Here is a 72,089-nt window from a genome sequence, read left to right on the forward strand (position 1 = left end):
CTCAAACTTCCCACATGTATTTTGGGTAAATTACATTATTATCCTCAAAATTTTGGGAGAGTAGTTCAAGTTATAATAATACATGGGTATTACATAGGTTAACCAAACAAAACATAGGAAACTAATTCATGGGAAATACGATTTTCTATTATGTCAACCAAACACAATTTTAGTATTTCTTAGGCAATAAAATTTCTCATACATTGTAACTTCCTATAGACATTTAATTCCCTTATGCAAATCAAACGAGGTCTAAGTCAATAGTTTGTTATTATAGTCGGTGCATGTGCATATCACTACTACGTTTATCCTCTGGTTACTATAGTCTGTGTAAAGTTGTTAGTTGTAGATAACCATGCATGCATTTATGTATTTATCTTTTTGCTTTTATTAATTAGCTTGTACTTATCTTCTTATAGTTTGTCACCTTGAATAATACGAGCCATTTACAAAGGTAACAAACTATATAGGAAGATAAGTATGTATAGTTTGTTACCTTTGTAAATGCATTTCTAGGTAACTAAGCTTTTCCATTGAATAATACGTATTAACTAAGCTTTTCCACTGAACTATTCATATTAACTAAGCTTTTCCATTGAATAATACGAGCCATTTAACGTTACATATTAACAAAGCCTTTTTTTTTTTTTTTTTTTTTTTCTTTTTGAATAATATTAACTAAGCTTAGTTATGACATCATTGGCATGGTTAATGCTATACATAGCCCTTAGGGTTACAAATAAGCATTTAATATCTTTCTTTTTTTGTTATAAATTTAGAAATGCATGCCAAAATCACGCGTAAATTAATGTAATTAATAAATATATTTCATTAATACTTTCCTCTTTTAACTTCTTATACATAACCCTTAGGATCGAAAAAAAAATAAAATAAAAATAAAGAAATAAAGAAATAAAAGACATTTTAAGTATACTGTATAATACTCCCTATGATTGCTTTAAATTAGAGGGATTTAATTGGTGTACTACCCATATACCAACAACATTTTTACGATAAAGATAATCTACAATTTAAGCGTGCTTTGGGGCAGAGTGAGAGATTTAGCTATAATGTTCTATTATCTTTCATTTTGAAATTTTAAGAAATGATGCTACGTTGGATTGGCAGTTAATTATTATTATTATTATTACTTTCATTTAAAAGGTTACTACATGTTATGTTTGATACTGTGAAGAGACAATGTCAATCTTTTAAATTGGTAAATTGAGGGGTTACATTGACATCATGGATATGTAGTTATTGCATTAGATGAGATCATGAGATTGTACGTCATTTTTCACATAGACTTTCTTATGAACGTAATTTGTAATTTGTAATTTTCATGTGGTTATTCAATTAAGTGAGTGTAATCACTCTTGTAGAATCATCATGTGGCAAACAATCGAAAATCTAATAGGGGTTTCTCTGATGAGAACGCATGGCTAATGTACTTTTGGTTTGATAATACTATAGTTAAACTTATGTGAAATAAACATATTTTTTTCTAATCTGATCAAAATAAATATATTAGGATTAAGTAGATCAGTTTAAACTTGTGATCATTACTATATGGATTTTTTGACAATTACCACCTACAATTGTTGCTGTTTTAGGAATTACCACCTACACTTTTTTTTGTTATTGAAATTTACCACTACATTTTTCCAAATGCCCTTAAGGACTAACGACATTTAAGGCTAAATATGCCACGTGGCAGCATATGATTGGTTTGTTATTAAATTAGTGAAATAATTATTTTAAAAAAATTAAAAAAAAAAGTAACCACCACTCCTCAGCCTCCCCTTTTCTACTACCACCAGCGGCCTCGCCAGCGACCGACGAGCGCCCTCCTGTTGTTGGCACTAGTCCTTCCCCGTCGCTTCCCCTACGCCGGCGCTAGTCTTCCCCTGCCGCTTCCCCCCAAAATCTCGTACTTTCTCACTCCTTTGGCATGTACGAGCATCGTCGTTTCCCCAACTCCAGAGCCGACCAACCCCTATGGTACTTTTTCACTCCTTTGGCATGCGCACCGCCGATTCTCACTGTTGCCCTATCCCTTTCCCCTTAAACCATCTCAAAACCCTAAAACCAAAATCTAGGGTTTCGATTTTGGGGTTTTAGGGTTTCGGGATGGTGGTTTAAGGGGGGAAGTGGGTGGAGATGGTAGGGGGAGGGGCGACGTAGCTTCACCGGCGCAAAGGATTGGGTTTGGGGGCCGGCTGGGCGCCGACGAAAGGGGAGAGGTTTTTTTCGAGTGGAGGGTGGGGTTTCAGGGTAGGGGGAAGGTGGTTCTTGGAAGGAGACGGGCGGCGACGACATGGGATAAAGGGAGGGAGGGTGGTCGCCGGTGCCGGTGTCCTCGGTGGGGGTGGAGGCAAGGGGCTGGGCCGGCATGAGAGTGGTGGTGCGGTGGGGAGAGTGGTTGCTGGGTTTTGTTTTTTTTTTTTTTTATAATTTTTTTTTTTACTTTTTTTGTTAAATAAAATAATTATAAAAATGAACCAATTAAATATGCCACATGGAATATTTAGTCTTAATGATTAACGGAGTTAACTGTCGTTAGTCATTAAGGGCATTTGGTGACAATTTTGTTAAACTCAAGTGTATGTGGTGAATTTGAAAAATTTTATGGGTATATGGTGAATAAAAAAATAACTCACAGGTATTTGGTGAAAAATCCGAAAAAATTAAAGTGATCGAGTGACGTAAAGTTGAGACTATTTTAAGATTTTGGATAACATTAAAGATATTATTATTTTCTCTACATATTTATTGAGTAATTAGGTTTTGATGATTGTAAACTAATGATGATTATCTATCTAACGTGTTTGTTAAGTTGTGCATAAAAAAAACAAGTTATGCTTGGAACAGGGTACAAGTAACCTGGGCAATGACTAGTATATATATAAGGAACCTGAGCAATATATGATAAGCAATAGAAGGAACAAGAGAAATGATGAGTGATGGTTGATAAGCATGATGATGGTGAAGGAACCATGAAGGTAACTATGTAAATAGGTGTTTACATATGTTAGCTTCATGAGGTAAGTATCCTATGCATACATGGGTCATGTATTCTAGTTTGCTTTTAGGTTAGCTCTACTTTAGTTTGGTCTTGTTTTCATTTTCTTTATTGCTTTCATAAATATAAAAATACAAAAATACGTGGCTTTATGTTTAATTAGTTATCTCATTTGAAGTTTGTTTATGACAAACAAACTTCAATCTAATGTTCTCTTAAGTGTTTGTGTGAAGACAAGAACTGACTTAAGTGAAGTCAATGGGTTAGAACATAGAAGAATTCAAGAGGAACAAGAGAGAATGAATGAACCTAAAGCAGGTTCTCCCACGAGAACCAAACCACGAAGGAACCTGAAGGTATTCTCCAATGAGATGCAGAAGGAACTTTCGGCAGGCTTTCCTATGAGAGCTAGAGCATGTTCCCTAACAGGTACATAATGTGTTCCCTAACAGGTACACACAAGGAGCTTCCTAACAGAAGCAAGTTCCAGTGTAATGCTGGAGAAGAACGACAAGTTGTAATGACTTGGTCTGCGAGTTCTAGTGTAATGCTGGAGAAGAGTGACGGCAAGTTCCAGTTAGGAACTGGAACTTGGCCTGCGGTTCCAGAAGTGGAACGTTGCCCAGAGATCCAAAATACATCAAGACTACAGGATTCCAGAACAAGAGTTTCAAAGAAGCAACATGATGAAGACGGAGAAATAGAAGTATATTGCTCTAGGATTCATGTAAGTATGTTGGACATAAAAGTCGGTTTGGAACAAGTCTATGGAACCAAAGTGGATCACCAGACAGTCAATGAAATTAGAGTTACTAACCTGTTAGGAACTCAGAGACTGTCAAAGTTCCGAACCTAATAGGAGTTTAAGTATGCACGCTTTTAAAAGTTGGTTTTAAAGATATATATATTCACCTAATACGTGCATATCTTTTAGGGATTTGGTTTAATTGAATAAATATATTTACTTTCTCATAAACCCCTTTTGGAAAAAGATAATTTTGTTTAGAAAGTATTTTTTAATAAAAAGATAAGTTTTGAATAAAATCAAATTTTATGTTAATTATATCTTATTATTATTGACAGATTTTATTCTTAACAAAAAGATATATTTTCGAAAAACTTATTTTTAGAAAATATCTTTTAAACTTATGTTTTGATAAAACCTATCTTTTTCAAGATGAAATGAATAATTCGAGTGTAATATAAATATGCTCATATGTATTCATTCAAAGTTGAGGCTGACGAAGTGTAGTGGTCGTGCTTAATGGTTTTACCCTTCAAATATCTCGGGTGTCCAACATATTAGTTTTATCTCTTTATTCATAGATATGTATTTAGAGTTATTTAATGAGATCTTGTAATGGGAAAAAGGGTTTGAGTGTTTTGGGTATAGAGGTGTGAGTTTGAATACTCTAAAATTCGATTATAGCTATGAGTTTGAATTCTCTAAAATTCGTGTGGTAGCTATGGGTGCACAGTGAGTGAGCTTCTATTGTGAAGCCGAGTGTAGGTACTTTGGGAGTGCTGAGTAAACCTAAGTGTAGGACTTAGGTTGGGTAGGATAGGGTCCTATCAGGTAGCAAGTGTCCACTGATGAACTTATGAGAAAGGTCTATGTGTAATAGGTTGTAACTAGGTGTTGCCCTATTATAGTGAAGATTTGGTGTGCAAATCCCGAGAAGGGTCGAGGTTTTACTTCCAGTTGGGCCCTGGAAAGTTTCCTTGTAAAATCTGCTTTGCATTGTTTAAAGTTCCTAACTGTAACTGTTTTATATTACGCGAAAATTAGGCACTAGGAACTTACTACAATTTATCCCCCTTCTTGTAGTATACCATCCAAAATAACAATATTTAATGTCAAAATCACTATTATTACTAATTTCGTCCGAATTTATGATGTTATATATACACATAAGTATGACAAACAAACTCATATACATATGAGAAGTGTCAAAAGTCAAAATATAATACAGGTAATAACATAAATAAATAAATAAATAAAAAGATTACGTATATAATTGTTTCAAAATAGCGAAAGGTGGAACAAGAATAAATTATGAGATAATAATAATTGTTCGTTCATTGCAATGTAGTAATGACAACAACCTAACTTGTACAAAAAAGGGAAAAAATAAAAATAAAAAATAGGAGTAGTAGCAATAATAATTTGATTATGCCATCATTGTTTAATACGGAGTACTACGTAAAACCTTTAGATGTCCTTGTATGAAAAACTAGATGTCAATTTCTCTAAAACCATTTAAAAAAATTTATTAAATCAATGTGATTTTTGTTAATTAGAATATAATATAGTATAGAAAAGAAAAAGTATGTGTACTTTTCTTTTTCAGTATATTGTTAAATGTCCTTAGTCTAATTACTTACCATTTCAAAGACATTATTTTAGGGTATCATACCTAGTAATAAACATAACTAATTTTCACAGTTTTGTCGCAATTAGCTGAAAATTTCAATCTTGTAATTAAATCTTATTTCATCTTAACACTCGTAATAACTCTATAAATACCCTCCAAACTCTCATTCTTAAACCACAACAAACTTACCATCTATCCTCTGTCCTCCCCTCATTTTCAAACCCACAAAAAAAATGAAGTTTATTTTTGCCATTCTAGCCTTGCTTTTGGCCATTACAATGGCACAAACACAAGTTCATAGTTATGAACTCGACAACGATGACGATGATGAGAATGATATTTATATTGATAATGCTGCTTATACTGATGATTTCAATCCAAATATTGCATCCCACTCCGGCCATGGCCATAATAAGTGTCTTAAGGCATTCCACAACCCGAAATTCAAAGCGTGCTCAAGAGATCTTCGAAAGTTCTACAAAACACATCAGATTTCCATCAGTCCTGATTGTTGTTCAGCCCTAAAAACGACCGGAAAGGCTTGCCCTATCTTCAAGTTTCGCCACCCCTTTCTTTTTAAACTTGTTAAAAACCATTGTTCTAGCCCACCTGCCCCTTCTCCTAAGTGAGACATTAGTTTTTTTTTTTTTTTTTTTTTTTTTAGGCAATATTAGTTCTAAATTTATGATACGTTTTTGAAGAGCGAACCTGCGCAATGGTATGCATAGCATGTCTCATGCTATCAAAATAAATTATGTAATAGCGTTTTTTTTAGTTCGTAGTGTTTGATCTTATTTATATATGATCTTTTAGTTGTTTTATGTGCTTTTTTGTTTTTTGTTTTTTTTTTTTCCTATATTGATTTTTTTGAGGAAATCCTATATTGATTTTTTGCTTAAGCCATAAATAATAATGGATGCTTTTGTTTGTCTGATTTCATACTATAGCCACACATAAAAGCATTTTTAATATACCAAAATCTTAAAATGAAAAATTCTAGATTGATAATCAACCTAGCCTAAGGTTGTGTATATGAAATTTTCTATAATCCGTACTGATCGATAGATCAACACATGAATCTAAAAAAAAAAATTTGAAACAACAATGTCAACAAAAATCCCCCTAAAAAAAAAACAAATTGAACCCTGTGCAATCGATAATCTTTTTAAAGGCTTTTTAAAACTGAAATTGTCATTGTCAAACCAAAATTGAGTTATTCTTTTAGCTTTTTTTTTCTTTTTTTTTTTTAATTAAACCCTATGGTTTACATTTATATAATTTTTATTTTACATATTTGTCTTAAATAGTTAAATAGTCATTGGTTTAAATCTCTTTATCCTTGTGTTTTTATATAGAACGTATTTTAGTATATAGATTATTCGGCTTTTTCACCATATACTCCCGAGTTTTAACTTAATTCGCCATTTATCATCAAAAGTTTTCCCAAATGACTAACGGACGTTATTAAGGTTAATTATGCCACGTGGCAGCATAGGTTTGGTTCTTTTTATAATTAATTTAATTCTAAAATAATTAAATATTTAATTAATTATTAAAAAATAAAAAAATAAACCCACCCACTACACTACCCAGCCAACTTCCCTGCCCCCACCAGCGCCACCATGTCTCCTTTCCAACACGCAATTTCCATTGAACCCCTGCGCCGGCCGCTACCATAACTCCCGACCTACCTGAACTTGCCCATCTCTGTCCCCTAAACCACCATCCTCCCACCCTAAAACTCGAAAAATCCACTCGCCGACTCCCAAACCCACCTCCCACGTGCCGGCAAACCTAAGTCACCCATCCCTCTTCCAACTCCATCCCTTTCCCCCCTCTGAACCACTACCCCAAAACCCTAAAATCAAAATCTAGGGCTTCAATTTTGGGTTAGTTATTTGCAACTAAAATCTGGGCCACCAACGTTGCGTTTCGGCATGGTGGTTTTCGGCTTAGGTTGAAGGGCTATTGGAGGAAGCATTTTAGGCGGGGAAGGAGGGAGAATTTGGGTTGGGTATGGTGGTTCAAGGGAGGGATGTGGGCACCGGCGCAAGGCTAGGTGAGGAGCGGCGCCGGCGCGGTGGTGGTTCAAGGCTGGGAGCGGGCGGCGGGCGGCGGGGTTAATTGGGTGGTAGCTGTGAGGGCGGGGAGATGGCTGGCAGTTGGTGGTGGTTTTTTTTTTCAATTATTTTATAAAAGTTTTTTTAATTAATTAATTAACTAGTATAGTATCCGTGCAATTGCACAGTATTGAAAGTTCAAATATTAAATCTCACAAATCGTAAACCAAAGTTAGCTTAATGCATAGCAGTGATATTTTTTAGAAATTGTTATATACTCTTGGGTGTAAGGTGCACCCAAGTGTATTATGCTCATTTGATTTTTTATTTTTTTTTTTATTTTTATTTTGCTCATTTTAAAATCGAAAATGAGCAAAATTATATCAAATGAGCCAAAAAACACTTTTGGGTGCACCTACCTCTATGTACACTCTGGTGTATATAATTCATTCACAATAATGTGTTCATGGTACTGTGCATCATAATTTTAATTTAATGTTGAATTGAATAAAAAAAATTAAATTTATTAGAGATATAAAAATGTTTATGGCCTTTACACATATTAACTTTTAGATCAGAATGACTCATGTCCACTCATATAGATCTCATATATTACCCATATGTGTACTTTTAGTTTAATCAACATAATAAACTACTCCCTCTGTCTCTTAATAATGTGGTCACAAAATTTTGAATCACAACTTAATTTACCCACAAGATAAACTAATGTTACCTTGTTATATACAAAAGTAATCTATTTAATGGAGACCGTATAATTTATATTATAAAATTATACATTAAGAATGCTATATTTTTTAGGTCCTTAAATTATTTTGTAGCACCATGTTTTTGCCTTACAAAAAATTAAGTATTGTAGCAGTTAATAATAAATTGCTATCAAAATTGGTTCCTTTATAAAAAGACATGAATCAATAGAAAATTATATAAATTTTAAGAACATAACTTACAAGAATTAATTTACGATCTTAATCATAGTAAATTGTATTATAATAATAAGAAAATTTTAATTTTTGGTACCTCAAAAGTAGTGACTTTTAGTGCCCATCTAAAATGTTATTTTATTTTGGTTTCTATCAAATTCTAAAAGTAGCTTTTGGTACTTAACTTCTGTTATGGTTATCGTTAGTGGGGCCCAGCCATCATCCCGCCACCTACACTGCCAGCCCCCCTCCCCCCTCCCCGTCACAGCAGCCTGCCGCTCACTGCTGGCCTGTCATTGCAGCAACCAGACGCGCAGCCAGTCACCACAGCAGCCTGCCGCCGCGACCAGGCCGAAGCCCAGCCACTGCAGCCTGCCGCCACGACCAGGCTCACTACAGTCCAGCCGCTGCGGCCAGGCTCGCAGCCCAGTCACCACAACAAGTGCCGACGCAGCAAACCCTTCCCCAAAACCCCTGTTTTCCCCTTTCCCCAAAATCCTAGCGCAACCACCACAGAATCCACCACAATTGCTATCGCTGATGGTGCGTGTTGGTGGCTTGGCTGATGTAGTGTGTAATCGGGGTGAGAATTGGTGGCCGATTGGTGAATATTAGTATATCATGTATATGCATGTTATAGTGAATATGCATGTTTTATATAGTTCCACTATATGATGATATGCGTGATGCATATCATGTATATCATGAGTAACTGTCAAATATAGTGTATATGCAAAAGCATATCATTAGTTACCTAATTTTATTCTATCATCACGCCTAATTTAATTTGAGGCTTGTATATCTAGTATATATGCTGACTTTGGTAAAGTGAATACTCAAGCAAATATTTCCAAATTTATTCATTTTTTGGACGAAAATTGTATCACATAATATCAATAAATCTATATTTATTGGCAAAAATATTATATACAATCAATAATTTTTATTCTAGTATACTAACTGTGATATTTTTATAAAGATTATAATATATGAATTTTATGTCTATGATTTATAGGAAATAAAAGGTCTTACAAAAATTTAGTGAATAAAATTTAGGATAGCGTAAAAGGGAGGGAATTTTTTTTTTTTTTTTTTGACAAGGTGACACGTGGAGCTATTGTTTCGAGTGCCCTCTATTTTAGTATAGTTATAGATAGACTAGGTTAATCCCGTGCGATGCATGTTTTAATAATTAAATACTTAGTTGTACGTGTGTAATATAAATGGTTTAAGCAAAACATAATAAATCGTGATTGATCCCTTTAGTTAGATTAATTAAGCTAAAAAATATTCTAATTATTTTCATAGTTATAATAAAATTTTAAAATGTTAGCATCGTTTTTTATTTATTATAGAAAATTTGAAGAATTAATAAAGATGGAAAAATAATCCAAACTCTACTATCACTAATTGTGTGATAAGTCATTTAGTTATAAAAGCTTTTAGAAAAATGTATAATTAATCAATAATTTTCAAATATTAGCTTTATCTCGAAAAAAAAAAAAAAAAGAAAAGAGAGAGAGAATGATGTCACAAATAGTTTATGAGGGAATTTTTTTTATAAAAAGGCAACACATGTACAGTGGTGATGTCAGCGTATACCAACCTTGGAATTCCATCTTCAGCAACAATCGATTTGTTGCATTTTTTGCAGAAGAATGTAGTGGCTGACTTTTCACCATCATTGTCAAATATTTTTCACTGTTTTCTGTTACTCTCTTGTTGCATTTTTTGCATGCTAAATAATACCATCCATGTTCCAATTGGAGACTTACAGTTGTGGCCAATGCAATACAGTACAATGGTTTGTCAATTTCAGGTATCTCATCTAATGTTTTTCTGTCATGCAATTGAAGAAATTCATCACTCATAGAGATTGAGCTTTGAGTTGGTTGTGTGAGCCTGCAAACAAAAGCATTCTCTGCATTTTGGCCAAGTCTGAAAGAATACAAATTACATTAACAAAAACCAGTATATGTCTTTAATTAAAAATAGTAAAGGAAAAGCATCATATGATAAGTTTATGCATGAATAAACCTTTGCTTGAATAAACCAACATCATCAAATATCCGCGTAGCAAATAATGTGTTTGATGACGTCATTTCACCTATAAATTACCACACGACATAAGTTTATTTAGATAATCATATATGTAATCATTTTGTGAAATACAATTGAATGTTTTTTCGATACCTCTCCATTCCTTAATTTTTCCAAATTGAAGGATAAGAATAGCAAGCATTGGATCATTATTTTCAAAAAAAGTTGAAGACATCTTCTGCATATTGATCCCATAAGTGCATTTCAATTTTGTAGCCCTGTTGTATTTATGAAATTATACATGTTATGTAAATCGGCAAAAAATATAGTTTGATAAAATATATCAAATGCCAAAGGTAAGAAAATATACCTAATATCATTGAATTCTATAGTAAGCCTCTTAGTTTCCTTTCCATTTTGTTCAGTAGTTTCAATGGAACCAACTATCACAACTTGAGCAATAATTTCTAGAAAAAAAAATCCAATGATTATTAAATTGATCTTATAACATATTCATATTATATAGAATATCTTTAAAGATTAGTAAAAAGATTGAGCTATATAGCTTACCTATCAGGAACTTATCATCCAATTTTTTTGATAAAATATCATCAAATGATACTAAGTTAAACCCATGTAGAGGGATGAGTAAGTTTTCTTCACAAACATTAACAGTGGTTGAGTAAAAAAAAAATTAATCTTGTAGTGTGTTGGCCTAAAATCTCCGGTGTTATCCCCCAACACTGATAGGTAACTGGCCTTCCGCAAGCATGTCCGAAAATTTTCTAATCAAAGACTTCTTAACTGTAGCTTGAATACTACCACCCTATATATGCAAACGAAAAATTGAGTAACATGATTAGTGTATATCATTTACATGATATATGAGTTAATTTAGTATTAGATATTTGCTTACCTTTTCATCTAAAAACACCATTTCAATACTGCCACAACCGTACAATTCTTATCTTGATAGTCATGATCCCCCTCATTGGATACTTCTGCCATTTTAATACTTGATTAACAACCTTTCAAAATCAAATGTAAACAATAAAACAATGTAAGTGATGGTAGGTAACAGGTTTTATAAAATCAAGTATATGATAAAAGGAATTTATTTTCAGTTAAGAACATAAAGAATAGAAGTGATGCATACTTATGTTACTACGTATTTTTATAAAAAGGATAAGTTATGATTTCCTAAGATGCCCATCTATTTATAGTAAACATTAATTGATTAAAATTTTAAATTATGATGTTGATATTTTTAATATTTTATCAATTCATAAAATTGCTAAAATTCAGAGGATCGTGTACACATATACATTCTATTGGAAAAGTACATTTAATGAAACTCTTTCCCGTAAATGAGGAGTTTACACCCAAAAAATTGCAAATTCTCTAACTTTATTGGGATAAGTACCAAAAAAAAAAAAAGATAAGTAGATTAACAACTCCCTTAGTAATTAGTATGCCTACTTTTTAGGAAAATAGTACTTTTACTTTGAATTGATTGAGGTAAAATGTATGGTTTGGGATAAGAACAAAAAAAACTATACCCATTTATATCACTCAATCTTAGAAAAAAGTAGTTTATTATTATACATTTAATTTAATTTAATTTTTTTTTACGTATATAATGTGTATAAAGTATTATCAAGTGATCATTTTTTGTATAACATGCAATACAGTTTTGGGTGGGAAAAAATTTTATGATAAGTTGACATGTGTTCAGGTTTGGGAGAAAGATGACGTCAGCAGTTTCTATTTTAGTTATAGTTATAGATAGATTTGTAGATTAGTTTAAATAAGAGCCAATTAAAGGCTGCCATGTGGAACATTTTACTCTTATAACTAACGGAGTTAAGAAAAAGGACATTTGGTGATATTTTTGTTAAACTCACTAGTATATGGTGAATTTAAAAGCTTTCAATCATATATAGTGAATTAAATTAAAACTCAGAGTTTATGTTGAAAAGGCCGATAGATTACTATAGGTTCTCATTTTCACATACCAAACGGTCAAACACCCCGTTTTGGATGAGAAACCAGAGCAAGAAAGCCGCGTAGTAAATAAAAAAAACGACGGGAGAGTACCGACAAATCAAGTGCCCATTCCTGTGTGCCGCGCTTTCTCCTTTTCTTCTTCTTCTTCTTCATCTTCTTCCTCCTTCGATCTCTGCTACTTCACTCACTCTCTCTCTCTCTCTTCTTTCTCTCTCCTCTTACCTCAATTTCTCTCTCCTAAATCATGCGATGAAATTTGGAAGACATACCCAGAAACATTCATCATCATTGTCTATTAAAATAGTGATTTTGGTATCATTTATTGCTTTGATTGGAGCTGGCGTTGTTGTAGATCTCTTATGGGCGTCGTCTTCTTCTTCTTCTTCTTCGTTTTCCGCTTTTCGATATGTTTCTGATAATTGGCCTTCTCAACAATCTCTTAATCTTAACCTAACTTCTCTTCCTAAGGTTTGATTCGATTTCCTTATTCTCCAATTTTTGCCCTATTTTTTGTTTTTTGTTGAGTCTAAGCTGTTTATGCTCCCAATTTGATTAGTTGTTAATTTATGCTCTTATTTATCATAATAATGATGTATTATTTCAATTTAATTGCCCTAGTTATTTGATTAGTTTAATATGATTTTGAATCCTATAATTTATTATTAGTTTTATGTAAATAATTTTTGGGAGCAATGATTTTGAATTTGTTGATTATAGCTCTTAAATTTTGAATGATTGTTATGGCGGGGCGTTTGATAATCATGGGTTAATGCTGCTAAGATATTAGTATTAATGCAAAATTAGGGATGGATTCGATTGATTAGCTATAAGTTGGTAATGTTGCTATTAAAATTAAGTTACATTATGGAAACATTGTCAATTAGCTTAATTATCTTGTTCAAGCTTAATTGATCTAGCTGTGCATTGCCGATTATCTTACTATAGGCAAAGGGTAAAGATAAAGGAAAGGATGGAGCTCCAGAAAGGATTTTATCGGCTACTTTTGCGGACTTGCCGGGTCCTGAACTACATTGGGAGAAGATGCCAACAGCTCCGGTGCCACGTCTAGACGGGGCTGCCATACAGATTAAGAATCTCTTGTACGTTTTTGCTGGATATGGAACCATTAATCTTGTGAGTATTTTAGCTATTTTGTAATTAATTAGGTGTACTATTTGATCTATAATCTTTGCTGCAATGCATGATCACCTAATTTCGAACTTGTCAGCTAAATTTGGATGAGACTTTTTGGTATGGTGGCAATGGTGCTGTACCTTTCTCTTGACATGGATATGTTGTACTATTAAGTTTTTTACTCTTCAAAATCTTTTGGGTGATTCATTTTGGCTAGGAAACATAAGCTGAAAAACTTTTGCATTACAAGTGTTGTTAATTAAATAAATAGTATTGACTTTGATTCTCAAGTTCCTTTTTAGTAATTTCTCAAGATTGTTGTTCATGACCATACTCATCCTCTCTTGTTTGTTTGCTTATGGTTTGCAGGTGCATTCCCATGTTGATGTCTACAATTTTACAGATAATACGTGGGGAGAAAGTTTTCCTATGCCTAAGGAGATGGCTCATTCTCACTTAGGAATGGTAACCGATGGGAGATATATATATGTTGTCACCGGACAGTATGGTCCACAATGCAGAGGGCCAACAGCCCGTAATTTTGTGCTGGATACTGAAACGAGACAATGGAAAGATCTTCTTTCTTTGCCAGTCCCTAGGTAATTTTGTGATGTCTTTGTTCTCTGTATCTGGTGCGGACTAGTTTTTATCCTGCAAGTTTAAGAAATTATAACTATTCTATTCAGGTATGCACCAGCTACTCAACTTTGGAGAGGAAGACTGCATGTCATGGGAGGCAGTGGGTCTAATCGGTACACACCTGAATTAGACCACTGGAGTCTGGCAGTGAAGGATGGGAAAGCATTGGAGAAGGAGTGGCGATCAGAAGTACCTATTCCTCGTGGTGGACCTCACAGGTTATTTGATCACGTCTCTGTCAAGATCTCTCCTTTAACATAAGCAAGAAAACCATTGTATTTTCCCTGAAATCTAGTAGCACTAACATCAGCTTGTCAGTCAACTATTGAAAACTGAATTGATAATGTAGGCTTTATAGATTTTATTTCATATTTGTATTATATTGTCAATAGATGTCTTCCTTTAATCCATTGCTGTTTCATTCCCTAAATATCTGTAATTTTCTTGCCTTTTTTCCAGAGCTTGTGTTGTGGTTGATGACAAACTAATGGTTATTGGTGGTCAAGAGGGTGATTTCATGGCCAAACCTGGTTCACCAATTTTCAAGTGCTCCCGCAGGCATGAGGTATTATGATTTACTTTTTCCAGAGCGTAATGGGTTTCTTGGTTGTTCCGTGGTGTGATATTTGGGGCACTGGGTGATCAAGATCTTGAAAATAGCTTGCTGCACAAGATTAAGATAATTTTACATGTGTGCACATGGCACTATGATTTCAATAACTATAATCTGTTGTTTTGAGCTCTTGCATTTGGGATCATTGTGGAATTTTTTTAATATTTGAGGTCTTAACTTCCTCAATTTAACAACTGCAAGTTTAAATTGGTTTCTAAGTTTCTGTGTTTAGTACTGCAACATCCAATAATCCAAGTTACCACTGTTGGTTAATTATTTCTACAACTGGATGGATAGTCCTAGGATTGGTGATATTTTTACCCGGGACTTCTAGCACAGAAGATCTTGATGCTGGTGTTCAATCTTGGCCACGTGACTGAGGTTTGTTGAGAACAACCCAGGCATGTCCCCAAAGAACTTGTCCAAATAAATGCATTTACATGTTTAAATTATTACCATTGTAGGTTTAGGACTTATTGACTTACCCATGAGTGTGTGTCCTGTAGCAGGTTCAAGGCCTTGCCGAGTCTTATTACCCTGGGACAAGCTGCTTAGTGCTAAATGATTTTTTTTTTTTTTTTGGCATTCTATCCTAACTACTTAGGAGTTTCTGTTTAATGTTATTTGAATAAGTGATGCTTGGTATTTAAAATTGACAGACAGACTTCTTACTGTGATTGATTTATGATGTCCTGATTGTACAATGCATTTTGTTAAACCATGTACTGTTGCTCTGGTACAGTAGTTCTAGACTTGTTTATAGATTGAAAAGATCCTAGTCAACTCTTTTTTTTTTTTTTTAATCAATGTGTAGGTGGTATATGCTGATGTTTATATGCTAGACGATGAGATGAAATGGAAGACGTTGCCTCCCATGCCAAAGCCAGATTCCCATATAGAGTTTGCATGGACTATAGTTAATCATTCAATTATAATTGCGGGAGGCACAACTGACAAGCATCCTAACACGAAAAAGATGATCTTGAATGGAGAGATCTTTCGGTTTGATCTAGACACACTGGTAAATGCTCGTTACTACTTGTTCTTAGGCTGAGTAGGAATTTGTTGCTACACATTATCCTGAAGTTTCTATTCTTACACTTTTAATTTTGCCTCAGGGCACTTAGCTACTTGCATTTGCTTATTTTCTAATTAGTTTCATATTTTGGCATATTACAGAAATGGTCAGTGCTTGGGAAGCTTCCCTACCGTGTCAAAACAACTCTAGTTGGATTTTGGAATGGTTGGTTCTATTTTACTTCTGGTCAGCGAGACAAAGGGCCTGATGATCCAGGTCCCAGAAAGGTCATCGGGGAAGTTTGGAGAACTAAATTAAGCTTCTAGTCTTGTCAATTATTTCTGGATGTTAAGTTTTAGGTAGGTCGCATTCATCATGATTTAACCACTGTTAGATGTCCTAGTGTGAAGCTGTGGAGCAAATATATGTTCATTTTCTGCTGCTGTCAAAATGGAAAGGCAGGGGGATGAGAAAATTCAATTTGTTCATATTGATTCGTGTATATCTTGTAAACATATAAGAATCAATCAGAGATGGCTAGCCCTTTAAGTTCAAGGGCATTTTGTATTCATCTTTAAATTACAAGTCTACAACCATTTCTCAATTTGTCAGAAACTGTCTATTTTTCTTGCAGGTGACAATCTTACTTGTTGGAACATAAAGTTTGTAAACCTGTAGAATATTTTTCGTTGTGCATATCGGTGCTTGATCTAGTAATATGTACCACAAGTTTTTATTACAAGGCTATAAACCATTCAAAATGATAGATCACTTACAAATTTATTCACAATCTATTTATTAGAAGAGCTACATAAACAATATACTGTACAAGATTGTGCCTAGTAAACATGACATGAATTGCCTAAAGCCATAGTTCATGCAATACCAGCATCAAATTCCTGAACGTAAACCATAACCCGTCTTCAACTGCGTCATAACCATAACCATACTAATTTACAAATGTTATCTAACCATTTTACACGCAAAACTGAAACCATCCCAAGTATGTACAACTTAAAAAGAGTTTCCTGTACCAAAGTCTACCTGCAACATCTTATTGGAATTGCTTTGTAGATCTACACGTCTCTCTCGTACAACATACCACATAGAGAGAGATTGATTCTAGTTGTTAAGAGTTAGCTAAGGGTCAACCAGTCAAGCAAAGTTCCACAGCAAAGACATCACCATCAAATCTAAGACCAGATGGTTCTGCTGGTTGAAGTAATCCATCGACCATTCCACCAAACACATACAACAGACGGCCTGTATGGTCAGAGCATGCTGCGTGAAAGGAGCGAGCCTTGGGTTTATATCCACGGGATTTTAGTCTTCTCCACATTCTAGATGAGAAAGGGTTCTTTTTTATGGCGTTCACATCTAACAACCAAAAGTCATTTTTTCTGTGCCTTTGGGAGTTTTCACCTCCGTAAATAAGAAGTTTACCTCCTAGGACAAGGGTAGCCGAATGACCAACTCTTGGAAGGTTAATTCCCCAGGGAGTGTTTGATAAGTCAAATCTAACCAGTACCCACTTTGGATGACCCTCTGAGGCATCGAAAATCCAGGCATCATTAAGGACATCATAACCTAATCCCCTTCCCCCAAAAAGGAGTGTTTGTGTATCATCAATACAAGTCAAAGTATGTCCCGAACGCGGTGGTGGTTTTGGGTGGGTAACAATTTCATGCCAAGTTCCATGACCGAAGTTATCTGACATTTCCAAGATCCACAAGTCTCCTAATCTAACACCATCTGGACCAATCCCTCCATGAATAAGCATTCTCTTGTTCTCCATGCAGCACCCAGCGTGGGCTCCACGTGGTGGTGGTAATGGTACTGCTGAGCCCACATCAAGCAGCCTCCAACACAAGTTAATACCATATGTCTCATTATGAACAATATTTCCAACCCAGGTGTCGTTTTGACGGACACCATGATCATTGATGCCTCCGAATAGTATGAGAAAATCACCACTTACGACACAAGTATGCCCAAAACGTCCACTAGGAATTCCTGAGGTCACTTTCTGCCATTTTGATATGGTTTTTAAATCGTAACCAAGATACGCAACCCAAGTATCATCAAGATGACGACCTGAATGGAAAAGAAGCAGACCAATGAGTAGTTCTTTAACAGACCTATTTCATCACTATGAACAGAGCTTTAATGATGTTACGTTGTAAATTATCATTAGATGATTTCTGTTTCTGAAAAAAAAAATGGTATGGCAATGTTATTCCTGCATGTTTACTGATGAGAGAAAGAAGTAGATCAGTAAGGGATGTTTTAGTTAAGCCTAGAAGTAACAGGCCATTTTCACAAAATTTCTATAACAATTTCCACACCCTTGAACATATTACGATAAGACTAATCAGCAGGATATAAATCAGTGATGAAATTCAAAACAGCCTTTAGCAATTAGCACCGATAATTTGAGATACTAATTTGTAGCCACAGGAGACTCACAATAAAGATTCACAGAAGACATTATATAAGAAGAGTCAGTATGTTTACTCTTCAACTCCAAATAAAATGAAAACAGGCTCAATGACTACATTGGTACTTCATCACTATTTTGATGTTAAAATGCAGAACGAAAAAAAAAAAAACACATCAAGGTAAAGTAATAAAGCAAATTTATACTGAATAACATTGGTGAGAGAGTAAATGCACGAGTGCTTCTGTGTTTGTCCCAGTGTTAATGTTCATACTTGACCATATTTCCAAATTCTGCAGGCTTCCACCCTCGTTATAAGAGTTCAAGTTTCAAACCTAGCTTTTGTTTATCGAAGGGAGGTGCTAAAAACTTCGACCTCAACCCATGAAACTAAAACAATAAGCAGAACTAACTTTTAGATTTGACTATGGTTGCCTGAAGAGATTTGCAGCCAGAAAACTAGAGATAAAAAAAGAAGGAAATTTGGTGGAAAATGTAATTTCTATTATTGCTCATCAAGCTTCAAAAGAAGCAAAAAATACAGTATATATAATATTACAAGGAGAAGAAACACAAAACTAACTAATGAAGATAAATAATAAGAATAGGACAGGATCGCTGAGCTGGACAAACAATAGGATCGATGAGCTGGACATATTCTCAACATTGCCATATTTACAGAATATGGAATACACATTAAGATGTCAAATACATCCAAGGCACAAAATTTCGAACACAGCAATAGTATCTCTCAAATTACACATTGGAGTAACATGACATTCATTAAATCATCATATCTGTGATCTTAGAAGACTCATTTGCATCTGCTTTTTACAGTACATATACATGAACTGATGATGTACACACAATTTAGGTTGACTTATTTGTTTGGGATACAATCAAAGTACCCATTTTGAAGTGTCAAGTGTCCAACGGGTACATACGAATAGATGGTCGAACTAACATAGCCTATAGCATAGTTCTATCAATGTTTCAATTTCCAAAGCATGCCAATAAGTTCAACTTCAACACCCATTTAAGTTCACTGAACAAAACTCTCAACTAAAATGCAGAAATACAGATCCTAGACATATTACTCAAACATTATCTAATGCCATTATCCACCCAAAATCCTAACTAAAAAATGTCAACTATTATTGAAAAAAAAAAAATCCCACACATAACATTAAAATCTATCACATGGAAAAATGGGAATCCATCAGAAAAAACATGATCACAAACAATAATGAAATACAATCCCAATCCAATTTAATACAAAAAATGATAGAAAACAACAAAATTGAAGAAAATTATGAAATGGGTATCGGAAAAAAACTGACCTCCTTCACGCCCACCACCAAATAAAACCAAGCAATTTGAGACAAAATTGAGAGAATGAGAAGCTCTAGGGCAAGGACCCAAATTATGAGCAACTGGGTCACTCAATTTTAAGCAAGAAACAGACCCCAATTGAGCTACCTGCTTGTACAGCTTCATCCATGGCATAAAATTAATTTCACCATTATTATTATTATTATTATTAGCAAAATATGAAGAAGATTTAAGGGCATCAACACAGGTGGGACCCCACTCTCTTCTACAAATAGACTCCCACAAATTATCAGATGAAGCTAAAGATTTGAACTTTTTGCAAGTTTGAGCAAAAGAAAGGATTGAATTAATGGGTAAAAGGAGAAGAATTGAGAAAAGATGATCTTGAACTAAGTTACAAATTGGGGTTTTTTCATTACTGCTAGATTCATCCATGAATGAAAAAGGGGAAAAAGGCAAAATAATGATTTTGTTGTTGTTGTTGTTGTGAATAATTGAGTTGGGGTATTTTCTCTCTCCTAAAAAATGAGGAAATTTTGTTGGTTTCAGAGTAGGAGATGGAGCCATCAGTGCTCATTTTCTGGGTTGATTTGCTCATCAGTTCTTTGGCGTCTTCCACGCCTTTGCCACGGACCGCATTTTTGTACTATTCTATACTCTTTTTTTTGTAGTTGTATATATAGATTATTGTAATATTGTGTTAAATTAATCAATCATGCATAAATTCTCCCATAAACCATCATGTCATATTCTTAACTTTTGGAATTTGTAATATGAAGAATGAGAATCTACCAATCTCCAATTGTTTTAATTACATCGGAATAGAGTAAGGCCCTGTTCTTTTGAGTTTATGGGCAGAATAGAGCAGAGTAGATTTCAACCGAGCGAAGCAGGTGTCAGCAGAGTAGATTGAGTCAGCAGAGCAGGGTTCATCAGAGCAGATTTCAGCAGAGCAGCTCTAAATAACAGGGCCCAATTATGGATCAGTTTGATTCAAATTTCAAGTAAAACAATGTATTTGCTCTTCTTAGTTAGAGTTTTGGAGGGGCCAAATAAATTTCGTGTACAAAATTTTGCATTCGGATTACTCTTTTCACAATATAATGAGTCACAAACGACAATTACGTGGACAAAATTTGATTTAACTAATTAGGCTCGTAACACATAATTTACGTACATTGTTATTTTATACTCTGCATAAAGGGTGAATGAACTAGCTAGCATGTTTTAGTAGCGAAAGCGTGTATTAATAAATAATAAAATCAACTAGCTTTAATTATCTCAAATATAATAATCTTGGTGACATTTTTTTGTTAGTTGAGTTAAATTGAAAGGGGGCATCTTCCCTTTAAAATGGCCTTAAATTGAATTAACCACAAAATGTATAAATGAGTGAGTTGAGCAGTTGAAAAACAATTTCAATTTCCCTAAACATTGTTTTTAATTAATATTATGGGATACCTAATATATTAAATTACCTAAATCAAATTTACCCTCACAAAATTCCCACTAATCAATCTAAATCAAATTTACTAGCCGTTATAACATGTGTAATATACATCTATTGTTTGTAGGAGTATATATCTTCTTCAAAGTATTCTATATACTTTAATACTTATATATCAACGTCAAAAAATTTCCTAATTACCTCAAGTAAATTTCAAAATTTACTAGCCGTTATATACATTTCCAATATTAGAGCAACTTAGCTAGCTAATTAGCTCCACAAAAATCAGTGACTAATATAGGACTAATATTCTCTCATATATATATAATATATTACGATCGATATAATATCTTACAAGATTAACTACATCTTATTACAGATTTTAATAAGAGAGAAAAGAGGGAACTGAAAATAAAATAAAAATCAAAGATCTAGTAAAAAAAGAATGTCAAATTCAAGAAGATGTGCAGCTTGCAAATATTTAAGAAGAAGATGTCCTAAAGATTGCATTTTGAGACCCTACTTTCCTTCAACTAATCTCGAGAGATTTGCTTATGTCCATAAAATCTTTGGAGCTAGCAATGTTGCCAAGATGTTAAAGGTACCTTTTATTATTTATTACGGAGTAATATATATTAATATAAGTAATAAATACTTAGGAGTATGGATCTTACTATTTTCATATTTTCGATGGAGTAACGTAGTACGTATAAAGTATTCATTAAAATTCTCGTGTAGTTTGATTATGACTTCTTAATTATTCTTGTCGTACTTGATTAGGTGGATTAAAAGTCTTATTTTCATTGTTATTTAGAATTCAATGTTAGAAAAAAAGCAAAATTATTGCTTTCAAAAATGACATTTTGTGTCATGTGTAAAGTTACTATCACTATAAAAACAAAATGTGGAATGACGAAATAAAGCCACAAGTTTACTTAAGAATTGACTTTAGTAATAAGTAAATTGTATTGAAATAGTACACTCGAATGTATGCTTAACTTAAAGTAGGAACAATTGGATGTATAATAGATATTTGTATGACGATTATGGTGGCTATGATTAATTTCTAGATGATTTATCGTAAATTTTTAATAGAATTCCATAATTCTACTTTCTGATATAAATATATGACCTAAAATTAGTAATTAGAGCATGTTTTACGAATTAATTAGATCAAAAAAATTTGTAGTTTTGATGTCAAATTGTCAATGAATAAAATGCAGCAACTTCCAGAGGAAAGGAGGAGTGAGGCAGCAGAGAGCCTGGTCCTGGAGGCGAGGTCGCGGGTTCGAGACCCGGTGTATGGAAGTGTGGGTACAATAACTCAATTGAGGCAACAAATAATGGAAGCTGAATATGAGTTGGCCAAGACACAAGGTCTCATAGCCTTGAGCTATGCACAACATTTGCATGAACAACAACAAATATTTGAAGCAGAAAACAAACCCTTAATTCATCAAAATCAAGATACTTGGCATTTTGATCATTCTCTATTATTAAATGATTTAAATCAACAACAACAAAGTGAGGATTACATTACTTGGGGATAAGAGTGACATGATGAACCCTCTATTAATAATTCAATACTACTAATATTTAGCCCGCTTTATTCATTATATACTTTGATATAAGTAGAAAAATATGTACTCTTCTCATAAAATTCCATGCAACATATTTTTATTAATATCATTTTCGTCAAAGTTACAGCAAATCACAAAAAAATAAACTTCATACTCTATAGAATGGTGACACACAATCATAAAATTTTGGAATAGTTGATCTCGTGATACATACATACATGACTTGTATATATTTTTAAACAATAAATAAAATACTCAGCACCTTTCATCCCCTTAAAGATTGTCATATTCTCAAATTTTGCTTTGTCAATAGTTGTATAAATAGAGAAGAGTTATGGAGATCATGCTAACTAAAATGAAAATAGGACAATCTTTTAAAGGCGGCCCAATAAAAAAAAAAAAGATAAATTGAACATTTGAACAATATAATATTTAAGATACGAATGGAGTACCAAAGTAACAAAGAAGACGAGTAGTAATATTTACTCATTCTAGTAAATGAAATTTAGTAAATTACGTAGTATGAAAAATTACAGAGCAAAATAAAAGGGGACCATATATATGTATGTCAGTATGTGTGTGTAACAGTAGATTCTAGAGCAAACATATGCTAAACATATCCTTGTCTAAACATCTCTTTCAGCAATTTGATTTCATGAGTGTTAATTGGTTCACGAATACAATCACTCACAACAAAGGCATATAATTAATATGAATAAAGACAAGAAAACATCAATACCATTGACAGTTACCTTTATAACTGACCAAACTTGTAGGAAAATGGTGCAATTGTACTACCTAATATTAATACAGATTGACAGAATTAGCAATTATAGGTTTGTAGAGATGGATTAATTTGTTCTTAGGTTGGTCCATACTCCACAGATATTTACATTGTCATTAGTACCGGAGTTGGGCACGAGACTTTGCAAACCCACACACCCAAGGCAGTGTGCCTCGTGCTCGACCACGCCTTATTTGAAACTATTCTGAAAAAAGTCTTGATATGTTGAGCACATGTTGATTTCTCATAAAAGAAGTTCATATATAAACAGTGAAATCCTTTAATAATATTTGTATTTTTTTGTATATTGATTAAAAATAATAAAGCCAACATATTGTGCTCATGCCAAATTTTGAAAATGATGTTGATGCATAGCTTATCAGCGTGTCTCTCATGCTATGTTGGGCTTGTGCCTAGGCTAGTGGCCAATATTGGCTTGACTGGATTTCATGCCAACCCAGCCCATGTCCAACTCTATTTGTCGAAGCATTAAAAGTTAAAGCTAATTTTTTTTTTTTTTTAGGAAAACCAAACGGTGTAATCATTTAATGGACAAAGCGTCCGAGAGTACATAGGGAGAAATTTCCGGGGGACAATGATTCACCCATACTTATTCTACACCGAAGGGTCTTAACTTAGCTAAATGATGAGCAACATTGTTGCCATCTCTCTTAACATGAGCCCAAGTAAAAGAAGAAAAATCATTACATAAAAATAAAATGTCTTCTAGGATACCGTCAAGATCAGAGAAGTACACCGCTCCTTTGGATAGTCGATTCACAACAACTTGGCAATCAGTTTCAAGGACTACATCCTCGTAACCGTACTTCCTGGTAATACGAACAGCGAAGCACAAAGCCTTTGCCTCAGCTACTTCAGGTGGCCACCAAGCTCTCACTCTACGGGTCGCAGCAAACAGCTCCTTCCTTTCATCATCACGAGCAACAACTCCCAACCCAGCCCATCCATCATCAGCTAAAGAGGCGTCCGCATTCAACTTGACAATGCCCCTAGGTGGAGCAATCCAGTGCTTGCTGCTACGGTTACGCTTCACAGGAGCTGGCATATATATTTTCTTATTGTCCTGCCCAAATTCATCCACATACCTGTGCACACGAGCCAAGAGAATAGCATTTGGGGTGGTTTTATCCTTAAACACTTTCAGATTTCTCTCCCCCCATATACACCACGCAAGGAAAGCCGCACGCTGCTTGAGCTTTACATTCACTTCCTCCCAACTCACAACCATTTCGCACAAACCAGCAGCCCTATTATGAACCAAATCAGCACAACCATTGTCATCCCAGAGCTCAAGAACACGCTGAAACTCAAACAAAGCATGGGAGCTAGTTTCCACCGCATACCCACACCACGGGCATACGGTTTCCTCAATCATGTGGCGTTCAGCAAGAAGGGCCCGAGTAGGAAGAGTTCCAATGCATAAACACCATAAGAAATGTCTGACTTTAGGAGTTACTTCCAATCCCCAAATAATCCTCCACACGATGAAAATCATCCAAGTTACAACCTTTGCCAAGCATGTATGCGGTTTTGGTATAGTACAAACCATCATTTGAAAAAGCCCAAGTTAACAAGTCCTTAGGTTCCCTTAAACTTAGCGGAATAGGGAGAATACATTTTTTTATCCCTCTCGTTAAAATGAGAAGAAATTAAATCCACATTCCACTCAAATCTACTAAAATCAATTAGATCGCTAACCTGGTTCAAACCTTTACATGGCTCGGTTGTGACATATCTCCTAGACTTGTCCGCAACCCAAGGATCCTCCCAAATGTTCACTGTCGATCCATTCCCTATACGCAATATAACACCTTCCTTAACAAGCGATTTCGAGCTCCATATACTCCTCCATGAGTAGCTACCCACATAACCGAGAGATGCATCAAGAAAACTGCAATTTGGGTAGTACTTGGCCTTCATTACCTTGCTAAGGAGAGAATCATCCTTAATAACAAGGCGCCACGCTTGTCTACCAAGGAAGGCGTCATTAAATACATTTAAATCACGGAAACCCATCCCTCCTTGACATTTAGGAGTGCACATTGCCGCCCAACTCCGCCAATGAACCTTTCTTCTCGTACCCTTTTGACCCCAAAAGAACCTAGCCATCGCGCTTCCAATCTTCTCTATGACCGAGCATGGAAATTTATAAACTCCCATTAAATATGTTGGAATAGCTTGAATGTCTGCTTTCAAAAGTACTTCTTTCCCGGCACGAGATAAAAGTTTATCTTTCCATCCCTGAAGCTTTTTCCATATTCTATCTAAAAGAGCCGCAAAAATTGCTTTTTTCGAATGACCAACCACGCCACCGTAGGAATTCCAAGGTACTTCTCATGTCTATCCACCTGTCGCATATTCAAAACACTCATCAATTCATCTCTTTGATCTTGTCTAACACCTTTGCTAAAAGAAACTTCCAACTTTTCATAATTAATTTTCTGATCGGATGCTACTTCGTACTTGTTGAGAACATCAACTATGGCTTCGCATTCCCGTTGATTAGCTCTAGCAAAAAGAAGACTATCGTCTGCAAAGAGAAGATGAGAGACAATCGGCCCATTACGACTTGCTTTTGCTCCATGTAGTACCCCAGACTGACTCTATTCTGCAACATAAGGGACAAAGCGTCTGCCACAAGAATACAGAGGTAAGGGGATAGGGGATCCCCTTACCTTAAGCCCCGGGTGGGAGCCACATCACCACACACTTTCCCATTGATAATGAAAGAGTACTTCACAGTCGACACACACATCATGCCTAGGTTCACCCATCTGCCATCAAAACCCATCATGAGCAACAACTTGCGCAAAAAGCCCCATTCTACTCTATTATAAGCCTTACTCATGTCCAATTTCAAAACAACTGTACCCTTCCTACCATTACTCCTTTTCTTCATGGTATGAAATAACTCTAAGGCAATAAGAGCATTATCAGTAATTAATCTTCCCAGCACAAAATCACTCTGGTTCTCCGAAACAATCCCGGGCAAGATTAATTTTAATCTCATCACAATTACCTTCGAAACAAGCTTATAGAGGACATTACAAGGGCTAATGGGTCTAAATTCTGCAGTAGTTTTTGGTTCATTCACTTTCGGGATCAAGGCAATATTAGTTCTATTCACAAGGTCAAGAGATGAATAGCCATGCAAAATATCGCTAACAAATCTAGTCACATCATTCCCAACAATATGCCAGAATTTCTAATAAAACATAGCATGCATACTATCGGGTCCGGGGGCTTTGCAAGGGTGCATCTGGTTTAGAGCCGCAAATATTTCATCCTTCATATAAGGCTTAAGCAAACTGAGATTTTGCTCTGGAGAAATAGAACTTCGAAAACATGCTGCATTACCTCATCAAGAGCCAAATCCAAAGGCACACCCGAATAAAAAAATACCTCTAAAATATTCGGTTATCACCTTTTCAATCTTCTTCTCATCTCTCTGCCACTCTCTATCTTCATCAAGAATCCCCATAATTTTTTTCTTTGCAAGGCTTTATGATGAAAGTAACTCTTATTTTTATCTCCATCCCGAATTTCAGCCACTCTAGATCGAATAAAGCAATGCGCCTCTTGCTTCTCATGGAGGGCATTAAGCTCTTTATCAAGACGAACACACTCATCGCAGCTAGCTGGGGATATCGTAGCCTGTTGTGCAGCTCGAAGAGCTGATTCAGTGTCTTCAATTTTGCGCCCAAGATCGTCAAATTTTTCATTGCTCCAAGCCAACAACTTGCTACCAACTGTCAGCAGCTTCGTTACTACATTATCACCAGCTCCCTCACTCCACACCTTGCGCACCGTCTCCTCACATTCTTTGTCTAGAAGCCAAGTTGTCTCAAACATAAATAATCTTCTCTTATTTTTCTTCTTTCGGGCACTGTTAGTGTCAAAACGAGTTAAAATGGGCGTGTGATCCGAACAATATCTCAAGAGATGCTCCCACATAAACCCCGGGGTGAAGTCTAAGCCATGAAGGGGAAGCAATAAATCGGTCTAGCCTTTCCCGGACTTTGGTAGAAGCCGCCTCACCCCGCTCCCAAGTCCACCATTGACCCCAAAAACCAAGGTCTCTAAGCTCAAAAGAATCCATGACTTCACGAAAATTTTCCATCTCGCTTCTATCTCGATCCGAACCCCCTTCCTTCTCATCATACGCTAGAATTTCATTGAAATCTCCCTCAAAAATAATTGACAAAGATATGTCTTTTCACACAAGTGTTGAATGAGCTTTCAAGTACGATGTTTATTTGAAGAATCTGGCCACCCGTATAATCCAACAAATCTCCATTTCACCCCACTCTTTGTAACGTCACCACAGATATGGTTATGAGAAAAGGATACAAGCGAAAATTCCACCTTTTCAGCATTCCAATACAAACAAATACCTCCCGATTTACCCCTACTCGAAATTTCAATCGCATTCGAATAGCCAATCCTATCTTTCACACCTTCCGCATCCAACTTGCTGATCATAGTCTCCGAAATGAACACCATGTCAGGGGCATAGAGATTTCTCCACTTACGGAGCATGCGAACTGACCAAAGGTTGCCCATCCCCCGGCAGTTCTAGCATAAAAGACTCATTGGTCTTAACGGGGTTGGTCCGCGCCAACCTCCACCATAATATCAACTTGGTATTCGGACCCCACCTTCATTCGTTTCCCATCATTAGTTACTCCATCCTCCAGAACTTCTTGTAACAAACTAGCTCCCATTTTATGTCCCAGTCCTACTTCTCCACTCCCACCTAACGTCCCTACTCCAACTCTGGCTATCCTTTTAAACGCTCTCCCCCCACTAGGCTTCACAATAGGCTCCTTAATTGTTGTAAGCATAGCATTTTGATTTAAATCCTGCTCATTGTTTCCACCTCCCTCTTAATTCTTACAACATCCACTCTCTCCCCCTCCACTTCCTCAGCTACTGTAAACACTCCCTCCTTATGGACACACAGTCAGTTGTTCCCTTGGCTTCTCAATACAATCTATGCGCAGGTCAGCTTCTTTTGTCACAAACAATTGACGCCTCCCCTTGGTAATATGCTCCAATTCCTCAACCTCTTTTGCCCTTCCCTTTCTAGGAGAAGCTCGAAGAAATAGCCCCAACCTAGACGTTTCTCCTTCTCTTCATCCGACACAGCTAGGCAATCTTTCTCAGAGTGCCCAATTACACCACAGGCAAAGCAAAAATACGGCAGACGCTCGTATTTAAAATCAACTTTTATCTCTTTTCCTCCTCTGTCTCGAACTCTCTGATATCTGCGTAGGGGTTTGTTCACATCAATATAATTCGAACTCTCCTGTATCTATTCAATCCAAGGGCATCATCCTCGTTCTCCACAAAATCCCCCAATCCAGCAACCAGGGCCTTAACGTATTCATCTGAACGACAGTTAAAGGGTAAATTACTCATCCTTACCCAAAAAGGGGTGAATTAACCTAATTTGGCACCGATTAACCGGTGCCTTTAACTATTTTGGGCACCGGTTAACCGGTGCCTAAACTAGTCTCCGGCCATTTTTTTTTGGTGGTACCTAGTTTTGGCACCGGTTAACCGGTGCCTTTTTACTCAAAAAAAATTTTCCCATTTTTCGTGCAATAATATTTAAAAAAAAAAAAAAAAAACCTGTTTCCAGCAATAATAATAACCTATAATTCCAGCAATTATATTAAATAAAATAATTTATAATATTATTATTATTATAATTACTAATAATAATAATATTATTAAATATTATAATAAGATACAAAAATAATATTAAAAACAAGAATGAATATATATATATATATATATATATATATATATATATATATATATAGATAGATAGATATAGATATAAATATTCCCAAACGCAATACAATTAAAAAAAAGTGTTATATATATATATATACAAATGATAGTAAGTAAATATATAATGAATAATAATATATATAGTTCAAAAGTTAACATAAATAATTTACAATTAAAATGCCATTTACATGTTGAAGGTGATAAAAGACGCCAACATGTCACGAACTTCAATAAGCTCCTTGATTGTCAACGGACCATCCGTTTGGACCTTGCAAAACTTGAAATACAAAAACATTATGTAAGAATTAATTAATTAGGCAAAACAATATGTATTTTATCAAATATTACCTATATGACTTCTATGTAGCCCATTTCCTACATTATTATCAAATGAATTATTTATTTCTCATAACATGTCAATGACACCTAGTTTTATGTGTCTAAGCCCTATAATTGAATCAAAAGAGCATTTTATTAAGGTTCAAGACGCTTTTTACTCAAAATGGCCCGAATATGGCCTATATGACTTTACTTTGCCCATTTCCTACATTTATTATTAAATGAACTTTATTTATCTCACAACATGTCAATATTATCTAGTTATAGGTGTATAAGGAAAGAAATCACATCAAAAGAGCATATTAACACAAAATGGCCCAAATATGGCCCATATGACTTCTATTCAGCCCATTTTCTACCTTTCTTGTCAAATCACCTTTTTAATTCTCTTAAAATGTAAATGTTGGGTAATATTAGGTGTCTAAGGCTAAAAATCACATCAATATATCATTTCAATAAGTTTAACAACGCATTTTACTCAAAATGGCCCAAATATGGCCTATATGACTTTTATGTAGCCCATTTCCTAAATTACTTATCAAATGAACCATTTCTTTTTCATAACATGTCAATGAAACCTAGTTTTATGTGTCTAAGTCCTAAAATTGAATCAAAAGAGCATTTTATTAAGGTTTAAGACGCTTTTTACTCAAAATGACCCGAATATGGCCTATATGACTTTACTTTGCCCATTTCCTACATTTCTTATTAAATGAACTTTATTTATCTCATAACATGTAAATATTATCTAGTTATAGGTGTGTAAGGAAAGAAATCACATCAAAAGAGCATATTAACACAAAATGGCCTAAATGTGGCCCATATGACTTCTATTTAGTCCATTTTCTAGCTTTCTTGTCAAATCACCTTTTTAATTCTCATAACATGTCAATGTTGGGTAATATTAGGTGTCTAAGGCTAGAAATCACATCAATATAGCATTTCATTAAGTTTTAGGACTTACCTCATCAATCTGTTGAGTGTCCGTACAATGAGTCACAATGTCAAGCATGAATCTCATCACATACAAAGCACACGGTCGCCCTTTAAAAATTTTATCTTTGTCACGCCAATGGAAGAATTGGAAAGCGTACAAGTTAGGGCTTAAAGTTCGAATGATTAATCCCTCTGTCAAAGCCCAGACTTTCAACATTGTTCGTTTAAAGGCTTTGACGTTGTAGGGACGGGCAGTGCATAGCCTCCCTACCAGCAACAATTTTAGGTTTTCCTCTGTTTTTGGACCTACAATATCTCCCATATCAATCACACTACCATCATCCTCGTCCAATCGAAGGGACGAGCACTTCTCAATCAAATCATCCGCCATAATTCCGGAGTTCAATCGTTCGAGACGAAGAACGGCCTTTTTCGCAAGGGAGAAAACCCTATCTTTTGAGGGAGTTCATTAAGTTAAAGCTCACTTTTGCAAACCCTTGGTGTTACTCCCACTAATTTAAAATTTTAAATTAATTATCCAGCTTTTCGTATTCTTGGATAGGTTGTCCTCCTTAAACGATAAAGTGAATTTTAATCATGTTACTAATTTAGAATTCTAGTAGAATAGGTTTGTTTTCCTCACGGCTATATGATGGATGTCAATCATGTCATTTTCCATACGGAGTACCAAATTAGATTATTTTGTGTACATACCAAGGTGGACTAGGTGAAACTAATCCTCTAAAAATTCTTTCAAGAAAGTTGTGTAAAGTAAAAAGTCCATAGAGAATATTTGTGTAAGGCCTTGTACTCTTACTTTACACATAATAATCAATTGAATTATAAAAATATTAATAATATTGGTATAAGAAGTACTCGTAAGATTTAAAAAGTATTGAGTAAAATATACAACTACTTTTAAGAACAAATGTAACTATTAATCCGTAAAACATAAGCTTTAAATCAATTATAATTAGCTAGTAGAATAAATTTTCAATAAGTGAATTCTATAGTAAAAATAATAATTTTGAAACGATGTTTTTTTTTCCCTACATTACACTTTGTTTGATTATGAGTTCCATTATATATAATGATATAATTATCCATAAACAAAGTTTTTCTCACGTTTTTAAGTGAGAAAAGATGTGCTACCTCCAGAAGTTTATTGCTTGACTTTCGAACATAAGATAATCATAAATGTCATTATCCAAAGTAATTATATTTTTTTTTTATCATAGGCAATCTATATTGACTAAATGACATAAAGCCAGTGACATTATACTTATCTGAATTTCTCAAGCTTATCAATTAAGATTCTAATCGCATCCAAAACTATTGCCAGCTCACTGCTTGGCCTTTTTTTACCGGAGTAAGATCTATCAAGTTTTCCATACAATGCAAGGATCATTCGTCTTGTCAGGTAGAAAAAAGGAAAAAAAAAAAAATAGACGGAAAGAAAAACTTTCAAGAAAGTAAATTTTAGTATAGTGATTTACATAATAAATGGACCTTTTTTAGTAGGAAAGATGAAAATTAAAAACCCTACTAGATTGAAACCCCTCACTAATCAACACAGTTCGAATTAGCAAACTACTCACTTTGGAGTGGAGAAAAGGATGATGGGCTCCTTACCTCCTCTCCTTTAGAGTGCACACAGTGAGAATTGAACTCCCAACATTGAGGTTAGAAGGTCCTCCGGGCCAAACTTAGTCGAGAGATTCGAGAATTGTTTCATTTTCCTTGGTGAGGGGTTGTAATTCACTGTTGGAACTAGAAATAAAGAGCTAGAAAGAATCAAATTCCATATACGAGTAATACGTAATGCAACACATTAATAAATAGAGAAGATTCTAGTCCGAAGATTCGCCATTTATCATCAATAACTAGTTTGAGTGATGTTACGCTGAAAGGTATTGATTCAATACTTTTCACTAGCATAACATCACTAAAACAACGGCTGCTGAGCACCTATACTGGCTAATAATTATGAACACACACGCATCCTCAACTTTGACAGCCTGATAAGGGCTGAAATGTACCTAAACAATATGCCAATCAACAAGCTAAAAGTAACCGTTGATCCGAGAATATTATCAAAGATGGTACCTACTACCGACATGTAAGGGAGATCAATACTACAGCAAACAAGTGAGCATCATAACTTACAAAGAACAAAATTTTTATTCTCGAGTTTGATACACGCGTCACAAACGCCTAGAACTTAGACTAGTTATGGGAACAGGATGAAAGATGTTGATTCTTCTAAAATCTATACTTATTCTATAAAAACAACTATTTTATATGAATAGGAGAAAAAGAGACACGTGCGTTGCGAAGATCCCTAGCTCGTTAGCTGCTGTAAAGTTCATACTGCCACATCTTTAGCTAGACACGACAATGCAAACTCTCCCATAATACATTATTAAGGGGCTTTGGTTACTAATGAAATTTCTCACTCAGGCAATAGCGTTCATTTCTGAATATTGTACAGCTGCCCATTGTTAATTAATTGCTGAAGAGCAGATTTGGCTTCCTCAAGAGTCTCAACAACCTTTCCGTCTTCAAAAGATATCCTCTGTATGTTGAACTGTAAGAAAAAAGAAGCCTTTAACACTCTGTAAAGTGGCATTTCGAAGCCAGGAGATTTGATGATATTGCTTATCACAAAGATGGGAATTATCATGACTAGTACCGGAACAAGGGGCAATTCAAACATACAAAATGAAACAAAAACCAAAGAAGAAAGTAGAGGGGGAAAAAAAATATTGACATACAGGTTAAGTGAAGTTGAAAAGAATGACATACCTGTGCCCCTTGACGAACCCGAACATCGGTTCCTCTGCTGTCTATCGAAATGAGAGCTGCGTCATCTACCTCAACTTCGGTGGATAAAAGCTTTTTCAAAGGCTTTGAGAAGATGGCATTGAGTTCCTGAAAATCATGACAATAATTTCCATGTTACATATGCTTCTTTGATAAAGTCTAAAAGTGAGCACTTTTTGCATTAATTACTAGAGAAACAAGAAAACTAGCACAAATTACCTTTAAATACTGTTCACCTCCTTCCAGAGCAATCTTATCTGGTTTTAGGTCTTCGTATTCCTTAACATCAACCCAAGCGACTGTACCGAAGCCACCAATGAAATAGATATCACTGCTTTCATTGTTCAGGGGAAAACAAATCAGCTACACGATATAAGATATGCTATTCATGAAATAAGTAGACTCATTAGTTAAGTAGACTAGCCACGATATATAAATAAGATACAAGGTAAGGAACCCTTAAGTATCAACTATAAAGGGGGGATCCTTTGCTATGCAGAAAGTGAAGTCTACTTCATACGCATTTGAGAAAAAAAGCTGCAAAACAATTTCCCTTTTTTTTTGTCTGTGAGTGTGTGCTGGGGGGGGGGAGACTGAAAAGCTTATGAAAGGCAGCCATTTAATCTCAAAACAATGACATAAATTGTCGGGTAAGCTAGCTTAAGTCCATTTTTAGGGGGAGAAAGAAGCCTCTCATACCATAAAGAAGCAGGTCAAACATTCAACACCAGTAAGCCAATCATCTGACAGAAATACAATGAACACATAGAACTAGATACAGAGCATACTGTTATGTTGGCGAATGATGATGATTGATTAAGGTCAAACAATAATATCTCAACAATAAACTTGTAGGTCCATTCAAATAAAAGATTCTCACAATCAGGAAATAAAATTAGAATTTCTTATGAGAAATTGTGCATTCATCTGCGAAGTAAATGAGTGATAAAAGAAACAAAGTATTGCCTTATATTTTGCATCCTGAAGTAATAGAAGTTTCCCCACTGTTGAGAAGGCCCTTGTTGATGCTTTCTTATATACTGTTTATGAGCCCATTCCTGAAAGACAGACAGTAAGAAGCTAAGAACAGTTATTGGTGAACAGCACAAAGAGGATGACCAACTGCGTAAATTTGAGTATTTTGCTACCAGAAACGTTTTTGAAAACCTGCTACTATAATAACTCTTAGGCTAACGGTGCATCAGACTCCCCAAGCATAAATATACAAAGAAAATAGGTTTAAGCAAGCTAAAGGTATAAAATTAACCATCAATCACCTGTTGATCTTCAGGAAGTGGGTAGACATCGCCAAAAATTGTCACTCTTGCATTAGATAAGCCACTCCATCCAGGTATCTATGAATCCTAATGGTCAATAAAATGTATAAACGGAAAAGCAGAAAAGTTACACTAGTAGACAACACAATGTATACGGACAAACCTGTACAACAAGTGTACATCGTGGATCAGCCAACAAATTTCTTGTGTGGATAGCCAATGGTGAAAAAGAGAAAATTGGATCTGCAACAATAGACGATAAAAATTATGCTTCTTGGGTATAACACATGCAGAAATCCTTAACAATTAATCTTTCCTTCTTATTTCTGTACGTATATTTTTCACTTTATTGTTTTCAGCCCTTTTTCTTTGAGGGGGATGGAAGGAGGCATGGTGACTAAGAAATTGATGGATATTTAGGTCGATCATATCAAGTATCATCAAATTAGAATAGAACATAACCAACAATAATATCCAATTCAAAATATTTTAATGCTGGAACATATCATCCTGTTGGAAATTCACACGGCTCTTGTCAGACGATAAGAAACTAACTTCTACTGAGCTCCATAGGTTCATTTTATTTTACAATGGAGAGATGACTAGTAAACTACACAATAAATGATATGCAGAACAATGTCACTTACGTCCCATGGCATCAGGAGCAAAATCCACCAGAGAGCCAAATGGATAACCTTGCCGTCGATGGTGCATACGAGACATAACAGTGCACAAATGAGCAAACCGAGCCTAAAACAAGAAATACAGAATATTAGTCCACATGTTTCTATCTTCAATTGTAAATAAGAGTGGAGGGGATCACAGGAATTTACCTGTTCCATTAGATTACGAACTGCCAATGCCGGACTTGGTAACCCATGTGCAGATGTCGCACTTTGAACTCCACCAGAAATTGGCGTTCTGAAAAGTCCTGCCCTGGTGCCTCCAGACCCACTTCCTGATCCTGCTGGTGTTGACACCATCTTTGAGGCATCATTGAAGCTTCTCTTGAGACTTTGGGTTGGATGACTATTAATAGCCTTCAGAATGCGAAAGAAGACATCACAACAAGCCGAAGCAGCCATTTCATACACTCGTTCACAGACTATAATTAAGAAAAGAAAACATTCTACTTCTAATCACAAACCAGACAAACCATACTCCAGCGCTCAGTCATATCAAGCCAAGGTATAGAATACAAAGACGGCAGTCTGACCTCCAGAGAAAATGAAGTCCTTGTGAACGATTCGTTCATATTTAACATCCTCCCACTCCCCTCTCCCCAAAGAAATGCCACAAAATAGATATATAATTTAGGGTTCTCTTTAAGCAACTCGTTCACTCGTTAAACATCAATCCTACTTTTAACAGATAAAACTAGTGTGTGACCCGGGCTTGGCCCCGTGTGATACTTTGAATAATTTTATTTTTATATTAGACGCTTTAAAAGACTTATTAATTTTTTTTTAACGTGGGTAAATTAGAATACGATGACAACAATAATTTATTCTACATTCTAATACATGTATGTATTTATATATAAATTTGGATTAATAGAGCATGAATTAATTCTAGTCAAGATGGTAATACATATGGTTTCCATTCAATGAGGTTTGGGGTTCAAATCTCTTCGCATGCATTTTTAATTAAGATCATTGGATGATGATGTGGCATGAACCTAAAGGTTGTTGAATAATGATGTGGCGCTATACCAGTGTATGAAAGGATACACGTGGCACATACACAATTTTATGAACGCCTTTTAATATATAGTATAGATAGATTTGGAATGAAGAGAGCATATAATCAGACCATGATCCATGGATAAACTTAAACCTCCATTTTTATGACTAGAAATACTAGACCACATGCAATGTGATAGTGTAGACTGCCAATACAAAGTTCATTGCAATTTCCTCCACTTCAAGCTCATACAGAATACAATATATTGCACCCTCTTGCTGTATCACCATTAACACAATAACCAAAGACTTAAAGCATTACAAAAACACAACATCTAGGCAATTATTAGTCCAAACTACATTCCAATAATTTCTCTCCACCAAGGGAAACAATATAGCTATCAATTTTGCAACCGAAAGACAACACTATATAGCTCACTCAGCTTCAAATTACAGAAGTATGTTAAAGGTAAGTCACAGTCTAACAAAAACCTTAATATATCCACCTTCCATCATAATGAAAATGTCAACTACTGAAAAAAAAAAAAAATAAATAAATAAATTCAAATTGAACCAATCCTTTGAGAAACATACATCAAAAAATCACATTACTCCCAAAGAGGAAAGGAAAAGAAAAAAATTTTAAACCCAAGAAGCACACACAAAACCCTCAATCATAAATCATCACCAACTAGAAAACTCTAAAAAATTCTCTCAAATTCCACATAACAATCATCCTTATGAACCAAACACATTTGAATGAAATCATTCAAGCCACATTCTAAAAATTGAGAAATTTCAGGGTTTTTGTTCTGTTTTTTTTTTTTTTTTTTTAAATGCAATTCAAAAAATTAAGAGGAGAGAGAATAGATTACCTCGGGAAAAGTGAGAACATCATCAGAAGCAGTAGCATGGGCATCATCAGAACTAGGTTTATTCTCACTTTCACCACCTGAAACTTTTTTCGAAGCAGCCAAAACCCTTGATGACCCAGAAATCCCAACTTTCTCAGAAGTTAACCCCCACGAACCAAGATTCAAACTTTCGTTAATTCTCAAACACCCACTTCGATTATTCCAACGTTTGATCGAAAATTGGGGTAATTGACAACCTGGGTTGTTTTTTTCTGAGATTTTTGTCAGAAAAACAGAGCTTGAAAGGGTTTCCATGGCGGAAACTGATTAATTTATCTACCAAATAACTCGAAACTAAGAACTGAAAAAAGATATGCTATGATTTGGAATTGAAACTCATCTTTTTTAATATGCTTTGGAACTCAAAAAATAGTGAAGAGCAAAAAGAGTTCAGTTTTCCTGGAAAGAGAGATCTGTTGGCGGAAAAGCCCATATTTAAACGGGTAGGGCTATTGAAAAGGTTCACCCATATTTGATTGGACTGTTCGAATCCAAATTGGATTGTGTTAGTTCAATTGATTTTTTTGGGCACAACACTGAGCAAAGTTTGATTAAAAGGAAGGACCCAGAATTTCTTAAACTAGGTAATTTCCGAGTCATGCTCGATTTTTGAAATTAATACATAGTGTGCAGCCTGGGCATTGTATCGGATTGCTATACACTAATGACATGGATTAAATGTTACAATGTCAAGGATGACATGGCGCAATGCTGATTAATGATGGATGTGGCACAAAGCTAGTGCAGATCTATGTGACAAATAATTTTAAGCACGCTTTTCGTTTCTTTTTAAATGCATCACTTTCCCAATAAAGAAGTTTCAATTTTGATTTTAGATGCATCCTTTTCTTTTTGACTAATTAATTCTAATTTCTTATCACACTAGCCCCATTTATATTTTTTCTCTACATCAAAAATTACTTAGAAGTCCGTAAAACTCAACATGATACATTAAAAAGAAAAAAAAAACGAAGGATTTAATTGAAAGATAGAAGTAATGTAAGTAAATAGTCAATCATAATAACTAAATAAATCATGAAGTTGTAGGCAAATTAATTATTATGCATTAAAAAAAGTTTAGGAGGGAAATTTCTATTAAAAAAAAAAAAAGCTTCACTTTTATTGAAATAAATGAAATAACTTATGTTTTATATTATATTTATGACAAACAAATTCCTTTTTATTTGGTGTACACAACTCTTCCTTACACATCAACCCAAAATATTATTCCAACTTCATTTTAATTAATTTTTTTTTTCGAAGAACTTTTTAGTTATCTTTTGAAGAAAGTAATACTAGATTTTTCCAAAAAAAAAAAATATATATAATTGATTGATATTAAAGAAATTACTTTACAAAATCACTTTATTTTTTTTTCAAATACCTCTAATATTATATTTTAATTTAAATATAAACTATACATTTAAATTAATGAAAATTTACTACTACGTAATTATGAATGTTTGACAACTATAACATATGCCTAAATCTAGGATATTGTAATATCAATCATTATTGTATATTAAGTAATTAAATACTAGTGAAAAAATTGGCATTTGCTACGGGTTTTTTAGGGGTATTGCTACAATTCTGAACCGTAGAACTAGTAGGCGTAGCAAATTAATATTTTAGTAAATACAAAAATAATTATTATCATCTGCTGAGACACCGTACTTGATTAAGATTATAAATTTATTATTATATTCGACATTCATGAATGCTACACATACCTAAAATACACGCCGGACGTAGTGACAAATGACATCTCCTTGATATCCTTTTTTTAAAAAAAATAAAATATCTATTGATGGATAGCTTCAAATTAAACAAAACAATAAATTTGGATAGCTTCAAAGACATTTTTGTATAATAAGAAAGAACGACGATATCATATAGAGCATCAATCCGTAAATTGAAAATGTAATAATATAAGTTAGTGTTGCCCGATCATGAATTGTTCTTGTTTTTAATGATTAGTGTAATATTTAATTCCACTGAAATGATTTGGTTAGATATAGAGGTGATATACGTCTATGTTGGGCTAGTAGTTTTACTAGAGATTTTAGTCTGTTGTTTAAGTAATATTATGATGTAAATATTTATTAAAAGGGCAATTATAAATAAGTGTTTACTCATATGGTCACTAGGCCTAATCAAACAAAACCTGGCTGAAAAAAAACTCGGGTTTGGGCAAAAAAACCATTTTTGTTAATTTTTTTTGCCTAAAAAGTCTGTTTGGCCCGAATTAAAGTGGGTTTGGGTACAACTTTTTCGGCCATGTGGGGCCTAGGCCGAAGGCTTAACTTGAAATGGGTCTTATTTGGGCAAAGCCCGACTCATCATGATTACCTTTAATAGTCACAAAAGATTATTAGACCTTTTAATTAAGGGAAAATAAAATATAATTTAGATTATTCGAAAAGATGGTGGAGAGTAAAAAATCGCAAAGCCAAATTTACAATATTAACATTAGAATTATCATAATTATTGTACAATATTGAGGTTCATTAGGGGAAAAAAATAATTCTATATACAGTATTGATTTGAAATCTTATGAAGCAATAATAATTGAGTTTATTTTCTATTAACTATTTCTATAATTTACAATTAGTGAAATATGAGATAAAAAAAATGAAAAAGTATATGATTAAAAAGATTAAGAATTTTTAGATTTTTCTCATCAATGTGCATGCTCTTATGAAGTCCAAATTGCCAAACGTTTTTATTTTAATTTTATCTGAAACATGAGATTAAATATTAAACTTTTTCTTTACCTTAAAATATAAGTTATGGCGATATAATTTCTATATATGTAATAGACATATTTCACAAATTTTATTTGTCAGATATAGTTTTTTTTTTTACAAAAATTATACTTCCCAAGTTACCATGCATGGCACAAATTAGACATATCGTACATGGCACAGGGGCTAGACTAGTCTTTCATATATTTATGTCAAATGTCTTATTCGGTGATTATATTAGTATAAAGTATAGTCGTATAGATGTCTCCACCACTAACTCTAATAAAATCAAATTTTTAATCAATTTTGTCGAAGAATATAATGTTACAATTTAAATTAAAAATAATACAATCATTTATATTTGGCCTAGATTTCAGCCCATTACACTTTTTAAAACCAATTCAGTTTTGTGCTGCAAAACAAATTGAAATCCAAAATCACCTCTGACAAACTCCCTATAGAAGTAATATATCTGTTACGGGGATGACTAAAGATAAGCCTAAGGGTATGATAAAAAAAAAAATTATAAATACGCTAGGGTTGGTATACTATTTGTGGTTACTGTAGCAAAGATTTAGTCTTTAGATACAACTTCTGGTGAGATTTCTGGCGGGTTGTGTTCTTTGTCTAGGCTAATAAATTTCCAACTACTTTCAATTTTCTTATAATTTTCCGATGTTAATTATCACCATCGGAAATTTCCTACGGCTTTGACCATCGGAATTTTTTTAATACCGTCGGAAAATTCCAACCATTTTAAAACCATCAGAAAATATGAGATGACATTCTTTTTTTTTTTATCTATTTTTGGAATTTAATTTGATCAATATGTATAACCGATAAATGAAAATTTATCAATTTCTAGTGGAGGATTATTTTATAAATCCTCAATATTTATTTTATTGTTGTCATACATTACTTAATTAAAAAATTAAATTAGGGATTGGTGAGTGAGCAATAGAAACAAAATTAAAATGTAGGGATTTAAAAGTATTAACAAAAAGAAAAAGTAAAGACAAGACAAATAGTAAAGGTCAGGGAACCCATAATATTGGATGTGAGAAAAATCGAGGCAAAATAACCCACAATGACGAGCATCGAAATAATGGATTATATGAAAATAGGAGAGTACAAGGTATCATAATTATATTAGGGACTAAATTCACAATAAGTAGTATAAAAGAGAGAGGTGGATTCGTAGTGAGAAAGTGGATTATATACAAAGGGGGTAGAAAGGTATGAAGGCTTGTGTATAGGTTTGGATTCTTGTGTGTATATATTGATTGAATGTCAATAACCAATATTTATAGCTGAGGATGGAGGTTGAAAGAAATGGCTAGAATATTCTAGAACTCTTTAGTCCCTTCAACATTCTTCTAGTATTTATAAGAACTATATCTTTTTTTTACTTTCAAGTTCAAGAATTTTTTGAAAAGTTTCAACAAACCTTGCTCGATTTTTCTGAAAGCTTCTAAAATATGCATAAATACCCCCACCAAAATAATGAGCCTAGGAAATTTGGGCTACACCCAACAATCTTACCCTAGACCAAATTTTATATGTGCTTGTCGTATGAACCCAATGGGATATTAAGTGGACATGTATGAACCTAAAGAGGCATTAACTATTAAGTGGACATGTCACCCGAAAACCTTGGCCATAACTTGAGATTAGAATATTGTGACATGTAGATACTCATATAATAAGGACTTGGATATGATGTGAATGAATAAGCCATGATAAAAGAACTATGTAATACATAGAAACATTTATGTCTAACGATCTTCATAATGTCATGAGCACCTTTTTAAACTTTGAGTACTCGACCTTGAGCCGATATCTTACACCATTAGAATTATTAAGAGTGCCTAGAGAGATGATAATATGCTTTAAATCAGGAATATATTGATAAAGTCATGATCTTACCATCTTGTATCTTGATCTGAACGAAGTCAGTGCCATGAGTTTTGCAATGTTGCCCATTGAAATATATCTATTCTTTACCAAGCGATAATCAATAAAGCGATCCTTTTGTGAACAACAAACATGGTAGGCACAATCGGAATAAAAATCAGAAGTTTTACTACTTTTTGGAGAAGTAGCCAAAAGAACATCATCGATTATATCTCACCAAAAACGACTTCTGCAATTACCTTAGTATTTTTCTTGTTTTCTTCTCTTTCGAGTTTTTTCTTTAATTTTAAGCAATCGGAAACATCGTGCCTATTCGACTTATTACAATGTTTGCAAAAAAACATCCTTAGATTCATGCCCATTAATTATTGGTACTTTTTTTTTTTTTTTTTTCTTGTTGATCGCCTTCTTACATGTAATATAAACATTCAGCATTTCATCAGTACTTCGAGGTCAAAATTTTCTTTTGAAAGTAAATATGATTTAACATCCTCAAAAGAGAAGAAATCATTGCTACCGATATATGCTTAGATAAGTAAAATAGTAGAAAAAAAGTTATGGTAAAAATAATTATTAATTTTTTTTTTTTTTTTTTTTTTCCGGATGCTAATTTTGAGAAGTACATACAGAATGTATAGATTTTAAGAATTTAAGGTTTAAAAGATTGTGATTGAAAGTTAGGGGAAAAAAAACTCTTAAACTATAATATAGATTTTGGGCTTTTTGGGTCTGGGATTATTTAAGCTACGCATTGAGCAACTAGAAGCCTAGAGCTGGATTTTGATGGTATTGCAGTGGGCTAAGTAATGAGCGACGATATGTCTACTATGTGTGTGTATGTAATTCAGGAGATTTGCCAAACCGGCGATCAATAACTCGATGATCCATTTGATAAGTGGTGATAAACGATACTCCGTACTATGTATCCATTTGATAAGTTCATCCCAAATTATCTCCCTTTCTTCGCCAATTTAAATTCTGTCCGTTACTATACAGGGTTGTATTGCGTGGTAAATTGATAATGGTCATTACAAATAAAAAGAAATAATCCAAGTTACTAACAACATAAGTTTACTAAGGGACATTATTGATATTTTGCTAGTTTAGTTGGGGGTAAAAGCGTGACCTCTGATAACGTTACGTTAATAAGATCAACCCCTTTAATTTATTGTTTTTAAAAGAAATTCCTCCAACTTCAATTTATGGCGTGATAAAAGAAAAAACAGCATTTCAAATACAGTATACTAGGTACATCTTTAAATGAAATTTTTTCAAAAAATAAAATCCTCCTGATAATGTTGGCCTTTTGCAAGGATATAATGAAGATAATTTAAGCCCCTTCCATTGCCAACATGCATGCATGTAAGCCCATAATCCACTTCAATTATTGCCAACATTATCTTACATAATCTCATCCCTACTTCTTTATCTGTCTTCACTATTTGTGATGACTTCACTGCTAGTTTCTTCTACATCTTCTTTTGTACTATAATGATGTACATCAGATAGATTATCTGTTTGGAATACATAGATACATCACTATCCAATCAGTTTTAATTAGCTTTCTACAACGTACACTAATATATATATATATATATATATATATATATATATATATATATATACATATATATATATATATATATACATATATATATATATATATATATATATATATATATGTATATATATATATATATATATATATATATATGACACCAAATTAGGCAAGTAATTTAGAATACTAATTCGTTCGTTGTTTACTTTCAAGTTATTTAAAATGGAGATCTCGGTTTTTGGCAAGTCAAGAGTCTCGTAACAAGAATTGGCGGGTGTTGGTTCAGCACGGTCTTATGTCTATGGACATATAGACATAAGCTATCATAATCTAATGATCAACATTAAAAATAATAATAATATAAATGTGTGTTGTACATGGTGTATTATACGTGTTTGTTTTGAATTAATATTCTCATAGTTGTGTAACAACAAAGATATTAGTTATACCATATATATAATTATTGTACAAATTAAAATATATAATGCTAGGTGTAAGATTAAAGCTAGAACAGTACACTATTTCCTTTGGCTTTATTTCTGATTGAAGATTGTGATTAAGATGTGTATTAGTGATGAAGAAAAGCTATGATTAAGATTTGACGCTTAATTAGACCCTAAAAAGCTATAAAGCTACATTAACCACACAACTCCACAAGTAGGCAGCTAATCAGATTAACCAGCTTTGAGATTTGATGGTTTTAATTAGGTGTACTTAATGCATGTCTTATCCATGATAATCATTGATTTTTCAACATTCACCCTACCAATTTTCCCTTGAATTACTTTAATTCTCTCATTCATATTTATTCCCATTTTATACTACTAGAATTCTTTTTTCTTTTGGTAACTACTTTTGTTGTCATTGAACAAAAGTAAACAATAGAATAATTTATATTATCATGAATAAGAATGTGCCCTAAAACCAATTGTAACTCATCTTAAAAGTAAGAATAATTACCTAACAAGTATAATGTTTTTCTTATTAGCTTTATTTAATAAAGCAAATAATGCTAATATGTTAAGCTCCCATATATGATGAATTGTCCCACATTTGATAAGAGTAGACAATTACATTACAAAGTCGAATCTATTTTACCTATTCTCAATAATATAAAAGCCCCGCCGTCTACATTTAATTGGGAACAGAGCAATTTTCTTACCTCATCTTACTCATTTTAAGGATTTTTTATTTTTTTATGTTTCGTTATTCCAAAATTATCCAAACTTGTTGATCGTCAATTTCTCATATTAATATATAAGGTAATCATTCCCTTACTCCTTACATTCAAAATTGCATACTTTAATTTTGTTGAAGATGGATATTATGAAACTAATAATAGGTGGATTGATTTGTAAAAATTTTCTCCTAAATTAATTATTATCATCTTCTCTTAAGCAATAAAGTTAGGTATTATTAAATTGTATAACATATGGGTATGATTAGCGTAACGTATGATATGATCAATGATGTCAAGAGATTAGGATACTAATCCTCTAAAATATTTGCCGAATTTGTGGATCATTACATGACACGCCAAATTTTTGATTAATTAATTAAACGTATGTCGCCTAAGTTCAAACATGCATGGCATGAGCCACAAGCGGCCGATTAAAAGTCTCCCTCTTAACATTGTTTTATGAGCCTTTTATAATCAAAGTGTTTATTTAACTAACAAGTGGAACTAAGCTAGCTTTAATTTGGTGTTGAATAGTTTTAATTATGCTTTGTTTGGACAATTTTGGTTTTTGGATTTATTTGGAAGTCCTTTCATTGTTTACTCGAATAAACGAGGTGATTAGACCAATAGACCTTTATCACAAATGGGATTATATAGTCAAACACGTATGCTCACTTTGTAACTGTATGATACGAGATTGATGCTTCCTCGTTGGTGCATGCTCCACACCCATCCAATTTTTTGATATAGAGTGTTACAAGGGCAAATGGTGTTAGACGAGATATAATCCCATGTATTGATTATTACATGATAGAGTATAAAACATATTCCTGAGGCTCAACCATTAGGTTAAGCTTTTGGTTGAGTTGGTTCTTTAACATGGTATCAGAGCCAACGTGACATAGAGGTCACGAGTTCGAATCTCATCCACCCCTCCTTTCAAAGTGGAATATTGCACGATAGTAATAAAATTAAGCTAAGTAGAATAATTTTTTTAAAAAAAAAACCTTAAAACTGACATCATATATTGTATTGGCGAGAAATTTTTTAATGATAGCTTGACATATATCTAAAATTATCGATGTAAGCATGACCTGTTTTAGTAATAGTTAATAGTTTTTTAAAGGAAAAAATAAAGTTATAAGTTGGTACAATTATTATAGAAATATTTAACAGAAAAACTAACTTATTTTTTAATATTTCATAAGATTTCAAATCAACACTATGAATAGAAATGTTTTTTTTTTTCTCCATTGAACCCCATTATTGTACAACTATATAATAGTAATTTACATGGTAATATTGTATTTTATTTTGGCCCTGTCCGTACTTCAACCTTCTAAATTATAGCTTATTCTTCCTTAATTAAAAGATCTCAAAAATCTTGTGTAACTATTTTAAGTAAACAGAACACGAAATAATAAGAAATACAATATTATAAAGATAATATATAAGATTAGGAATAATATATTATTATAATAGTTGTATTATACAAATATTCCAAAATAAAAGTTTTTTGCTAAAAAAGGAGAGGGAGTTTTGGAGGCAGGAAGTGACATGTGTCATTCCTGATGTCTGTTTTAGTATTATGTTACGTTATTGACTAGAGGAGAAAATAAAACAATTAGAGAAAATCCAAATTCTAAAAACTACCTAACTAGAAGTTGATTTAGATAATAATTCAACTTATGAAGTCGCTATTAGCCACAATTTCAAAAGATTAAAGTAAAATGCAATTCTTGTTAATGGAAGAGTCAAAATTATGAGCAAGAAATATCAAACCGGTAGTTGAGAAAATATCAAGATTAAAATAATGAACTCCTAATTTTGTGGTGTTAATCTCATACAACAAATATTACTTTTTTTGAGAAAACAACAAATATTACTTAATTAATCTCAAAAGATCTCTTAATTTTAAATTCACCTTATATTTGGCAAAATATTAAAATGTATAGATTCTTATATTCCTTCAAATATCTCATCAAACGTGTGGATTGGAGCAATTTACTCCAGCTTGCACACATATTTGATCATTAGTGGGGTTTGAAAAGTTTAGCAATGTTAAGTAGGGTACGAACCATTCTTAACCATTCATTAATTATTAAATAATTGTAATTAAACTTGATTATATATATGATTAGGCCCATCAAATCTTCATAATCAAAATTGTTAATTAAATCATATAAAGTCATTGGACATATAAATTGTTGTAGGAGTAGTTAGTACTAATCTATTATCAAGCCCTTCTTTCTTTCCAGCCTAAGCATGCTTTGATTGAATATTATGTCCCCTATATATTATAATTATAGGAAAAAAAATGTTGTACTATAGTTTTTTAATTCAAATTTTTTTAAATCTTGGAGTACAACATTGTTTAGAAAATCATGATGATTTCATGTGGTTGATAATTGTTCTCATTAGTCTTAGGAATCTAATGCTTTACATCACCTTTAGAAGTTGTTGCAGTATAATACTTGTACTATACCACTAAAATATTATTCGGGAAAATATCTAGTTGTATGTTGTATCATATAACGTCTCATTATTCGACAAATGGCACATCTTGTACTTGACAATTGTCGTTCATCTATTGTAGTCGCGAGTCTATAGGTCTCTCTAAAATACACATGTATAAATGTATAATGAGTAAAGATTAAAGAACATGCGTTGTTATTTTCATAAGTAGGTGCGTGTACATTAACGGGGAACTTTGATTTTTTTTTTTTTTTTTGACAACGGCATTGGGGAACTTTGATGATGCACCCGAAAAGGGTGGAATGAGCCTCAAATTTAAACAAAAAAGCTAATCTAAAACTTAAATAGACAAAATTGAATTAAAGTAAGCCAGGTATTCCTTAATTTTTGCACTTGTAGAACATTAGTAGTTAATTTTATTTTAATCAAAGATGTAAATTTTGAAAGTAACTTGTAGAGTTGCATATATATGTAAATTTTTTCATGTGTTAGCTCTATAATAATCTACGAGTATCTTTTTTGCAAAAACTGATCAGGTATTCCTTTGGTACATCTCTTATAAATGTATATGTGCTTATATCATATTAATATGATCAGTATAGTTGTATATTTATGATGATTAATCACATAACCAAGCTACTTAATAAATGCAATTTTGTCTCTTAATATAACTCTGAAACATGCACAATTACATGTTATTTTAGTCCAGTAAAAATGACCCTAAAAATTAGGTGAATGTTTTCTTTTTTTTTTGGGTAAAGATTAGCTAGGTGAATGGTTTGTAAAATTAACGAACTTTGAACTTGCATTGATAAAAGGGGTGATGTAATTTGACAATTATACTCTTTTTAGTTGTTTTCATCGGAAACTATAATATTATAACATCTTAATTAATATCTTATCATAGTTATGAATTGACATTGTGAAGTCTACTTTGAATATAATTGATTCAAAGCTATTATTGCAATTTATTTGAACTTAATTCTCCATAATCTTTACTAATGAGAGAAAGACAAAGTCTAGGCCCTCTTGACGGATGAATATTTTGGGGTTAAGCAATGAATATTCCCTATCTCAATGCAATGACGGATAGTGTTCATATAATCTACGAGTGGTTCAAAATTGTTTCTTGTATTCCATTTTGCACCATATGAGTTATTGTAATCTTTTTATTTCATATGTGAAACCGAGCCAATAAAAATGGAAAAAATATTATAAGACGGAGAGAGTGCATATAAATTTATAAGTTGAAATTAGTCTTCACAACTTCACTGGGAAAAAAGAGCATAAATTATGACTATTATGAGCCAATATACCAATGGTAATACATCATATTTAGCGCACACAATAGTACTCTAGACTTATTTAACAACATCAATTAGGTGAAGATGTTGCACATGCTTCTTAAAAGAAAAGGATGTAACATACAATCATTTTGAAGGCTGCAAAAGTCTATCATATATATACGGTCCTCTTAAAACCAGAAAAGCCATCAATTAGTCCCTTATCATGCACTCCAAATTCCTTCAGCCAAGACCAATATTCAAGTTAATGTTCTATTGTTCTTTAAGCTTCTTTTGTATTTCAATGAGTATTCCTCCTCTTTCTCTTTCCAGTAAATGTCGAGTCTTTCAACCTCATATTCTCAATAAGTTAATGAATATTCAACGTTATTGGCATTATTGCCCATTTAAGAGACGAATTTACTCAAAAGTAAATATAGGGTACCTTCATGTATAATTGATACGGACTAGATCAATGTCATGCTCTGTACGATGCAGTAACTTCACTACGAGTATAGTATATGGCGGCATGCTAACTAGGTAGATGGACTCCTCGAGTCATCTCAAAAAAAAATTGAACAAAATAATTAGAAAAGTTTGGTTGATGTCGATTTCTACTACTGTATCAAAAGTGTGTGGTTCATTGAAAAAACATGTACATTAGACGAGATTAAAATTTGTCTACTGCACGGCATTTCTAAAGAAGATGTCTAATGTCTAATACACAATTTAAAGCCATGCCTTTTGCATTCCTTCCTAGACAATGGCGCGCTATCTCGATCAATCACACTAACAAGACAAATCCTTCTACGCTCCATTTCATTTCATCTCATGCATCTTTTATTTCGAGGTTTATTCAAGGAGTAGTTTTTTTTTATTATTATTATTATTATTATTATAACAAAAACCTACAAAGTCAATTATTAATATTATTATTATTATATATTCTATTCATTAAATATTCATTATTATTATTATTATTATTAGATTATTATAAAAAAGTACTATGATACGTCAACTACATCAAGTACCCCACTGCCCATTTTTGTTACCTTCCGCAGATTTTGCCTTAAAAAATTAACAATTTCTCATTATACTGTAAACAATTTCGAAAAGAAATTTTTAAAAAATTGTATTACGGAGTAACATAATTCAAAGAAATCAGCACAAAATGTTGGTTCAAATACATTAACCATAATGGATTACTTTAAGATAATACAGAGTAATATTTTCAATTAATCGTTGATCTCGTCTTTGATGTATGACTGTATGAGACTCGTTAATATTGATCCATCTACAAAGGTAGATAAGGATTTAGCCATATAAGGAAGATCTATCTATGAAAAATGTATAAGATGGTTGCTATTGATTATTATTCCAAATATAATTCAACACTTCTAACTATATTAGCCACAAATCTAATGAAATAGATTAAGTAATCCTATATTAGTATGTTAACATTCTTGAACAACATCATGCAATGTTAACCATCACATTTCCATATTTATATATGCTCAAGTTTCCTTCTTAGTGTTGCATCCGCAACGCATGGGACAACTAAACCTCAACGGCTGCCTGAGTGAGGCAGGTAAAATTTAACGTAACAAAAGATAACAAAGACGTATGAGTAGTTTGTTAGTTGAACAAAATAATGATAATCACATAACTACCATGATCTCATTTTAAGTTTTAGATTTAGATACATACATTCTCAAATACGGAGTAACAAATAAAAAAACCCACAACTCCATTTTTTAAACCTACCAACCAATCTAATAATCTACCATTCCACATTGTCTTATACAAATAAATCCCAAATCCTACTCATCTTCATCTTAATCTTAATTTTGTTCTCATAATAATATTCAAGTGGAACAACTAATTTCTTTTTTTTTTTTTTTTTTTTTTTTGGTAATTATTTTTAGAAAATTAAAATTACAATTAGCATTCAGCCCAACCTTCCTCGTGATCCTTACGTGATCGCCTGCGTTTAATAACACGCGCGATTTTCGCTTCGGTAGCCAAGATCAGCTTAGCTGGCACTCCCGAGATCTGCTCCAACCTTCTCAGATCTTGACACGTGGACGCCGCCGATGACGAACTCCGGGACCCACAAACCCTAATTGCCACCCAAAACGACGCCGCTAAGGAAACCCGAAAGGGCCAAACCGTAATTCCATCCAAACAGCCACTAAGCAATTCAACCGCCATGTTCACCACTTTACCGTAATCTCTCTCTTCAACAACACCCATCCTTTTGCACCAATTTACCAAAATACCCTCCACCTTCAAATCCACCACCACCGTACTGTTCCTCTCTCTCCTCCGTACATCCACCTTCGCTCTCTTCCTCACCGATGAAGTCGATGATGACGTCATCTCGGCGGCGTCTTCCGCCGCGTCTCCGGTGCTCGAAATGCAGGAAGACGACGATGAGAGAGAATCGTCGTCGTTGTCGTCATCCGCCACGTCAGCAACCTCGCCGGAGTTTGTCTTCGGAGGAGAGCAATCGCGGCAGAATAAGGTAGAAGGAGGAGGAACTCCGGCACCAGAAAACCTTTTACCGTCGGTTTTCCGACAATTAGGGCAAATCAACGAACGCACATGACGAGCAACAAGGAAATTCGCACAGTGAACCTTAGAATCACAAGTGTAGCATAAAAAAGCGTTGTCGGAAGGACAATACAGCGACGCTTCACCACTGCAGAGCTCGCAATTACGATTCACCATTTCCACCATTTTTGTAAAACTTCGCCAACAATCAATACTATGAAAAACCTTGAAACAACGAAGGACTTGTAGAGGAGAGAGAAAGAGGAGGAGGAGGAAGAAGAGGGAGAATATATGGTAAGAGCGATAGGAGAGAAGGTTTTGATATGGAGAGAGAGAGGAGAGAGAATCTTGAAATAAGGGGACACGGGGCGAGGAGAGAGAAAATGAGATGAGTGGTGGAATGAGGAGAAAGAATCAATGAGTATTTTTTGAAATTATGTGGATTAGGAAGGTTTTATATGTATATATATAAATCAATAAATGCAAATAAATAAATAAAAAAAAAAAAATTGAAGGGAAAATAAGGGTATGTGGAAGAAAAAAGAAGGGGCTTCTAATGACCACAAATACCTCGTTTCTCTCGAAACACTCAAATTTGAAAGGAGAGAAGAGATGTTTGTTTTGGACTTTGTATTATTTTATTTTTTTGATTTTTGGAATGTGGTTGTGTTATTTGCCACATTAGTTTTTTAACTGGTTTTTGAGGGCCCTACTCCATGAAAAAGAATGGTGGTTATTAGAGTTTGTGTTTTTTCGTTTGAATTTTTCAAAACTCTTTCCTTCCATTAAAAAATATCTATGTGTCTTAAGCTATTCTATTAGCTTTAGTTTTGTCATTTATTGTTTTTGTTAATGTAAAATTGAGTCAAGGCGATGTGGCAACGATCGTGTGATGCGTTTAGAAGTATCGTTTATAGATAGAAGTTACGAACGTTCAAACTAATACTCGTGTTTGTAAATGTAATCATCGATTAGATTAGAAATTACGGTCCTACTAAAGTGTATTTGCATTGAAATTATTAATCATTACTCATATACTCTATATTATTTTATAGTTATACAGTATTTTTATAATTATAAGTATTCAGTTAAAGATGATATAAAAATGATGTGTCAAACGTTTGAATTTGATAGCGCGCGCTTAAAATATACATCTGACAAATAATCGCGGTGTTACCAATTACACATCATATTGTTTAATGGTCAACGAAATTCGTTACCACAATCATAATCTAAGGGTAAGTGGTTCTATAAATCTCCCCTATTCAATAACATGGAGAAGTTACCATGAATTTAGGATATATGTTGCACTTGGTTGTCACAAGATATGCAAAGTAATTTAGCGGTAACACATTGTAGATTTACCACATGAATCTAGACAATATTAAGCAAATCAGAAACAAACTATACAGTGTCCGTTATCTCCGCCATTTAATCTAGAGATATTAAGCGCAATACATTGACAACTTCTCCATCCTAGTAGCTTAGTTATGGTTAACTTGGCTATTTATCCTTAAATTAAGGTAAACTTGTATATTAAATAAAACACGTGTAAACATGTTTTTTCTTATTGAATGACACGTTGATCACCTAAAAACTTAGCGAGTAATTTGTAATATACTAATCTGTATCATTATTGTTTAACCAAGTAGAAACGTAAATAGCTGTAAAAATCTCCTTGAATGCGAAAAATTTACCTATAATTTAGGAGGTATATTGTAGTACTAGATTTTGAAAGGAGATAATTAAGCTTTGATTAACACATTGCATGTTTCACTTAAAAGAATTCACTTCATGAACTTATAAAGTATTTGTATGCATATTCACCAATAATTAACCTTAGTATTGTGAGCTAAATATGCAAATCAATGATTGTTCATTAAATTGGGAAAAAAAAAAACAAAAAAAAACAGCAATCCTATAAGTTGGTTATCTTACTTTAAATGAAGGCAACATTTAATTAGTAACTCTTCTTCATTTACGTATATATATTTTAACCATAGTACGAAAAATACACGTAAATACATATAATAAAAAAATTTAATAGATTGACGCGTTGATCCAAAAATCTATTATTGTTTAACATTGAACAAAGGTTAAAAAGGATGGAGATGGAAACATCAATCAAAGAGTTATCCCATGAAAACAAATAATAAATGGATCCAAGTGTGTGATTATAGGTCATACAATTTCATAACAAAAATTCAACCGTCCATAGTTCCCAAAGAAATTCAACCACCCAAGAAAGTTAGTTAGGTGCAAATTTGTGATACATATTTATAAATTTTTTTAAAATGATTTGAACAAATATAATCAGTCAAAATAGCCACCAAAAATATCTGAAAATTAAAAATATAAATTTGAGGTTATTATGAATTGATGGTAAATTCTTGGTTTATTTTTCAAGTGAAAGTGGGACCCAATGGATGAACACAACGTGGCAATTCCTTAATCCATGTCATAGTCGATGATGATCAAATGGAAGACGCGTCAACTAATTTGGACACAAGCACTGGAAGCTTCAGTATTACTAGTTGTTGTATATACTCCCACCACTTACTAACATTCATTTCATTCTTTGGAAACTTATTTTTATGCCTTCTTCTCTAAATTTGCCCACACTTTTTTTTGTTTTTTTTTTTTTGGAGTGGTGTGGGACAACCGTTCTCCAACTTTAGTGATCATTGTTTCATATAATTGCTTGTAGAGTTTGTAATCTTATGACATAATGTTTTTAATAAGTTATGGGGTTATGTTGTGGTTGATATTTACTCTAAAAATGTGTAGAAAATGATGTTTGTTTTAAGGAGTGAAAATTCGAAATGGTGCGTGTGGTTGAGAAATGTTTAAGATATTACACTTTTTAAAATCCTCTTAGTTAAGTGAAACTTTCTAAGTAGCTTCCTAATTCTAAGATCAACGTTGGGTATGTTTTCACATTTAGACAAGAATGAGGGGTGGTCAAGGAGTATTTATGGACTTGTATACTAGCAATAGGTAGATAAAAAGGAAAAAAATGAAGAAAAAAGATCAAGTAGCTTGACTCTTGACGATTTATCCTAGAAGGTGTTTTTATTTATTAATAGAAAAAATACTTGTGCTTTTATTAAGGATTTTACGGTAACGTGTCGATTTGCAACTTTTTATTCTTGATATTTTAACTTTTCGCGATGCATTTAGAGTATGATGATAGACAATATAATTATAACAATGGCGTATCGCATATGACGTGCTTTGTATTACGTATGCATAATAAGTTTCATATCTAAAAACTTCACTAACCGAGTTAGTTCACGTATTTTAAAAACACCGAAGGATCCTGAAACGTAAACAAATTAGAAAAATGTTATAATAAGCATGCAATTATTGTTTGCTTATAAAATGATCATAATTAGTTGGTATACTCAGCCAACCCTGAAAGAACACAAATCACATTATTCCTGAAAAGGATCATTTTATCTCAACCCATGATCAACTCTAAGCATCTAATTTTGATGAAAATTAAAGTTAGCCAACAAAGTGAATTGAAGTACCTCCCCATTTGGTATTACTCAACCACTAGAAGTATAGCATAAATATAGAAAGAATGAATGTAACATGAAGAATAAAAAATAGATAAAGGTAAAAAATTTAAAAATAAATAGAAATAAGAATTACAAAGTGTCCTTTGCATCCGTTTCCAAGGCTTTAGCACATTGCTTTGAAATTAGTCCCATTAAAATTCTTTATATTGAACAAGAAAGTGACTGACCCACAAGGCCACACAACATGCCAAAGGATATTTTTACCTTTTATTATTTAATTAATTTATACAACAAAATATAAAATATTTAAAATAAAAAACAGAACATGATATGACGTGGCAAGAAGGCAACGGACCGTTAAGGTTGATCCAGTCACAAATCACATGAGAAAGCAACTGAAGGAATAACCACACATTAGATAAAGATTTCCAAATTTGTGAATTGTAAACAAGGAAGAAGTTTTAAGAAAATATCATTTTTATTCAACCACCACTTTATTGACACGTGCTTTTACATGTGGCAAGACTGTTGTTTTGTTGCTGAGCTGACCACGAAATCTAACGGTGTTGGTTGCTCACAACATGAAAGAGAATTACACATTTTTTTGTTTCATATTTTTCTTAACTTGGCTAAAACTGATATGGGTTGACTTATAATATTTATTATTATTCTCAATAAATTTTAAATAAACAATTAATTACTTCGTATCAAATTACTAATCACAAATCACAATGAGTAAAAGTAATTATATTAATTTTATAAAATTTATATCATTACGTATTTAGTATTTATATATACGAATATAAAGTTATCCAAACAACGTTATAAGTCATCTTGAACTAAGTAAATACTCTATCAAGTAATATCATCGCTATTGTAAGCGGGTTTGTGCTCATAATTTCCGATCCGAAGCTTGGCCCCACTCGGCCCGTAAAACGGTTTGTTTTTTCCTCAGCCCAGCCCAAACTACTACGATTACGAACGATAACCACATTGAGTACATCCTTTATAAACCATGGCAAAATTACACTCATTCAACTTTATTTCTAATTATACTTGATGCTTTTTTTTTTTTTTAATAGATGCACTTTTAATAGTTACATATTTACTCCGTATAAATTGATAGAAAAGGTAACACAATATGTGTATTAAGAAATTCTTGTAGTTTATAACAAGTGATAAAAAAAATGAATATTCCAAAGCACCACTCACAAGGGAAAATAAATTCTTGTAACATTCTACAACAATTGTATTGTTCTTGCTAGCTTTCCATGGTAAAGAAGAGAAGGTTGTAAATAACTTAAATTTTATCTTGAAATAATACATTTTTTTGACACTCCCTATTAGGTATTTTATTTTTAAACGAGGATAAATAATTGGTAAAATAAGTGCTCACAACTTGTGATATGTGTTGGTTGGTTTCCTAATATTTACACATTGTTCAAGTTCTTATCGGTCTTGAAAAAAAAGTTGGAATCAATAAACTTGCTAGTTTAGGTGTGGTATGAAAATGTCTAAATAAGAGAGTTTAATTAAAAATGCAAGCTAATGTGTCTCAAATAATACTTTAATTGATTTAAAGAGTGTATAATATGTTGGTTGGGTTGCACAAATGAATGGAGTGACCTTTATAGGCATTCAATTTTTTAAGACCGAAACCAATTTAGTTTTGTAGTATTTAAATTGAATTTTCTTGAGGAGTGTTATACACACCAACTATCTTATACGCTTCAAGAACTTACATACATGTTAGAGGTTCTACACATTTACTATCCTAACACTAATAAGCTTGTTTAGACTCTATTATAGCTCTAGAACCTTTTGAAGAGCGCTAAACCTATGTTTTGCACCAAGTAAACTTTTGTGACTTTGCATAAGGATTTATCACGACCATTTCTTCATCAACCCAAAAAACATTAGACCCTCAAGTTTGAGCCCATCCGAGGCTTGTTTGGCACACCACATTACCCATTAAACCAAAACCTTTTCAAGTTCCAACTAATTAAACCATTTCTAAAATGAAAATTGTCCACAATCTCCACGATATCATTATAAATAAAATAAATATCTCATATGTCAACACAAGTAAACCACACGAACCGTTATGAACCAGACAACTCTCGCGGGAGAGCTAACATGTTTCGTACGGTAGATCACATAATAAGAATGCAAATATCGGGGGATTCATTTGTGGTTGGTACATTAACGTGGCCAAGAAATAGTGAGGAATGATTTTTTAATGGGGTTAATGGGGCCACAAAGTTGCTTTTTTCTGTTTCTTTTCTTTATTGCAAATTTTGATTTGGTCCACTTATATAGACTAACCAAATGGGAGCCACAAAATCATTTCCATGTATGTCTATGGTGTTAATAATATCCATAAGATTTTCATTTTTCATTTCAATTTTCTTTTTGGTTCGTTTCTGGTTTTTTGCCCACAGATTATTCTATTCTATATTATTTTATTTTTATTCTATGGTTTAAAACTTACACCTATAAACTTTATTTGTATCATTATTATTAATATTTTATACAACCAACACAGTACATTACACCTCATTACTCAAGCACAATATGTGTTGAGGAAATGTGTTAGGTGGATGGTGATGCATGTTTTTTTTTTTTTTTTTTTTTTTTTTTTTTTTTTTTTTTTTGGTGAAAATGAATTGGAGTAAGAAAAGACTTGTATGATCATTATTTGTTTCGTTTTGTTGAAGTTTCTTATTAGTGTTTCTATGGTTAGGGGTGAACCAATCTTATAAGATATCTTAAACTATGATGCAAATATTTGCATCCATATGTTATTATTGGTGTGTGATGCAACATTTAGATTAAATCTTAGCCATGTATTATGAGTGTATCATAAGTACCGATTTCTTACTAAAGTTTGCTCTCCTCTTCTTTCTTCTCTATTATAGGTATGGTTTTTAAATTAATGTTTTACCAAAAACATGTAGTTTATAAAGTTTTTATTTCAGGTTTTAAATAGCAACATATCGACTTTAATTTTTACCTATACATGAGAATTATTATATGTGAGATTGTAATAAATTCAAATTAGCTCATTGTATAATTTCGACATACATACTTTTTATAATACTACCTCCGTTTATTTTTATGTGCAACTTTTGCCATTTTAGTCCGTTCACTATTATGTGCAACTTTCCTTTTTCATTCTGTTTTTGGTAAATAAAAACCCTTGAATTTACTATATTACCCCCACTTAAAAAATTTAATCATCTTACTTTTACCCCTCATTATCCAAAACCCTAACTTAATTTAACACACCTAAATTAACCTAACCTAATTACTCCCTCCAATTTACCCCCCAACCGACACAACTCTACATCTTCCCAACCACCTTTTCTAAACTGATCTAGAGAATTCTATAGAACCCTAGATCAGTTTCTTTGTTTTCCTGTTCTTCGTGTTCTAGGGTTCCTGTTCTTCGTCTTCTTCGTTTCGTTCGCCCTTTTCCTGAAGAATTCAGAGTCCCACAATTATGTCTTCCCCCTTTCCCTCCCCTTTCGAGAGGCATCCAGACTTCACAATTCCGTTACATGACCTAGATCCACTTGTTGACGCCTATATTGGCACAGATTCACAGAGTGAGGCTCGGTTCATCAAGTCCCTCATTAACGACATCAACAGGGGCAATGATTTTCCTCGCCGCCTTTACAACTCTGAGGAAGGCCCTAGTTGCTGTTCTTCGACGACTTTCAAAGCTTTGGGGGAAGTCCTGAAAAATATCGACGAGGGGGAGAAGACGAACAAAGAGGAGGGTGAAGGCGAGTCCCATGCCAAAAAAAAAATTGATTTTCAGGTTAAAGATGTAGATCTGGAGTCCGATTTTGAGGTCAGTGTTGCGCCCTCCCCCACCCCCAAGCGCGGATCTAAGGTTTCCAGGCCTCCTCCGAAGCTTTGGCGAAAGAGGAAGGCTGCGGTGGTGGCGATGAGGCGTTTGCGCGGGTTGCCTGATTTGCCGGAGTCCGACCTCGTGGTGCTGTCCTCTGATGAGGAGGCTGAGCACTGACCTTTGCGTAACGATTCCTATTCCTAATTTTTTTAAATTTTTTAAAATTTAAAAGAGTCCTAATTTTTGTGCCGGTGGATCTATGGCTGAAACTAGGGTTTCACTGTTTATTGCGGGATTGTTTGACTGGTTGTGGTTTCATGATGGGGTGTTGGTTGTGTTGATCTACTCTGGCTGCTAAGGGTTTGCTGTTATGGGTAACTTTGACTCGTTGTTGTTTATTGTTGGGTTGTTGATTATGTTAAATGTTAGGGTTTATTTGTATGTTTGTGTTGATGTAGGCTGGATACTAGGGTTTGCTGTGTAATGTTGGGTTGTTGGTTATGTTACATCTGGGAGATTTATTGCTGGTTGCATGTGTGTGTTGATACATCTGGTTGCATGTTGTCTTTATTGCTGGCTGTGTGGACTTGATTGATGAATGATGAGGCTGGTGTCTTGTGCATGTTCATTGTTGCCTAGTCAGTCCCTTAAAAGGAGTCCCATGATGTTGCCTTCTGTTTCTTGTTTATTAAAGAGTCCCCTACTTTGATATGCTATTTAGCTTACCCATATCCACATGATGAAGGGACTCCAATGAATTTCAATATGCACAGGTGATTTGCTCCATCAACATGAAAGTTGTTGTTGTTGTTGAGGTACCCTTGTGCATATGTGTAGTATTCAACATTATAACCCTCTGATGGATTTAGTGCCCACATAAATTGTTTATCTTTGTCATTCATAATCAACTAAAAATGTGGGTACAAAATACTAGTACATAAAACTTTACAAAAGACCATATGTATGATAATCTAATGACTATACTTCAGACTGCCTGACTTGTTTGGGTAATTGTAATCAACAAAATACACCTAACTACTGGATTGCTCAAAATGTTTTTGGGAAAAAAAAAACCAATAAAACTTACTATGATAAGTGGTTATGTGTGGCAGTCCATGTGTTGTCTGGTTGTTGTAAAGACTCCCCTAATCTGCATCCACCTCCAAATCTTCTGTGTCTTCTTGAGTGCCTTGATTTGCTGGCCTAAACATGGTGTTTAGGTACTCCACAGCCTCCAATACATCCTCTTTCTGAACCTCTACCAAATCTGGAAGACTACCTAGGTTTTCCAGCTTTTTTTTGTTCATATGTGGTATTTTGTACTTGTTACCACCTTCTGCCTTGAGTATCTTAATCATACACTTTTGCAATGTAACCCAGATGTACTTGTTTACATGAGGGTTGAAAGTGTCATAAGACTGTTTGACCTTTTGAATTAGCTCCTCTAAGTCCCTAGGAAAAGACTGATATTGCAATGATTGTATAGACCTAAATAGCCCTAAGTCAAGGACATTCAAATCAGGAGACTGTGCTGGCTGGAAAACAAATTGAATGTTAAAGCCATTAGCTGTTGTTGCTGCCACAAACTCATCATCTGTAGGAACTTGGTGTGGCCTATGATTGCCATGAACATTGCCTTTAGTTTGAATCTTCTTGACTGAACTGCCATATAGGGATCCTCCTCACATGGCAGTAGGTAGAACCTCCTTTTGTCAGGGTTCAAGTAGAACCACTTTTCATCACAGTGTATGACATTCCTCATGTCAACAAATGTGGGGTCCTCATTCCCTGTAATTGGATTTATATGTGACAAAATCCATCTTAGTCTGGCAACCTTGTGGTCTGATGTGAGCAATGGTTTGTTGCAGCATGTGTGTGTTCTTAGCCTGCCTCTTTTCTTCAAATTGTGAACTGTAGTTAGACTGATCTTCAATGCTCCTGCATAGCTTCTTTCTGTCTGCCTTAAATGTAATGGGACTGACTGGAGAGTTTCATCAGAAATCTCCATTGGCTTTCTCCCTGTTTTGCCAAATTTTTTGGTCCTGACATCAATCAAGTCCCCTGTTGCCAGCTGTTTTTTTATGTCTGAAAAGATTCTTGTGATTGTTGATTTGTGGACATTAAATTCAGATGCTAATTGCTTCATGTGACCCCTTGGTAAAGTCCCATTGCTCATTTTCAGCAAAATTGCATCAACAATCTTTCTTCTTTGCTGCAAAGTTAATTGTTTTCTGCATACAAGACCAGTCCCTTCATGACCTTGCTGTTGCATTTGTGTGTTGAGAACATTAGTTTCTGTCTGTGGCTGCTGTTGCTGTTCTTCTTGGTTGCCATCCTGCATTTCATCTTCTGAGTTGTACTCCCATATTCCTGCATCCTGCATTTCTTCTTCTTCCTCGAACCACAGCTCTGCTAGCTCTTCTTCATTGAGAATGTGTTCAATATCAAAAAAAACAGAGTCATCAATTTCTGCCATTCCTCTTTTCCAGCACAGGGAGGATGAAGTCAGGGCCCTGCTGAGTTGTGTGGGTTGAAGATGAAGACTACACCCACCTGTGCATGAAGGACAACAGAGCACCCCTGTTTTTTGTAAAGTTTTAAGGAGTAGTTAGTGTGTAATTATTCTAACCTAGGATTTGATAAGCTTTTGTGGATGAAACTGTGTTTTTGGTGGAATGTTTCACCCACCTTTAAACAATGTTGATTGTAATTAATGCCTGACAATGGAGGATGATTTATTCCCTCCTTAAATGCTTGAATGAATGGTGACATTAAATGGGGGCATGGCTGTATTTATAGCCTCCTAAATTTTTTGGGAAAATTTGACTTTGGTATGAAATTTTTAAAAAAGGAGGGGGAAAGTAAAATTTCACCCCAAATTTTCGGTGGGTTTTGGGTGGGAAATTATGCTTTGGTTTTTTCTGCCAAACTTTCCCACCACAAACAAAAAGTGTGGTCCACACTTTCTCTCTCCTTGCTTTTTAATTAAACCCACTAACTTCTCCTAATATTTACTCTTCAATCTTTTGCCTCGTGAACCGTATTATCACTCAAAGTTGCACATAAAAATAAACGGAGGTAGTATTAACTGTGTATGATTATATAAAAAAATAATAATAATTTAAGTTATATTAGTATTATGCATTGACAATCATGATGAAAATCAATGCAACTTACTAATCGATCCATTATTGTCCAACAGATAAGAAGAACTATGATAAATTGATAATGCATGCATACATAAAATCAACCCAATTTAGATCATAGACCTTGTACCACAGTACAAGTCCACACAAGAGTAACATATATTAAATTTTTAAGTCAAGATGCACAGATCAAATAATGGATAAATCTTATTATTTCCATTCGATAACAGTACAAATTGTTTTGCTGATCTTCTTGGAATGAAAGAAATGAGTAATAATTTCAAGTTTAATACGTAGTACGTTCTTAAAAATAATAACAAGAAAAAGAACTTGACAAAGTCACTTGAATTGATGACCATTTATCTGCTGTTCATGCAGCAGATTCACAAATAGCCGAGACAAGTCACCATAGAGGCACTCTTACAGTCACAAGATGATCATCTCTATACGAAGCTTTAATCTTTTCAACTTCAACTATTCCATAATTTAACAAAGACAATGATCGATGTTCGTTAATCGTTATGTATTCCTGGTACCGTAATGAAGCCTTTACATTTTCAATGGTATGCAGTAGTACAGTACGTCGTCCCGAAGATGATAGCTTGCACGAATTGGAGTACATCGTTACTCGGTAGAATGGATGATGCATGTGTCACATAAACTACAAATAGTCATACTCCATAGTAGTTTTAACTATGACAAATTTATTTTACTACACCTTGATCGAATTATAAATTTAGTTAGCTGAAAAACTGTGAATTTGGCAATATTATGTTGATTAATGATGGTGGTTAATGTCTAAGAAAATAACACTTTAGTTTCATGATTTACTTGTGCACAAACATTAATATTAAAGCATATATTATTAACACTAATATAAATGGTAATTTCTAATTCTAGCTGCTTATTTGTTTTGATCATGGTTATTATTTTTGGAATTTCAGCTCCACTAATTAAATGTTCATCTTTCTTTCTTCTTTTTTTTTTTCTTCCATGAAATCCATCATAATAATTACAATTCCTAGTTGAAAAAATGTCGACATCAAAATAGTGAAGATGATTGATGTGAATCAATTTATTACTGAAATGAATTTCCTAGCTAGCTTTGTTGGACCATCATATAGTAAGTGCACTTCCTAGTTGCAATTTGGAAATAGGTTGAATGACATCACTATCTTTGTACAAGTTTAAACAATTTGCCAACTTGTTGGAAGGATTATGAAAAAAGAAAATAAGGTACTAAAATTGGAAACACTAAATTATTACAACATCACCACTACTTAATTGTATCAATTATTATATTGATATGTGATTTTGTAATTTTATGCACTCTCCTTCTCACCTTCTGAATATTAAAAAAACATATATACTTTGTAAAATGTTACACATTAATTAGGTATGTTTGCAACACTATTTTTCCAAGTATTATCTTTGGGAAATTTTGTAAATAACCACCCTTAGAATCACACTTTGTTGAATTAGTTATCCATTGTTTACAGATTAAAGGAAACAATCCCTTAAACGTAAAACCATTAGCGATCACCGTATCACCCATTATTATATTCCAGCCAGTATTCCGACTGACGGGCCCACATAACGGCTTTGCATTGATTTTTTTTCCTCCTTTCATATGAAATTGCTATGCTCCTTAAAAATCTCCCAAATATTGTTGGCGTGAGGGAAGGTGGGAAGATGGGAATTGCTGTGGTTGGTGGTGGTGCAGATAAGTGGTGGAGCTTCGAATAAGGTGGCAGTTTGATGGTGGGTTTTGAAGATGGACCTAAATGCAGCAAGAGAAAGAAACAATAGGGAAGAAGTATGCAATGGTGGGGCCTTTACTCGGAATATTGATTGGCGGGAATATGAGAAGGGGTGGTGATTGCTAATGGTTTTTACGTTTTGGGGTGTTTTTTTTTTTTTTTTTTTTTTTTTTTTAATTTCGTAAAAACGGGAGATTATTAGTTCAACAAAGTGTGGTTTTAGGAGTGGTTATTTTCAAAATTTCCTTATCTTTAACTATCCTTATTAATTTTAAGTATTATAAAGTTTTTTTTTTTTATTGATAAGGAGAGGGGACCCTACTAAACCAGCACCTCTCACTAGTCAGCCAGCTCAGCTATGTTGTAAGTCAATACTTGAGAGTAGAGGGGAAGGATTAGGGAATGCTCTATTTCCAAGCAAATGTGTTGAAGTATATATTCTTCCCAAACAACTAACACAAGTGTCCCACATTGAGAAAAGAAGAGAGAGTTAAACCATTTTTAAGGCTAAGGGGCTACTCCTTCTATTGACATATGGTTTTCGGATAGAACCTCCTTAGGCTCCTTTAGTTTTGAGAAATGGACTCTTTCTCTCTTGGTGGCGAATGCTGCCAGACCCATATTAGACATGGTATCAGAACTAGACTCATAGTTTAGGACCTTTAATGGCTTAAGTAATGAGTACAATGTGCTAGATTGAGTGAGTCCATGTGAAGGGAGTGAAAAAATGTCCTTTATGTAAGAGGGAAAAGAAGAGGAACCACGACGAGGAAAAATTTTAGGCGGCAGCCGCCGAGGTCACGAAGCTGCTGGATTATAAACTTACAAAACAATACATGTAAGTTTCCACATTGAAAAAAGAAGGGAGCCTTAAACACTTTATAAAGCTAATGGGCTACTCCTTGTATTGCCATATAGTTTTAGGATGAAACTTCATTTGGTCTTATAAAGACCCGTATTTGACACAATGTTGGTGCGTTGCAGAGTAATTGGTTATAAAAATTTGGTATTACAAAAATACACCATAGAGTAATAGACAAATAAAGTTATGATGCTGATAATGACAATAGTCCTAGGCTCCTAGCTAAACAACTTACGAAGTATTAAAAATTGAAAATGAAGGGGTATTACAACAGACAAGGGCATAATATAACATCATGGTTGGGTTTAGATCGTTATTAAATTCCTTAGTTTGTAGTAGTACATACTGGGCCTTACAGTCCATAAAAGTTGGGCTACCCGTTCCCCTATCCATTCTTTTTGGGCATCTACAACACCCAACAATATATATCATGCTCATTCACACAATCACACTCAGTCATGCGTTTGGGTGCTTGGGTGATGGTAAAGGCGTACTCAAAACTCAGTAATCCGGCATTCTGTCCTAAGCAATCATGCACGAGTGCTTGACCATAATCTATGCTCGCCTTCACCTGACCAAGCATGATAGCACTAGTGCACGAGCAACCGTGCTTGTGCTAGGCCGAACCTAGTCACCTAGATAATTTCCCTTAGGTTCTCCATAAAATATATTTGTACTCAAGTTGGTAATTTTATATCTTTCTTCTTCCATCCTCAAATATATCTTCATAACTTCGTATTAGGCATGGACACATTTCACGTCTTAAAGATTTAGACATAGGTTGTGATAGTGGGAGTGGAATAATGTGGGGTACGATATGTTTACCTACTTAGTCATCTCTCTATTATACGAAGTATTATATCAAGATGTTGTCCATCTACCTAATTTGACCCCTTTATATTAACGTTTAACATTATTCATAAACTTAATTTGACTCTTCTTTTTAAACTAGTATATAAACCATATGTAATTTGTTTACTAGTATTGATTTCACTTTAAAGCGTATTTACCAATAATTACTTACTCGTATTTTAATATTTTTACAAAATATTAAGCAATTTAATGGTAAAATTGTACATAGAAGAACGCATCTCACCACAATTATACACCTAATTTGGAAGAAATTGCCTACTCTGTATTTTAGTCAGAGTATTTCCTACTACTATGAATATGTGATTTACTGAGGAGGCTTGGGTAGAGCTGACAATTTCTAACATAACACAACACTATTAAAACTGGCACGACACAAACACGAAATTATTGAAAGAAAACCACAAAGTTGGCACGACACGACATAAAACCAACCCCAACACGACCCATTTTGATAAGTTGGACAAATTATGTAGTTATCCTACATTTTACATACTTTTTGAAATATCCACGAGACCATACACGAACATGAGACTAGGGCTGAGCAAAATTATCCGAAAAACCGAAAACCCGAATCGTAACCGAACCGAAAATTAGGGTACCCGTTCTGATAGTCATAACGGTTTGGGTACCCGATCCGATAATTTGTTATCCGGTATGGTTATTGGGTATCATTTTAAAATTAACAGTTACCCGATCCGATCCGATCCGATAAGTAATTTTTTTCATTTTTTTTCCTACTTAAATCTATTTATACAAAATCTAAACTCTTATTTAGTTCATAATCACTTCATAATTTAAATGGTTAGTAATAATATTAATAATTTGGTCATGATCATGTGGTATTATTGTTAATTAGTGTTGAATGATATCATAATAACTAGATTATAAAGTCTAAATTTTCATTATTGGATAACATATCGGGTACCCGATAATCATTTCGAAAATTCGGGTATCCGAACTTATCGATTCAGTTAATAGATATCATATTTAATGTTATTGGTTATCGGATACCCAAACCGATAGTGTTAACGGTGCGGATACCCGGCCCATGCTCGCCCTACGATGAAACGACATGACTTTTAGTCGGTGGCTCTAGGTTTGAGCACGGTTGGCTATACTTTTTTTAGAAGGAAAACAGAAAATATTTCCAAACCTTGCCGTAAACCCCAGAGCCTCTGAGGTTTTGACTTAAAAGTCAACCCCCACTCACACACCCCCTTTCACTTTCTCTCTCTTCCAATGTTCGTCAATTCTGCTCCACTTCACTCCTTCAACAATGGAACCTCAATTCTCTCTCAAACGCCACCATTCTCACTCTCTCTCTAACCCAACATTATCATCTTCCTCTTCTACTCCACCTTCTCAACAACTCATACCCTCCGAAAATGGCGGCGAAACCCAATTCCGAATCCTCTGTCCCTCCGCAAAAGTCGGCGGTGTCATCGGAAAAGGCGGCGCCGTAATCCGCCAACTTAGGGATGATACCGGTGCTCGAATTCGCATCGTTGATGATCTTCCCCCCTTTTCGCGCTGCGATGAAAGGGTAATTCACATCATCGCCGATTCGAAAAACCCTAACCCTAATTCTGGGGAGGAGAGGGAAGAAGGGTCGATTGCGCAGGCGGCGTTGGTGAAGGTGTTTGAGAGGATATTGAAGGTTGATGAAGAGAGGAGTGAGAAGAATGAGAGTGAGAAAATGGAGGATGAGAGGAGAGAGAATAATGGGAATGGAAATGGTGGGAGTAGTAGTGGGAATGGTGGGCAATCTGGGCATATTGTTTGTAGATTGTTGGCGCCGAGTAATCAAGTTGGGTGTGTTCTTGGAAGAGGTGGGAAGATTGTGGAGAAGATTAGGCAAGAGAGTGGTGCTCAAGTTAGGGTTTTGCCTAGGGAGCAACTTCCTGCTTGTGCTTCTCCTGGGGAGGAATTAATTCAGGTGAAATTTCCCTAATTTTCGGCCTTTTCGGTTTCTAAATTGCGTAATTCGATGATCTATGATTTATTTTGGTGTCATTTGGGTTATGTAGTCTATGAATAGTTTGATTATGTGATTTGATCATTTGTTCTCGTGGATTCGACATTAATGTTATAATTCGTATTGGCTAATGTACATTAGATACCTTAATAAAACCCCTTATAGTATTCTCCTTGTGGCAACATGTGATTAATTTGATAGAATACCTGCCTGATTTTGACCTTTAAAAAAATGTACATACACAAATGTCTTGGTTTCATTTAGGGGTGTAAATGATCCGAGCCGAGCCGAGTAATACCATGTTCACGTTCAACTTAGGCGAGTTCGAGCACAATCCCGAGCTTTCAAAGGAGCTCAAAAATCTGTTCAAGCTCGGCTCATTTAGTACACTTTATGTTCGCGAACGGTTCGTGAATGGCTCGTTTATTAAACGTAAGTTTCATGAACGAACTTAGTAATAGACGAGCTTCTCTAATAAACAAGCTTTGTACTTTTGTCATTTGAAAATCTCAACATTAGCAGAATAATTAAATCCTAATCATAAACAAGAATTAAATCTTAATTATTAAAAACTTAAGAATCAAATTAACAATTGTGAATAAATCAATAATTCATGAATATAAATAAACGAGTAGTTCGCAAACATAAATAAACGAGTTGTTCATAAACTTATCTGAACGAGCATATCTATGTTCGTGTTCAAATCATTTATTAAACGAGCTATTTGTTCAAGCTCGGCTCATTTATCAAATAAACTAACATGAACGAGCTTCAACCGAGGCTCTCATGGATTTTAAGCTTAGGCATCCTAAATGGGATGTATATCTTGTCTGCATATATTCACTTGTAGATTATTGTATCACAATGAATTGACTACGGAATAATCACTTTAGCCGACCCCACTTATGAGATTGATTGACTGAATGGATTGACATACAGTAATTAATTATTTAGCATGTGTACATTTCCCGGTGACAGTTTTTTTCCAAAATCAAATTTTAATGTTGAGTATCTTGAATCCATCCTTTAGATAGTATTGTTAAGCGATTATTAATTTGTCATGACATTGATGATTGATAGCTTTATCTTATTTGTTTGGTGATTTTGTGTAAGTTCAATGTAAAAATAACTAATTTGACCAAACTTACTTTACTTGTTTTTAGGACTTGCATATCTCTATGGAGTAGGTTTTGGGTTTTCGTGTGAATGGTGTGGAGTTTTGAAATTTGCTGATAAAGTTATCCAGGGTGTGCTTTAGGATGGAAGGCATGTCATAATTGAGATCATCATGTTTGAGTGTTGACGGATGACTGTAACCTTCAGTCTGTTCTATTATATGTGGGAGTTGTGGGATTATACTCGTTCCAACTTTCACTGTTTCACACATTTGACAGTGTTTCCCACTTTAGTAGATGCATGTCATGCCCAATGAGAAGTGGGGTATGAGGCTTTGCTGCAAATATTTGTTGAATGTGAGGGTGTAAGTGTTGCTTAAAGTTTAGGAGGTGGGAAGATGCTAGGGAACTAGGGGGAATAACTGCAGGAAAAACTGGTTAATCTATTCTGGAAAATTGCTAATTCTGATAGAGCATGGGATAAGTTTTATCTGCTAGGAATTGAAGGAATCTAAAAGTTACAATTTTTGGTTTAGAAATTACTGAGATGAGTATGCTTGAATGATTTTGTGGTCACCTTGGACTGAATTTTCAATTGGAATTCTCCAAGATGAGAAAAAAGTGACCCCTGTTGAAAGTAGGACTCAAGATATGAGTTGGATTTTTGGATGTATAAAGAAAAGGCACCCTAATGCCTTGTAAGGAAAATGACAGGATTAACTTTGGGAGCATGACATTTTTAACAGTATAAGAAAGGATAAAAATGACATGGGAGGTAAGGATAAGCTTTCCCCCGATATGCTTATCTTGGACATGATCCTTCTAAGTCTTTGTCACACCATTTTACCTATACCTTATCCCCTTTCCTATTAGAATATTACTACTGCTTCTACCGCTGTTACAAATTAGGAATTTACTCAATGATTGATTTTTGGACTTTAGAGGTTGATGATGATACAGAGTTGTCATGGCCGAGGAACGCTTCATGCCTTTAATAGACTACTGCCTTATTGTCTGTTACTCTGTTTTATATTGGGATGTTGATTTGTCAAATTTGAGATAAGAGGTTCATAAACTCATAGAGGTTTTCATTAGTCTGTGGTATAGCTTGAACTGACTTTGGAGAAATGCACTTCGTTACCAATTATATTGATTGTGTCTCATGTCTTGCTCTTTACTGTGTATTAGGTAAGTGGATCACTCTATAGGCGTAAATGTATTTCCACACTAATGTATATATTGTATTTATCAGATTAATTTTTATTGGGTCTTATTGTGAAGAGGAAGCTATGATCTCTTTTGATCAATGTCTCTTTTTGTCGCTTTAACGGAATATTTCTTAAGATCAAGAAGTGCATTGGATGACACATGACAATAAGCCTGAAACTTGTCACTTTTGCTAACTGACATCTTGTTCATCATTTTTCATAGTTCTGTTTTGATTGTAAAATTGTTCCATCTATCTCTTCATTATATCAATTCAACATTCATATTTATACGTTGTCTGAAATTTAGATGGCAGGAAATTTTCAAGCTGTAAAGAAAGCTCTCTTGTCTGTTTCAAGTTGTCTTCAGGAGCATCCCAAAGCTGATATGTTTCAAGGACCAAATCTTGCTAGTCAGACAGATTCTTTTCCTCAAAGAGGTGCACATGCTGCTGATCATAGCCATAGGATAGCTCCAGAAGATGATGTTGTTTTCAGATTGCTATGCCAAGCAAGTAAAATTGGCAGTTTGATAGGAAAGGGTGGGTCCATTGTACGGGCAATTCAAAATGAAACTGGGGCATCAATCAAGATAGGAGATACTGTTTCTCCTGATTCAGATGAACGGGTTGTATTCGTATCAGCACGAGAGGCATGTAAAGATAAATTTATTATTGTGCACAACTTGTTGAGTTTTGTTAATATATTGTGTTAAGACGTGATTTATGTGAAACATCTTGTTTTTCCCTTTTTACAACTTGTAATTACACTCATTTAAAAAAAGAAAAAAACCCTTGATCGTGCATGCTTCAAGTCTTTTGTTATTTGATATAGGTTCTTTCTGTGCTTGAATATTTGGTGTCAAAATAAAAATCTGAATGTTTCAATTTATCAGGAAATAGTGCTTTTGAATCATGTTGAAGGAGCAGAGCTAGTCAGCTAGGTATTACCGTTAGATGAACTAATTTCTTTGTCTGTGATCAGTGTCATTGTCAGCATCAAAATCAATTTTATAGTTATATAAGTTGTATAGAAGGTTAATATCCCAGTGATTACTCATTTGCATTTTCAATTTCCTTTTCAAACTGTTACAGAGTATGGACCTGAAACACTCTGCTGCTCAGGATGCTGTCATCCGTGTGCACAGCCGAATAGCAGAGGTCGGATTTGAACCAGGTGCTGCAGTTATTGCCCGGCTTCTTGTCCATTCACAACAAATAGGTTGTTTGTTGGGTAAAGGAGGCCTAATTATTGCTGAAATGAGACGACTTACTGGTGCTAGTATTCGAATTTTTGGCAGGGAACAAGGCGTGAATCCTAATATCCAAAATGATGAAGTTGTGCAGGTAATATTTCGGTGAACTCGGAAGTGGAACATTCTTATAGTTTTGTAGCTTGGGGTGAAATTTTCCTCATTTATATTCATGTGGTAGCACCAAAAGGTCTCCTCAGTTGAGCTGTACTTTGTCTGCCAATGTCCTCTTACCTCATGGTTAAGGTTTTCTTGCGCAAACTTGCTGCTGGTCTCTTTTTTTTTGGTACTCATTGAAGAGCTTTACTAAGATACTGGTCATTCTACCTACTTAACAGGTTATTGGAAGTTTGCAGTCAGTTCAGGATGCTTTATTTCAGATTACTAGTAGGCTTCGGGATGTTTTGTTTCCCCCGAAGCAGCACCTTTCTCATGTTAGTAGCTCGCCTTACTTCACTACCTATCAGGAATTACCATCTCCTTCATTTCGCCCTAGACATGATCAGGCTTCTCCTGGTCATTATCATTCACCAGTTGGATTACCTCATGCATATGACAATCGTTCTGCTGGCCAAGGGCAAGCTCATTCATCATTTCCACATGAAATGGATAGAGTTGATGGACCTAGTGGCGAACATGACCACCATCAGTATGGTAGTGATAGAGCTTCTTATGGCCTGTCATTTGAGAAGCCAGCTTCACCTAAAGTGTGGCATCCCCAGGTAATAACGGAATAACCTGTTGCTTTTTTGGTGATTTTCAATATGTTTTGCAAATGATCACTGAATATTGCATAATATGCGTTGTCCAGGCTGCTGACTATGGGAATCCTAGCAGATATTCTGACACAGTCGCTGGGTCTTCAAGTATGGTTGCAAAAAATAATGAAAGGTGAGGCTGAAAGAATGTATGGCTTATGATATCTTGTTCTCCGCTCTAGATTATCGAGCTTATTTTTTTTTTCTCCATGGTGCAGTGGTCAGATGCCGATGGTGACATCTGTAGAAATTGTAGTTCCACAGATATTGCTACCTCATGTTTATGGAGAAAACAAAACTAATATTGGACATATAACACAGGTGGGTTTAGAACAGTAAATGTATGTACAAGTAGTTGTTTGCACTTAGCAGTACTGCTGTTTAAAAATTCCTGACATTGAGCCATGTCAAGAGTTTGTCTTTGCAGTATTATCTAAGGTATATATTCTGATTTTGGTTTCTGATACAAACTCTGGTTTCTTGAATTTAGTTTTCTGGAGCAGATGTAATTGTTCATGATCCTAATCCTGGTGCTACTGAGGGTCGAGTCGTTATATCAGGAACTCCAAGTCAACTGCACACCGCTCAAAGCCTTGTTCAAGCCTTCATCTTCTGCAGTCAAGCATTTTGATAACCCCCTTATACAACTCGCATGCAGTTCAGATAATTACAGTTGAAGACAAGATGTACATTATTGAGCTAACCTCTTTGTAACTTACTCTCAATTTTGTTTGTTGAATTGCTGTTTTAGACCTTTCAGTAAAAAGGAGCTGAAGCTCCATCATATTAAACCATTGATGTATATTTTCATAGATTTATTAAATTGGCCAATTGGT

At 34.1% G+C, this 72,089-nt stretch overlaps 8 protein-coding genes across 8 annotated transcripts in view; 3 read left to right on the forward strand and 5 right to left on the reverse strand.

Annotated features, from left to right (window-relative positions):
* The first annotated feature begins 12,450 nt into the window (after positions 1-12,450).
* Positions 12,451-16,450, forward strand: LOC110687971 (kelch repeat-containing protein At3g27220-like). Its single transcript, XM_021864628.1, has 7 exons — positions 12,451-12,913; positions 13,391-13,579; positions 13,949-14,178; positions 14,266-14,436; positions 14,678-14,783; positions 15,646-15,852; positions 16,011-16,450. The coding sequence occupies exons 1-7, from the start codon at positions 12,695-12,697 to the stop codon at positions 16,173-16,175; spliced, it is 1,287 nt and encodes a 428-aa protein (XP_021720320.1). The 5' UTR covers positions 12,451-12,694; the 3' UTR covers positions 16,176-16,450.
* Positions 16,451-16,568: 118 nt separating this feature from the next.
* Positions 16,569-20,277, reverse strand: LOC110687970 (F-box/kelch-repeat protein At1g51550-like). The gene is made up of 2 exons (XM_021864627.1): positions 19,627-20,277; positions 16,569-17,943 (listed from the first exon to the last, which is right to left on the reverse strand). Exons 1-2 carry the CDS (start codon positions 20,183-20,185, stop codon positions 16,997-16,999), a joined length of 1,506 nt encoding a protein of 501 aa, XP_021720319.1. The 5' UTR covers positions 20,186-20,277; the 3' UTR covers positions 16,569-16,996.
* Positions 20,278-22,282: 2,005 nt separating this feature from the next.
* LOC110687707 (LOB domain-containing protein 24-like) lies at positions 22,283-22,615 on the forward strand. The gene has a single exon (XM_021864329.1). It carries the CDS (start codon positions 22,283-22,285, stop codon positions 22,613-22,615), a length of 333 nt encoding a protein of 110 aa, XP_021720021.1.
* A 1,424-nt stretch (positions 22,616-24,039) lies between these two features.
* Positions 24,040-24,999, reverse strand: LOC110687708. Its single transcript, XM_021864330.1, has one exon. It carries the CDS (start codon positions 24,997-24,999, stop codon positions 24,040-24,042), a length of 960 nt encoding a protein of 319 aa, XP_021720022.1.
* Positions 25,000-25,028: 29 nt separating this feature from the next.
* LOC110687709 lies at positions 25,029-27,302 on the reverse strand. The gene is made up of 4 exons (XM_021864331.1): positions 26,875-27,302; positions 26,161-26,569; positions 25,799-26,053; positions 25,029-25,691 (listed from the first exon to the last, which is right to left on the reverse strand). Exons 1-4 carry the CDS (start codon positions 27,300-27,302, stop codon positions 25,029-25,031), a joined length of 1,755 nt encoding a protein of 584 aa, XP_021720023.1.
* A 5,286-nt stretch (positions 27,303-32,588) lies between these two features.
* On the reverse strand, positions 32,589-37,639 carry LOC110687972. The gene is made up of 9 exons (XM_021864629.1): positions 37,182-37,639; positions 35,458-35,664; positions 35,272-35,374; positions 34,788-34,867; positions 34,625-34,702; positions 34,314-34,405; positions 33,567-33,678; positions 33,330-33,455; positions 32,589-33,111 (listed from the first exon to the last, which is right to left on the reverse strand). The coding sequence occupies exons 1-9, from the start codon at positions 37,473-37,475 to the stop codon at positions 32,995-32,997; spliced, it is 1,209 nt and encodes a 402-aa protein (XP_021720321.1). The 5' UTR covers positions 37,476-37,639; the 3' UTR covers positions 32,589-32,994.
* A 12,374-nt stretch (positions 37,640-50,013) lies between these two features.
* On the reverse strand, positions 50,014-51,418 carry LOC110687973 (B-box zinc finger protein 32-like). The gene has a single exon (XM_021864630.1). The coding sequence runs from the start codon at positions 51,111-51,113 to the stop codon at positions 50,316-50,318; it is 798 nt and encodes a 265-aa protein (XP_021720322.1). The 5' UTR covers positions 51,114-51,418; the 3' UTR covers positions 50,014-50,315.
* A 14,667-nt stretch (positions 51,419-66,085) lies between these two features.
* Positions 66,086-72,089, forward strand: part of LOC110687974 (KH domain-containing protein HEN4-like) — a 6,131-nt gene continuing 127 nt past the window's right edge. Inside the window, exons 1-7 of the mRNA XM_021864631.1 lie at positions 66,086-66,884; positions 69,554-69,895; positions 70,338-70,589; positions 70,834-71,217; positions 71,307-71,386; positions 71,472-71,574; positions 71,744-72,089. The exon at positions 71,744-72,089 is cut by the window's right edge and continues 127 nt beyond it. Coding sequence (XP_021720323.1) covers positions 66,225-66,884; positions 69,554-69,895; positions 70,338-70,589; positions 70,834-71,217; positions 71,307-71,386; positions 71,472-71,574; positions 71,744-71,884 — 1,962 coding nt within the window. The 5' untranslated portion in view covers positions 66,086-66,224 and the 3' untranslated portion in view covers positions 71,885-72,089. The remainder of the gene's footprint in view (positions 66,885-69,553; positions 69,896-70,337; positions 70,590-70,833; positions 71,218-71,306; positions 71,387-71,471; positions 71,575-71,743) is intronic.

This window comes from Chenopodium quinoa, unplaced genomic scaffold (genome assembly GCF_001683475.1).
Source record: "Chenopodium quinoa cultivar QQ74 unplaced genomic scaffold, ASM168347v1, whole genome shotgun sequence".
Classification (NCBI taxonomy): Eukaryota; Viridiplantae; Streptophyta; class Magnoliopsida; order Caryophyllales; family Amaranthaceae; genus Chenopodium; species Chenopodium quinoa.

Excerpts from the sequence above, each read along its gene's own strand:
- LOC110687971 (XM_021864628.1), top strand. The coding sequence starts at position 12,695 with ATGAAATTTGGAAGACATACCCAGAAACATTCATCATCATTGTCTATT. Across the intron at positions 12,914-13,390 it reads ACCTAACTTCTCTTCCTAAG|GCAAAGGGTAAAGATAAAGG; the intron begins GTTTGATTCGAT and ends ATCTTACTATAG. Across the intron at positions 14,179-14,265 it reads CTTTCTTTGCCAGTCCCTAG|GTATGCACCAGCTACTCAAC; the intron begins GTAATTTTGTGA and ends TATTCTATTCAG.
- LOC110687970 (XM_021864627.1), bottom strand. The coding sequence starts at position 20,185 with ATGGCTCCATCTCCTACTCTGAAACCAACAAAATTTCCTCATTTTTTA. Across the intron at positions 17,944-19,626 it reads TGGTGGTGGGCGTGAAGGAG|GTCGTCATCTTGATGATACT; the intron begins GTCAGTTTTTTT and ends TTTTCCATTCAG.
- LOC110687707 (XM_021864329.1), top strand. The coding sequence starts at position 22,283 with ATGCAGCAACTTCCAGAGGAAAGGAGGAGTGAGGCAGCAGAGAGCCTG.
- LOC110687708 (XM_021864330.1), bottom strand. The coding sequence starts at position 24,999 with ATGGTTTGTACTATACCAAAACCGCATACATGCTTGGCAAAGGTTGTA.
- LOC110687709 (XM_021864331.1), bottom strand. The coding sequence starts at position 27,302 with ATGTTTGAGACAACTTGGCTTCTAGACAAAGAATGTGAGGAGACGGTG. Across the intron at positions 26,570-26,874 it reads ATGAGAAGAAGATTGAAAAG|AACTAATATTGCCTTGATCC; the intron begins GTGATAACCGAA and ends CCTTGTGAATAG. Across the intron at positions 25,692-25,798 it reads GTGTTTTGAATATGCGACAG|GGATGGAAAGATAAACTTTT; the intron begins GTGGATAGACAT and ends AAAAAGCTTCAG.
- LOC110687972 (XM_021864629.1), bottom strand. The coding sequence starts at position 37,475 with ATGGAAACCCTTTCAAGCTCTGTTTTTCTGACAAAAATCTCAGAAAAA. Across the intron at positions 33,679-34,313 it reads TTCAGGATGCAAAATATAAG|TGATATCTATTTCATTGGTG; the intron begins GCAATACTTTGT and ends CAATGAAAGCAG. Across the intron at positions 33,456-33,566 it reads GAGGTGAACAGTATTTAAAG|GAACTCAATGCCATCTTCTC; the intron begins GTAATTTGTGCT and ends CATGATTTTCAG.
- LOC110687973 (XM_021864630.1), bottom strand. The coding sequence starts at position 51,113 with ATGGTGGAAATGGTGAATCGTAATTGCGAGCTCTGCAGTGGTGAAGCG.